Raw genomic sequence first — 72,089 nt, forward strand, 5'->3', positions numbered from 1 at the left:
GTAGTGATATCTGTTTGTAACTATTTCCTGTATAGTCTCAACATTGTAAAAAAATGAGGACCTATTGCTTCTGTAAAAATTGTATAACAAGGTATTTTGTTTCAAATAAATTTATTTTTACTTATGCATCTTTACCTACATTTGCCAAGTAAATATGCATATTTTTTAATTATGAATCTCAGGAACTCTGAGCTTCTTAATATTGTTTGAAAATTTCCTGGTGGTTTGAGGTTTGTACCAGTTCTTGCAGCCTTGACCAGGAAGCCAAAGAGTTGAGCTGCAGCAAAGACATTTGTCCTCCTGGGAGTTTCTCCCAGTGGCACTAATTTCTCTCTGTTGACTGCAGACAAAGTCTAGTTGACTAGTTTGGTCTGAATGCCAAATTTTATGTGGTGTTATGGCATTTGTAGAATGACCTATGTATTGTGTAGAAATCTTTGATTATTGTCAAATTTAATCCCCAAAGAGATTTTGCTCTTTATTATCCTATAACATCTGGAAACGAAACCAGACCTCCCCACCTATTGGTGTGAATTGTGGGAAGACATTAGCCCTAGATATTTTCCATATAAATTCAAATTTAGACAGAGGAATACCCCAAAATGTAATATCATGTCATCAAAGTTGATCTATTTTCAAGTAATATACTATCAATAACAGTGATTTACTTTAGGATGATGTCTTGAGATCCTTAATGTGGGCAGGGACACATGCTACTTATATACATATGTTGTCCATACATGTAAAAGGATTCTTCTTGCCAAAACCTATAGCAATAATTCAGCAAATTACTTATTTTTAACTGTTCATGCCAAAATGTTAAATGGTTCAAAAAGTTACAGAATTCATTTGGGAAAACTAAGAGAAGCTAAAATTACCCTTCTGTCATTGTACAGACATAAATCTAAAATTTCTAAAAAAAGGAAAGCAGTAATTCTTTGTTTACATATTCCCATGATGTCACTTTCAGCATAGGTGAGGTTAAAATCTCTCTTTTACATTGCATTCAAGATTATTCTATGGAAGCAGCTTTTAGTTAGGATTGCGACCAGGAACATTTTACTATAAAGTTGTATATTTTCTCTGTTCAATTTAGAAAAATTTGTTTTGTGTTAACATTTCCAGTTGTATTATAACTACCAAATATGTTTCTGTAGAGTCTGAATAAGATCGACCATACTCTTAAGATTGGCTTTATAGATGGTTATCTAATTCTGAAGAAACTGACTTTACTTCTTAGATAAAATTTCTACTAAATCAAATGTCATAAAGCTATTTCCATTTTTTCAAAGACAGTCATCTAATTATATACTTCTGTAAATTGCTTTTGCCAGATAATATGTATTATAGGTCCAGTCCTGCATCTATTTCGTGGGCCCAGTATGATAATCTGTTCTGTCCTGTGGAATTCAGTGCAGGTAGCACTGAACAATGCCAGTGGTCTCTGTGCTTTGTATAGGCACTGATGGGTGTGAAGCATTGGCATCAATCATTGTTGTAAATGATGATCGGGCTGCATTTTGCACTCACATTGTGCCTAATTTGTAGATGTATAAATGATTGTACAGCAGGGTGATAAACTGAATCTGTAAATGTTCTCTTCCATATTTTTCACAGAAAGCAGCTCTTGTGTGAGACTGATAAATTAGAAGTCTAGTTAGAAAAATAATACACTTTTGTCTTCTATCACACATCTCTCACTGTCAAATAAAATAACAGCTGTACAAGCACTGCTAGTTTGATTTGTGGTCAGGATTTTTCATCTCTTCACTGCATAAAGCAACAGTCATATACTTAAAGCCATGCATTCTTATTTTTGGAGAAGGTAAAGACATGAATACAGGGTGCATAGACTAATATTCCATACATAACTCTAATGCTTGATCTACAATTTCAGTGGTATTTTTGTGTCATTTTATCTGGCTGTAATTTTCTTAATTCAGTCAAGTACACAGGAAAAACCTAGAAATTTCCCCTATATTGCTCATAACTGAAGTGAGATCAAGAGTTGTGCAACAGGCCGCTAGCATCTGACATAATCTGAATAACTGTTAGAAACAGCAGGTTTCTATAATTCCGGGATGAATAAAAGAAGATTATAAACTCTTTGAAAGTAAGAGCACCCAATGAATGATTTCCAGTCTTGGCTGGTGTTGAATGCTGGAGAACTCATGATGTTCCTAGATATTTTTACAATGACTAATTGTTGCCACTGGTAAAACAGTTTCCTCGTTTCCAGTAGGGAAATACAGTTTCTCACCAATGTATCTTGCTGTACTTCCATCTGATAGAGGGAAGTGCCAGCTACTACCAGAAATTTTATCTCCAGACAGGTACCTGCAGTCTGTGGTCAAACCACCTCTTAACCTCATTGACAAGAAAAGTAAATTGACCCTGTTACTTCTCTTATGTAATCTGCATGAATAAATGTATAACCATTTTATTTTCCAATTTTCAAGTAAGTTTATGAAACATTGACAGAAGTAGCAGCTTCCTAAGTAATGACTCTTAATTCCTACTTTTAATTCCGTTTGTCATATATCCAAAGGGCTGTAGCAACAGCCTACTTTGATTACACATATTTAGCTGATGATCCCAAGAGATCCCATGTACGTTTTCAAAGTTCATTGATTTCCTGAATGCAGTTTTTCATCTTGTGTGTGACCTACATTTATTTCATTGCATTTGGTCATTTTGGAATATAACTATGTCTGCTATAATGGTGTGACTCACTTTATTCCATATAACTTATGCTCACTACTGGTTACTGTTCTACCCTTTTTTTGGCATCCACAATTTTCTTCAGCAAGAAGTTTGTACTTTTTTCATATTTCTCATAAAGATACCGGATAGCATTGAAAGACTAGCAAACCCATTTGAAATTACACTGAAAATACCCACGTTGAGTATTGACTGCCTGTCTTCAAATTGTCAGATCTCCCAGTTTTTAATTTCTTGATATGTTTAATACCATTGTTTTGGTCTTTTATGACTGCTGTTGGGTAGTCCTTAGCTAGTACAAATTGCTATGTATTTATTGGGGGTTTGTTAATTATGAAAGTTATTTTTTGGTGAAAATATCAGATGAGACTGTCCTTGTGACCTTTTCAGAGACATCCTGAAGCAGACATTCCTATTTTATCCCTCTCCTTTTAAAATTCATTGTTTTATCTGTTTTAATGTATTGCCTGTCCTAAAATGACCAAAGATGACATTGTGGTCAGTTGTTCAATTTTACTTTAATGTCATATACAAAATATCCATTCTACATTGCAACTTAATATATTTTATATAAAATCCAATGTACAGTATCTTAAATTTGTTTAAATAGTATTATAACTTTCAGGAAGAGTCAGTCCTGGAGGGTGCAGTCTCTTTTATTTACAGTTCCTTTTGATAACTCTGCTGTTCAGTAAAAAAGCCAGTTTAGATTCCAAATATCATTACGAGCTCAGATTTGGTTCCTATCACAGCAAGAATGAACTCCCAGATTTCATTTTTTTTTCCAACTTTGCATTCCCCACCTCTGGGTAAAATCCTGGGCTGGGGTGTCCAGTTTGAATGACATTTAATATAATCTGCTTTAGAGCTCATCTTCATCTGATAAAGCATCAAGGTAATCTGTATCAACGTACAAGAGAAATCCAGAAAACAAACTGTCTGCCCATGTTGGATCAGAAAAGAGACCATTTTGATCAGTGTAGAAGATCTCAAGCCATACTTCATCTTCTGGCTGAAGGTAGATCACGGTGGATCCAGAAGCTACATCGTGATTGCCTGTGTTTGCATCAAATGTCTTTATCCGGTACTTCCCATTGTGGACCAGCCCAATCGCAAGATGCTTGTTTGCTAAGGTGATATCATAAGAAAAATAATAAATCCCTGGGATGGCACAAATGAACTTCCCTGTGGAAGGGTTGTAATGCTCCCCCTCATTGAAGAGGACTTTATTGAATACAATTGGTAATCTTTCCTCCGGGTAGCTCGTGGTGATGCCAACAGAAAAGGCAGATTTCAGCACTATCGTTCCACACTTACAGACCCCTGGTGCACCTGGCTCTCCTCGGTCTCCTTTATCTCCCTTAGGTCCAGGTGGTCCAGCTGGACCTACTTCACCTTTGGCACCAGTCAATCCTCCAGGTCCTTTTTTACCAGATTGACCTTGGTCTCCTTTCTCTCCAGCTGGTCCTAATGGCCCAGTCTTTCCTCTTAAACCTTCAAAAACATTTAAAATTAGTTAATTGTTGCACATATCACCCCAGTAAATGACTGAGTGGGCTACTTGTGTGCCTGAACAATCACAAAAAACATGGTCAGATTTTCAAAATACTCCAAAAATACTTTCAAAATCTTGTAGTAAATTTGCAAAAGGAGTGCTAGTTTGGAAGAGATGACCAGGCCTCACAGGCCTGCAGGTCCTTTATTTCTGTATTCCTACTTTTCTTCTAATGTCTTGATTACACAGTCTATTGCTGCCTGAACTACAGGCACTGCTGATGCAAAGGACAGTGGTTGATTATGTAATGATACTTGTGCATTAAACGTTAAATATCTCTTAAAATTGGAGCATTTTTAATGTGTACCGAAGTATGTGCTAATCTTTCACTTTTGGCTAAAGGCAAAAATTAGACTATTTATTTGTCCCCAAACATGCTTCATTTTTCCCAAACTTTTTCTTAGCATCTGTGTGCACAAGGGTTGTGCATTTACTTTATGCTGATGTCAGTATGTGCATATTAAACATATAAAATAATTCTGCATATTTTCTTTTTCTCACTATATATATACATGCATCACACTGAAACCCACAGAGGCACACAGAAACATACACATACATACATTCATTTTATATATACATATATGTATATATGTAACAGTGGTGATGAAAGGTCTTGCTTTGTTGTACTACGGTGTAAGGTTACACAAATATTCAATACCTGCACTCCCTTTTTCACCTTTTTCTCCTTTTCTACCATCTCTACCATCTCTTCCTGGAAGACCAATGCGTCCATGTGGCCCTGGGGATCCGTTGGCTCCAGGGGGACCTGCAGGGCCTGGCAAGCCAGGGATGCTACAGATGTATCTGGTGTAGTAGTTTTCTCCCTTGACCTGGCTTTGAAGTGGTTGTTCACTTGTATAGATGGCAAAACTTGTAATGTACAGCAACACAAACATCCTCGTATCTGAAAAAAGTACATATGAATAAGAGTATGCATATTATGACACTCTAGCCACATGCAGATGATGAATATGCAAATAACAGTGACACTGGGATGCATTATGCACAGGTACAGGTGTAGAGCTTAACCTGGGGTTTCTGCATTACCAAAATCCATGTAGGAGGCAAGGAGGAAAGTCTGTCAGGTTGGAGAATTTTCTGGTCATTGTATGTGTTGTTGTATGTCTTTCAAGTAAATAGCCTGTAAAATGATGTAGTATGGTGAGTATCTGCTTCTTTGGGCTAAATGTTGACACATTAAAAAAGAATCTGGATTTTTCAATGCAAAGCCCTTTACTTGAGTAGTTTATTTTGTCTTTGGGCCCTACATAATTTTTACAGAGAAAAGCCCCCTTGCTGGAGAAAGTTACATGTGTTCTAGGAGGATGTGCCTGTAGGAACAGTCTGTTCTAGTGAGGATAAAACTTACAACCTCATTTAATTTTGAAATTTGCCCTGATGGTGGCAAATGAATCTCCAATACAAATAACTGCAGCAAAAACTTGCTGAACCTGCAGAAAGGATGGCAGTAAGAGAGCTACAGCTTGAGTACAAATAACTGTTTCGCCCTAATTGGTCAGGTGGAATCATCCAGCTGTCCTGTGAGGAAATGGATGGAGTTGTGAATGGGCTGCTAACAGGTTTGGGTTTTTTAAGTCTGACTTGGACTCATATGAAATGAAAAGTATGGCAATATCTTGCAAGAAAATTGTCTAAAACTTTATATGTAGTATTTGGTTTTCATAAACTATTGAGAGGAAGTTGGATATCTCTGTTCAACTATATATTGGGATACTAAAGAGAAGTCACTGTACAAGCAGTAACATGCTGAGGGGTTGCAGTACCTGATGAACAAAGATGTGTTAAATTAGTGTTGCATTAGCAGAGTCAGTCATGAGCCAGGTGAGAATCTGCAAGTCAAACTGTTTTTTCTAGTTCCTTTGCTGTCTTCTCAGAAAACTTGCATAGGTTTTTTCGTTGGAGTTGTCCATTCCTGCAGAGCTAGTTATGGCATTCAAAGAAATGAGTCCACTGGTTTCTGTGGGGAGAAAAAGAAAAATAGAATGGAGGATTGAGAAAAATATCTGTGTGAAATGCACTCTACCTCTTTTTACAGTGAATCATAGAATCTTTAAGGTTGGAAAATACCATTAAGATCAGATCATCAGGTCCAGCTATCCACTTAGCACCATCACCATGTTTGCCACTAAATCATGTCACATTCATGTTTCTTGAACACTTCCAGGGATAGTGACTCCACCATGTCCCTGGGCAGCCTGTTCCAATGCTTGACAACCTTTTCCATGAAGGAATTTTTCCTAATATCCAATCTAAATTTCTCCTGCTGCAGCTTGCAAATATCTTTCCTCTCATCCTCTCACTTTTTACATGGGAGAAAAGGCTGTGCTCCACCTCACTACCACTTCCTTTCAAGTAGTTGTAGTGAGTGATAAGGTCTCCCCTGAGCCTCCTTTTCTCCAGGCTAAACAACCCCAGCTCCCTCAGCTGCTCCTCATCAAACTTGTGCTTCAGACCCTTCACCAGCTTAATTTCCCTTCTGTGGACACACTCCAGCACCTCAACATCTTTCTTTTCGTGAGGGGCCCCAAACTGGACATAGGATTTGAGATGTGCCCTCACCAGTGATGAGCGCAGGGGGACAATCACTGTCCTAATCCTGCTGTCCACACCATTTCTTGTACAAGCCAGGATGTCATTGGCCTTCTTGACTACCTGGATACACTGCTGGCTCATGTTCAGCTGCTATCAACCAGCATCCCCAAGTGCTTTTCTGCTGAATAGTTTTTCAGCCACTCTGCCCTCAGCCTGTAGTGCTTCATGGGGTTGTTGTAACCCAAGTGCAGGACCCAGCATTTTGCCTTGTTGAATCTCATACTGTTGGCCTCTGCCCATCGATCCAGCCTGTCCAGATCCCTTTGCACAGTCTTCATAACATCCAGGAGGTCAACACTCCCTCCTAGCCAAGTGTCATCTGCAAAGTGACTGAGCGTGCACTTGATCCCCTTGTCCAGATCACCAATGAGAATATTAAACAGGGCCAACCCCAACACTGAGCACTGGGGAACACCAGTGGTTACCAGATTAATTCTCAAGCTCAGAGTTAAAGAATTTACATAGTGAATTAATCTGGAAACTGATGTTCTCCTTCTCTTCTCTGTGGTACTGATTGGTATTGACTGATTGTTTTAAACCCCAAACCATTATATTTATTTACAGTTCATGGTATTTCAACAGGTATATGCCATGGTCAGATCGATTCAGAAGGGAAAAGAGCAGCTTATACACACACATGTACACACACACAGTCTTTTTGAAGAATCTTTTCTGTTTTACAGAATAGAAATTAGAAATTGTCTTGGTATCAGTGGTAATGCAGAAAAAACATGAAAATATTTTAGTTGGAGAGAAATAAATGATGCTCCAAAGTTCTCTTCTGTGATATATATTCTGCTTTTCACATTAAGCATCTTGCACTAAATTGGCAGAAACCAAACTATTAATTTTGCTGTCATTTGATAAAGTCTTATAGTACAGTCAGGCACAACAGCCTCCACGAGTGGATTAGCATATGAATGCTTACCATTACAGCAGAGCAGCAAATGATAACTCTAAGGCAGTTGTTAGCTACAAGCACAAACTTCACAGTGACGTCTGCTCTGATGTACTACTGAGTGTACCCAAATAAAGCTCATGGATTTTCACAGGACTTAAATCAGAGACAACAAAGCTCTCTGCAGAGAAGAACAACTTTAAACACATAGCCAAGAGGGAACAGCTTGGGGGGAGTTCATGCTTAAGACTCATATGCATTTTATACAAAGCTCATGGATAAGAAGCAGACAACCTAAGGATCCAGCACTGGAAATAAATCCTGCCCTTTGCCAGATGAAAGTCTGAATCAGTAGGCCACGTGTCCCCACACTGTGTTACATATAAGTGAAGCAAAAACAGTCTCAACAATTGCTGGTTTTGCCTATGTCCAGGAGCATTTACAAATCAGAGTAAGAGCCTGCACACAGCTGCTCCTGTCACTGGCTGGCCAGTAACTTACTGATGTGTGAAGCTGTCTGGAGCACCCAGACCTTCTCTGCCATTCTTCTCATGTGCCTACAGGAAATTAATTAGACTGGGACATGTATTTCTGGAAAGGTCATGGGAAAAAGGCCATTTGGGGAAGGTGAGGGGAATGGGGCTGTTGAAATAGGCATGTGCCTTAGATGCTTGGGGTGTTGTGGCTGGAGAACCAGTTTAGGATGGAGAAGGCATAGTGGGGAATACATAAAGTTTTCAGCTACTGGTTGGGGATCTTAAGGGGTGATGGGGCTGTAAAGCAGAATAATGGGACTGCAGAAAGGAGAACAGAGCAGGGATTGGGAGAAAATTATGGTAATATTCAGGTGATGATGTTTACAAACCTGAATTTAGTCATGAGGGGAATACAGAAAGCTGCTTCCAATAGTGGTAGCCAACAAATGACATTCAAGTAACCAGGCACTAGGCCAAAGAATCAGAACTTCTCTTGCCCTTTGACTTAAAATTCGCCCATTTCTTTGGAATAGTAGTAACCATGTTAAAGGGAGGGGGAAGGTGCCTGCCTCTCTGTTATTGCAGCAGTCTCTTGGAAAGTGTGAATCTCTTCAGACCAAGAAAGTAGGTACAGTGTTGAATCCATGCCCCCTGTTTCCAGTGAGTGCTCTAAAAGAACCACTGTAATGCAGAAAGTGAATGAGAACATACATCCACGGTTTTTAAAATTTCAGGCTTAATTAGGAATCCAAAATCACAGATTTCAGTTCACAGGTGTTTATGAAGTTAGAGGGTGTAATAGACCTTCCAGATCACTTTCTCAGGAGTCTCCTAAGTTGCAGCAAAATATTTGTTCCTAAATAACTGAAATGGTAGGCAGAAAGTGAGTCATAAATTACAATTTGTTCCTGGCTTCTGGTTGTCCTTTTAAAAGATACAAACTTTTGTCCGTAAACTGGGGTGGGAAATAAAGTAATTCATACATGCCAAGCAATTTTTCTCCAGGGAAGGTCAACATTTGAACAGTTCAATGCATTTTTCCAAATGCGGAAAGCCAGAACAAGCAGTTCTTCACAACAATAAGAATAATTTTCATCATAAACATAACCAAAAATAATAATAAGAATGATATGAACACAGGGTTAGAATAATATTATTCCAAGTGAAGGAAATGGCATTTCAATAGGTTTCAAAGCCACTAAGTAGAGCAAGAGCACACATCAAGGCATTTGGTGGAAGATGTGGACATGCTCACCAGTTCTAATCATAGAATCATAGGATGGTCTGTGTTGGAAGGGACCTTAAAGACTAACTAGTTCAACTTTACCAGTTTGCTCAGAGTAGGCCATTAAGGTTTTTTTTTTAAATTTAGGAATTAAGGGATTGCAGCAAATTCCCAGTTTTGAGACTTTCTGGTATATGATCTAATCTTTCTTCCTTGTCCAACCATGCAGAATTCACTCTAAAATTTACTAATTGGCATTACTTTTAAACAATCCTAGAAGATTTCCCATGAATCTGTTATAAATAAAAGCTGGATCAAGAGCCAGTAGCTATTAGTCACAAGTTATCCTGCCTGTGTTCTTACTTTTGTCTTTCCCTGCTAGCTTTTAATTCCCTTCCAATACGAATGCAAAACTGTTTGAGCAGTAGAAGAAACTGTGTTTTAACTTCCTTGTGCAAGATGTAGATGAGAAGCTGTGATGCTTGTAGGCCTTTTCTGTCTGCAACACTGGCAATGGATTAGTGGTGAAGAATAAGACGGTCTATATGACCTCTGGCTTTCCAAAAGCAAAGGCCCATACTACCTCACATCGCTACCCTGAATCCTCACAGTGAGACAGTCTGTACCTTTCCTGGCTCTCCTGTCCAGAGCTGTGGTAGGAGAAACAAGGTGGAGAAGGAGTGATAAGTCAGGATGAAAAGCACAGAGAGACAGCTTCAACAATTCAGTTGAAATCTCACTGGCTATGCCTATCTTTTCCCTCTCAAAACATGATCCACAAATGTCACTTATGTCCAGATGCCTGAAGGGTCCAAACCTGCCATTTAATTTGTCCTTTCTACAAAGCCTCATAAACAGTGGCTTATAGTTTGGCACACCATGATCTTTAGTTTCTTTGTACTGTATAATTATGCCATTTAAAATATGAATCCTAATTATGGATTTCTTTTCCCACAGATTTTACATCAATCATCCACCCTCAGTTGGCCACAGCTTTATGCATCTCCCAGCTTGTTTTGCGTTGTGGCAGCTATTCTGAACTTCCAGAATTCTGCCTGTAAGACCGTACCCTTACTCTAAGGAATCAAGACCACAGCTGGCCACCACCATACTCCTTGGGTTAGCTACACAATCCGGCAATCTTTATATGGCTTTACATTGTCTTTGCTTTCTTTGTGTAAGAAGGGAAGAGTGACCTGAATGTTTCTGAGAAGTCTGAACTTTTCATTCTCAGTGCTAGAATTGGGTGGTGCCCAAAGGATTCAGTCAGCCAGGGGGAAGGAATACTAGCTAAATATTTCTGAGAAAACAATCTTTAAAGACCCCATTAGCAGTGCTGAAATTTAACTGTCTCTCTTGCCAAAATTTTATACTCAGTCATGTTTGAACAGTCTCCTTCAAACTATGTTGAATGCACTCAGATTGTTCAACCATGTCTTAAGCCCTCTTGAAAAAATTGAGTGCTTATAACAAAGATCAGAAGTTCAATGTGTTTGATTTTCAAAATATCAAAGGAGTGGGAACAATTTTGTTTCTCAGTGTTTGACTTGAAACATAGTGTCTGTGGTTCCAGGTATTCCCATTATTTGAAAGTAATTTTTCTGAAAATTCCCTAGAATCTGGTCAAGGTGTGTGTTGGTGAGGTAGCTTGACTCAGCTGGGGGAAATTCTAACAAGAATGCTGGCAGGCAAAAGAGATTCACTACCAGTTGTGCTAGAACACACAAATAAATAAAACATGACAGAATTTGTTTTGACAGAAAGCCGAGAAGCCAGGCCAGTTGCTAACAGCTGGCAAGTAATATGGAGACAATAAAGTGTTTGCTTGAAATGAAGTGAAAAATTGCCAGGATTTAATACTGGAAGACTCAGGATATGAAGCTGTCTTCAGGGATGACCTACAATTTGAAGGGTTAGTTATCAATCTGAATTGGAATAAAGCATATGGAAGCATGTAGGCATCTAAAGATGTGGATAGCTGCCTAGAGCAATGTGCCCATCTCCTGTGGAGTGCCTTTCACTTCAAGTGGGCTTCCTCTTCTTGGTTTCTCCCCAGCCCTTAGCAGTAAACTTTCCACCTCCTGTCTTAGATCATTCTGCTTTACCAACCTTGCAATGATAGAAGAAAATACAGAACAGACAGCAAAAACTATTTTGGATGGCATGAAAAAAAGGAAAAACAGAGGGTGCAAAAATAAAATTTCAGCCTGCAAGGTACATGGTAAGAAACAAGAACAAAAGTCATAGCTTATTGCCACAAGTCATAGGGAACAGACTTCCACTGCCTTGTGCCTTGTGCTCACTTGTGTTCGCACCTGGGCTTTTTGAGTAGAAGTCCATAATGAGCTCCCGTCGTGAGAGGAATAACTTTGTACAGGGGTGAATGATGGGGACCAGCCAGTGAAGTGAGGGCACCTTTGAGAACTTTGCTGGATATATAGCTGAATAGGTTGTAGTCCCTGAGCACAGCTTAATTCTCAACCCCTCAAGGTAGATGTCATTTATTAGATCACGGACACCTCGGAAAATGGATTGTGCCTCACCCAATTGCTCCCTTGATACAGCATATTGCACCATTTAAGAAGATAAACGTAAGGAGAAGAAAGCTTCCAGACCCTCAAAAGGACACTCCTCTCCCAACACATTGTTTTCTTCTGGAAGTTCATCAAATGATATCACTCTGGCACTGTTTCTTTCTGGGAACCCTGCAGAAAAGCAGGCATCCAGCCAGGCACTACATTCTACATCTGACTAGGCAAAGACCAAAGGAGCAATTTAAGTGCTTAGGTAGGACTAAGCTGGCTGGTTTTCCCTGAAGCTAGTTGGGGTCACCTCCCATAAACTCCTCCCACAAAGGAGCAGTGGAGGATGTGACCCAGGGCAAGGAGCAGCCATGTCCAGCTGAGCACCAAACCCTTGTCCCTGTTCAGCTGCAGGTGGAAGAGGACATCTGTCCATGGCTTGACATGAGGAAATTTTTTCAAACTTCAAATAGTCATAATTAAGCCAGCAATGTATTTAGTTGAACAATGTGTACCCTTGCAACACAGCAAGCCTTTAGCTTTTTCGAGAGGACAACTGGAAGTTTTGCCTGCCTGGGCAACACAGATGCTCAGGACAGCAACAGGAGACCCAGTCTGTGCATACCTGACATGGCTCAATGCCCGAGCAACCTGTAGACATGCCAATGCTGATAGCTTTCTTGCAGGACTACATCCACAGGGCACTGCAATATTCCCTGCCCAGAGTTACCTGCAAGGTCTCCGTCTTCTGAACGTTGACATAATGTTGGTGTATTCAAGAGCAATAAAGACAGAGCCTCAACATGAAACTGAAGTCATACTTAAGGCAGAGGTTGTGACTGTGAATCTGAATCTCACAGAGGTGTGAATCTTAGGTGTCTATGTGTCATTGGTGCAAATAATAAATGCATTTAAAAGCAGAAGTTTTACTGTGAATCAGTGGGGCTTGAACTTCCAAATACATTTTGAAATGGCATGACAGCGGTGAAGCCTCATGTTCTTTACAAAATGGCAGCCACATTAGCTTCTGTCCCCAGCCTCTGGGACTGCCAGGCTCTCATGTCAACCCTGGTGGTCTCCTCGCACTCCAGTGCTCTAATTTGTCAGTAAAAATGTGGTCTCAAAATCAGCATACTTTCCTGACTCTGGCTGTTCTGAGAAAAGTCCTGTTCTCGTGAAGTCTACCTCAAAGCCATTACTTCAACACTATTACTTCCATATTTATACTGGAATAAAAAAAGGAGAATTTGGCCCAGTTTAGCCACATGTGTGATTGTTATGGTTAATGTCAGTTTCAGGAGACTGGAGCCAGGAAGATATAAAAATAGAATGAAATTTATGTCATGTCTGCTTTTGGGTAATAGCAAGTCTTTCAAGTATGCTTCTTCCTGATTAAATCAAACATTTTATTTTCAGTGAGGTTGACCTCTTTGTGAGACTGAAGGGCATGCACATTAGAAAGACAACTCTAAACAGTTTGTAGCTGTAAAATAAAATGCCATTTAAATTTTTAATGGTTTGATATTTTCTTACTGAAACAGACTTCAGTTTTCTTAGAGGAGCAGAAGGGGCAATGCATCCTGTCTCCCATCAGACTTTAAAGGAGTGCTAGCTCCACCCAAATCCACCCTCTGGCATCCCATTGGTACCCACCAAGCACTCACACAGCACCTGCTTTTCTAGTTGCTTAGGCTGATGTTTACAACTTCATATCTTGTGGAGGTGTTTGTGCTGGGCAAGGTCTGGCTGTTCGCTGGGACTGGGAGTGATGGAACTTGCAGGGAACAGGGTAGCAGGGCAGGATCTCACCAGCCACAGACCATCTCACCACCTCAGCAGGGACTGTGGCAGCCTGGAGGCAGCCATAGGCTCTCCCTGCATCTGAGGCCAGACCAGGATATGAGCCTGTGGATTTGAGTCAGCTGTGCTGAAATGGGCCCCTGGACCATAGGCAGAGTAATGGGATGCACTAGGAGAGGCTGGCAGGGATTTCAGGGATGTATGTCAGTGCTCTCACAGCTCTGGCAGGCTGTACTTATTCAGAGAGAAAAAACATTGTGATCCCAGTCTGGCAGCAAGAGTCCACTCTACACATATGGAAATAACAATTTGCAGCACAAAGCATTCAAAAATCTGTTTAATTCCATATGGATCCTTATGCCTCTCCCCACTGAAGCATTCACTGAGCCACATAACCAACCTTTGGCCTTCAGGATTTTCTCTTGTTTTTATCAGTCTCCTGATGAGAACCATTTCTATGTTGGACTGTTTGGATTTGCTGAGTCTCAGTCCAAGTTGTTTAGAGTTTAGTATATAAATTACTACATATTGTGAAGATGTAAGTGTCAAGCTTGCTTATTTGAAAAACAATCTGGATTATTCTTACAACACACTGTAAAATCTAAAATCTATTTTAAGACCTTCTTTTTTGAAGTAACATAGACACTAATTTTTTCCTCTGTATTTCTGACTTGTACAATTCAAATGGGCAGATTTAAATCTCCAAGCAAAAAGCTTGGAAAAAAAAGAAAGTATTATTTCATTTATTTGTTTTCTGATTTGTACAAACCTTGAAAGTGAAAAACTCATGCTATTATATAGAAATCTGGAGAGTCTATCCACCTGTTTGGTTAACTACTGTATCCCACCGTATATTTTAATTGCAATATATCCTGACAAGTCTTTAAAAAGAGCTTAATAAGCATAAGATGTTGAGAGGAGACTCGAGGAGATTTGAGGGAAAGGAAGGGGAGGGAAGGGGAGGGGAGGAGAGGGGAGGGGAGGAGAGGGGAGGGGAGGAGAGGAGAGGGGAGGAGAGGAGAGGAGAGGAGAGGAGAGGAGAGGAGAGGAGAGGAGAGGAGAGGAGAGGAGAGGAGAGGAGAGGAGAGGAGAGGAGAGGAGAGGAGAGGAGAGGAGAGGAGAGGAGAGGAGAGGAGAGGAGAGGAGAGGAGAGGAGAGGAGAGGGAGAGGAGAGGGAGAGGAGAGGAGAGGGAGAGGAGAGGAGAGGGAGAGGAGAGGTTTATCTCCTTTTGTTTGACACAAATTTGTCTGATGCAAATTCATCTGACACAAATTCACTTAGAAGAATGACAGTTTTCCTCATGACATGATAGCTTCAATTTGATACACATAATCATTTGTCAGCCTGCTTCTGTACATACTGAAATCAAATGCAAATCTCTCTCTTATTAGTGGCATTTGATCAAATTCACAGACAGGAAGAAACAGAACAGAGTTTTCTTTCAGGAGGTCTAATTTCTGTTCCTTAATCAGAAATGTATATTCCATGGCAATCATTTATCTTACATATTTCTATTTCTTCATCTAGTAAAACAACAACATCAATAATATCAGGGTTAATATTGCAGATATAAGACCAGGTTATTTCAAAAGCACTTTTCAGATTTTGCTTTTCTTGACTAATTGTGAACTGACATTTCATATTTCAAATCAGTTCTCTCATGGGAGATTAAAATGAATGATGTCAGGATAATTCTTGCAGTTTTTTCATTACAGTGCAGACGAGGTCTAGCATCTGTTAAGTGGTCATTTCTGACTCTAACAAAAGGTGTTTTCTCGCTTAAGTTCTTACACTGGTTTCTTCTGAAATCCATCCTGCCTGGGAAAGTGTTTGTCTCCTTGGGTTTGTCCAGGGAACAGCATGAAAAGGCTGTAGCTGTCAGTCAATATGCCACTCTTCAGTAAGGAGGTCTGGCCCTTGGCTGGTAAGGAGCAGGCTTTGCCTTGATTTTGTTTTGCATGCATATGTGATGATTCAGGATGATCTCAGCACAGTCTCGGTGGGACATAGGTGGGTATCCCAGATGGTCTGAAGGTCACACACTGTCCAGCAACCAATTTAATCTCATTTTTACTTTAATTTCCCCAGATCTCTGTCAACAAATCCCACCTAACCTTGAATCATGAGGTGTCAGAGTCACCCTGGGACATCCCCAATCCAGCTGGTCTTCTCCACATGGGTTAAGATGCCACTGTGTAGCAAATAGCATAGCAGGAAGCATCTGACCCAAACACAGCAGTGTGCTGAGGTTGGTCTGCACAGCCAGTAAAGGTACATTTGGGTGGACTCCAAGCTGTGTTGTGTGCTGGGCCTGGGGTGTACCAGCTGCATTGGCCAGACCCAGCACTGCAGGAGTGAACAGGACACACAGGTAGCACAGTCATATCCACAGGTGACAGAGTCTTGGGGTGCACCACCAGTGCAAACACATCCTGAGGTAGTGGTACATGGTGTGTTATGCCTAAACAGGCATATTACTTAAAAAGAAAAGGGATTATAGAGAGCAGCCTTTGCAATTCCATAATCAGTGAATATAATTTTGCCTTATTGTACTGTCTGGAGTTTTTCTCAAGCTTCTTATTCAAGTATCTACAGATATATTTTACAAGGATGACAATAAACTCAATGTTATTTTGCAGTTGGAACTCCATGGCAGCAGTCTGCCATGAGCCTTTTTGAATTTTAAAGAGTAACCTCAATTTATATTTATTTCTTAAGAAATTCTGGCTGGTCAGAGACAATCAGTATGCCAGAATCACTTCTAATGATCTGTCCCCTAGAAATTTCCTTACATAATTGTGAATGCAAATAAAATATATATAAAGAAGAGGAGTCATGCAGGGCTTAGAGCATATCAGCTTCAAGCTTCCATCAGGGTAAAGGGTTTTGCAATTTCCACTTACATGGGAACCTATAGAGGTTCAGAATGTATTGACTTGCAAATAAAGTTGGAAATACATAAAACATGGAGAAGCTTTCTCTTGCCTTGGTTAAAATGACCTTTCCTTTCAGTGATAAAACTATTTAAGTTTTATGGCTTGGAATCAAGACATAAAACTGAAAAAAATTCTTATAATTTAAAGTCTTTCAGATCACTTCAGGCAGTTAGTTTTCCCTCAGCCAGGACATAATTTCATCACAGACAAATATGTATGTGTGCACGTGTGTGTGCATGCATACCCATATATATCTTTAGATTTACCAGCCAAAGGAGTCTTGCTTTCACTTAGCTTTTCTTCAAGGCTCTGGAGCATGGTGGATACATTTTATATCAAAGATATTATTAAAGATTTTTTTCTATTTCACTTTGACTGATGGAGTTAATTTTCTTTAATACAGACCTATACTCTTACGGCCTGAATTAACAATGTACTTAGATTTGTTTCTAGCTGATAAACAGTAAGCTAGCATGTAATAAGCTGGTTTTATCTTTGTTATAGGTATCTCATTGGGCATTGCAGAAAGTTCTGTTCTGATATGTGTGATTTTGTCTATTGCTTAAAATAGATAATGTGTTGAACAGGATAATTTTAATTGAAAACTCTCCTATGCTCAAAAGTCATATCTTTCCTGCTTAGAACTCTCCTTTTCTTACTGTGAGATGCTGTGATTTCTTATGAGGTTTCTGGTTCTCCTCTGTCTTTGGGAAAGTTTAAATGTATGCATGTGCAAATATATATATATTTGTGTGTGTATATATATATATATATGTTTGTATATATACACAATTGAAAGTTAAAAAAATAAGTTTCATAAATTTATCAGCTCATGGGAGAGAATATCGAAACGCTTCATTTGGAGACAATTTCATGGGCGTAGCTTCTCTTTTATAGTTTTTATCTATTCTGCTTATTTTGTTAATGCAGGAAATTATTTCTCTGCAGAAATTCATAAGCCACTGCTGTTCCTTTTCAATAAAGTTAATTGGTGTCCCAACTTGTTCTCTTGGGGCAATTATGGAATCATCCACAACAGTAATTTCATTATATCTTGTTTTGGGATTAATGTTACATATGAAGGACTCTGGTAAATATGATCAAAAGCCCTTCTAGCCCTGTACCCTTGCTCTTGGGCAGTGCCCTATAGCAGGCTCTTGCACTCTTCCCAAGGGTTTGGGAAGCTCAGTGATGCTTGCCAGGAGGTTTTCTTCCTGCTTCCAGTGCTCTGCAGCTTAGGCCTTCCAGACTGGAGGTATTTTCTGAGTCCTTCCTTTCTTTTCAGCCCTGCTGGACTTTTTATCCCTAAACTTGACAATAATTTAAACTCTGGCTTTTCACAACATTTCTCATAACTGATAAATTTGTTAAATTAATTTTACACAGAATGCATTTTTCTCCCTTAAACCTTTTTGTCTCCCTTAAATCTTTTCAACTGAGAATTTAATTTGATTCCTTCTATTTCTTGCTTTATAAGAGTCAGAGATTAATCTGCTCATTAATAGGTTATCTTTATCAGAAAGGCAGTAGCATTATGATGGCCACAGATTTTTCTTTTTTGATTATTATAAATTTACAATTAAAAATTCTAGTGGTTATATGGTCCACTAAATTGTAAGAGCCATCTGCTCTTCTCCTGTAGTGTATTAACATTAGTAAGCAAGACTCTGAATGACTCACAAAACCAGCTTTCATGTTATGTCCTCAGGTCAGTGTAAATCCATCATCTCTAACAAAAATGCAGTACAGGTGCAAAAAATGGAGCTGCCTGAGATTGTGTTATCTGGCCTCTGCCCATTGTAGTGATTGTTGTTCTGCTAGACTTAAAAGCCAAGGAAAGTAGGAAAAAGTAAATATGTTTTTCTAGGAGACATTGGTGGTTTTTAGAGGAACAAAAAAAGCCTTTTGAATTCATCAAAGCTTCGTAAACTCTGATGTGTTTGTTACAGACAGCTCAAAGGACAGTCTTTCAAATACTCTATAAAATACTGCTTTCATTGGCACAATTCTAAGAAAACAATCATGTTTTTTTAATACAGATGTGTCTCATTATTATTCAAAATCAAGTTTGTTTATTTGTTTATTTTAACCTCAGACTGTCAGACTGTGCAGGCTCTTGCTTTTCTCTCCATGAGTAGCCAGCTGTATGCAGTGGTGTGACTGATGAAGGTATGTCCTCACAGTCACAGTGCTGGCTGGCTTACAGGGGGATGACATTTGCCATTCCCTGTCAAAGTGGTTTTCCTCCTCCTCCTTCTGTTTCTTCTCCTCCTCCTCCTGTGCCTGCCAGCACAGAGCTCCCCTCTCCTTGCTGGGCTCCTGACACTGCTGAGCTCTCTTCCCGACAACAGGAGCCCAAAAGTCAAAATCTGTCCTGCTCCCAACAGGCATATGGGGAAAAGGCCCTTTCTTTCCTTTGTTCACTGTCTAGCAGGATGCAGATTCCTCTGGGTTTTTCACTTTAACTGACAGACAGTGAGGCTGGAAGTGAGGGGAAAGGAGAGACAGAGTGGCATGGGAAGCCCAGGCCACCTTGGTGCACCTCCAGATTGCCACAATATCCACATGGGACAGAGGGGGCACCTGCCTAAATAACCGTTTGGTGGCAGGGAGGTGGCAGTGTGAAGGCTTGTTTCCTCTGCATGCTGGCTGAGTTGAAAGGTGGCTGGGAGAAGCCCTTAAATGGAAATCTCAGACATGGAACTTGTTTTTCCTGCCAGAAGTCAGGCTGAAGTAGAGACTTTGTTCTTGTAAATGTCGAAGATGTGGTGAGCCCAGATGTCATAATCACTTCTCTCTGTTTGGGGTCTGCCTTGAGATCTCAGCAGGTTTGCAGCAAGCCAGCAGTTACAGAGAAGGGACCTGTTGAAAAGCCACAGGGCACTGTGAGGCCCCACTCACTGTCACTGCCTTCCCTTCAGCTGTGGGTTTTGAAGACTAGTCCTTTCCTCTGAGCCCTGGAAACTGAGATGATGTGCAGGTGTGCCACTTGCACAGAGGTAATTGCAGCCAAAATATTCTCCTCTCCAAGGACCCTTAGCTGTGGAGAGAAGGCAGGGATGACTCACCCTTGCCTATTAGCAAACATAGTGGTTTGGCAAGAACAAGGATCCCATTAACCACAGAGATTGTTCTGGTTTGGAGTTTCATCTCCAAACTGTGAGCTTTCTTTTGTCTGCAATTTTTTAAGCCCTTCTTGCTTCTACCTTGTTGACAGGTGCTGCAGTGAAGCCCAAGGACAGCCAGACTGTCTGCAGCTCTTTCCATGCCCAAAAGCATGAAGAGCCGGAGGCAGACAGGCAGCCGAGACCTGCTGTGTGTAGTGGGTGGCATAGACATGATGTTGCTGCTGTTCCCAGATGCTCAGCTTCCTTCTGTTATCTCAGAGGCAAAAGAGAATGTTGGAAGAGGTTGTGCAAGCCTCCCTGTGGTAAGCAAAAGGGGAGTTTGTGCACTTGCCTGGAAGAATATCTGTGTTCCATGAGTGGGCAGTGGTCAGGATCATCCAAGGAGCAGCAGGATATGGCTGAGGCTCCTCAGCCTTCTCACCTGCAATAGCAACTAAAACTACAGTGGAGAGAGGCCAAGTGGAGGCTTTGTGTGGCATCCCTCTTGCCCATTAACTTGTACCACTTCCCAGAACAGCAGAGAGCTCAGGAACCCTGAGATCTCCCTGTCTGAGTACATGCCTGTTTACCATCCTAGTCTAGTCTGGATACCAGGAAAAGGCCAAAGGCACACGAAGTCCAATCTGACCACTTGATGGGTTACCAATATTATTCTCTCTGTAAAAGCAACAGAAGTTTTTTGAAGGGCATCTGTTCCCCTCAGCTCATTGATGGCACTCTGCTCTGGCCTGTCTGATCTTTATCCTGTTGAATAAAGCAACTCCAGCATATCAAGGGGTTTCATTGCTCATGGTCTTCCCTCATTCTGATTTACTTTTGTTGCAGGCTAAAACTTGTAAGCCTTTGACTGCTATTTACAAATAGACAGCCTGAATAACATTAGGAAATATAAACAGTCCTCTCCCTGAAAATCCTATTTTAAACACAGATTTGTAAAGACCAATTTTATCTCTATCATCTGTAACTAGTTAAAATTCCAGTTGTTTTTCTTAAAAAAGATTTTAGCAATGGATAGTAAGCATGAGGTACATTAAAAGTAATGTAAACTGTAGACTTTTATTAAGAGTTTAGGAAAAAGTCAATTAGAGACCTGGATTATCTGCAGATTCCAAATGGTGCTGAAAAAGCAATGGTGCTCTCAGTTGTCAGGTTTTTTCTTTTAAGATGCATGATATGTTTTTCTAACATTTATGCACAAAACTTGCACTGGTTTATCTTAAAATAATTTGGTTAGATAAATGCCAGATCCTTAGTGGACATTTTAATTCATCTAGAATCAATCCATTTATTTTAATCTGGCCTGAGCTGGAATAAGGTGTTATATAAACTAAGGATATAGTCAGTCTCTTGCTGCTGAAATGTGTGTACCAATTTAAAATGTAACTTTCCCTCTGCAGTTCAGTGCTGTTGTTCTGCTGTGACTCCCTTTGTTTGTAGATGAGCCACTTCCATAGACTGTTTTAACTCACCCAACACTGCATTAGACTAAATGGGGAGCATCTGCATGCATTGCTATCCAGTACTGTTGTGTAGGTGAATGTGAATCAAAAGGGTAAGGGAAGGTTTCCCATGTGGTAAATGAACAGGGCGTGGTGCAGTGTAAACATTCATGAACTTGTTGGACCCACTGAAATCAGCTGTTGGAGCTGACTCTGGACTTTGCATGCCTGCAGGAACACGTTCCTCCCACTGCCCCTTCTGCAACTGTGGCCACATTGGGCAGGACATCTCAGGTAGCAGCTTTGTAAACCACCTTATCAGGATTCACCAGACATATTTGTCAAAAGTTTAAGATTCTAGCATGGCTGATACATCCTTCTTTCCTTCTGAACACTTTGCAACTGAGGCAGGTGAAAACAATTTTTATCCATCACCGTTGTTTACTGGGTGAATAGGAGCCAAAGTGCTAAAAGTATCCAGATGGGTTCTTGTGCTGCTCTGATTAAATCAGTTTTGAAACATCTCTTTAGGCTGTGGACAGATGTTCTATTCACAGAGAGCTGTGCCAGTTGAAGATTACAAGCCACACTGCTGGAGGTTATTGCCCTTGCAGCTCTGCTGGCACAGCCATCCAAATACAGTTCAGCTTAAAGAAGGTGCAGACATGCATCTTAGAGGTGATTGCTGGAGAGGTCATGACCTGCCTGCCCATGCTGGCCTCCTTGGCACACAGTCAGCTTTGCTAAGTGCTTCAGAGTGCATCTTCTGGCCTCTTTCAGTCAAAATTAACCAGGCTGGCCTGACCAGTGGGAATACGAGAGCTCTTGTTGCTCTGGTTGATTGTATCCGGCTGGGAGTGGGGAGGGAAACCCTAACTAGCCAGGGAACAGCAGGAGCACAGGGGACAAGCTTGGGTGGCACAGCTGGATCTGCACGACACCATCTGTTTGCAGCCCTCCTATCTGAGGTGTGAGCAGGAACCTGTCCTGCTGCTGAAATCATGATGGGTGGCCTCTGAGCAAGGAGTTTTGGAGAGTGGTGCAGACTCAATGTCTTTGGACTGCTCCTTTACCAAGGTCTTGGCATTGGCTTTAGCTAGGGCCACAGGGGTGCTGAAGGATTGTCAGAGGCAGTCCAATCCAAACACGGAAGCTTTTCTCATCAAGCTGTTTTATTTTTACCAAATGTGTTAACGTGTGTACAGACAAAGTATGACACAATGTTGACCGAGTCTGGTGAGCTGCTTAGCTGCACTTGGCCACTATTATCTTAGCAGATGGTATTGAGCTTTCTATGTAACACTGAGGTTAGCTGTGACAAGTGAACATGCTTTTTGTATCTTAAATCCTATCTGCTTTAGGAACTATCATTTTTATTCTCCTGACAATTTTCAGTTAAAATGTTTTCGTTTAAAAGCACCTTAAATCCCTTACAAAACAATTTCTGTGACCATGACCTCAGCTATTGAGCTGACCTATTTTTAAGCATACTAAATTTCTGGTTTCTTCCTCTTGTTCAGAAATTTCTTATTTTTTAAAAAGGCAGGTAGTGCTATTTCAACTAAAAAGTAGAAAAATATCACTACTGCTGATGGTGCTGTCTCGCTTTCCTTAACTCTCCAAGCTAGTTTTTAATTAAGCATATATGATGCAGTCCTTCCTTACTACCCTTGCGATGGGAGTATTTCTTTTGGTTGTGCTTTTAAAGATCATGACTAGATGCAGAAATCAGTCCCTATCTGTATTTTTTGAGAAGTGAATCAAAATATGACTGAAATTAACCCCAGGCCCAAGCCCCATTGCTGAGGTTCTCTCTGAGCATCATTTGTCCTCTGCACGTGTGGCAAGACCAGTGGAGCAGCCACCTCCCTTCTCCAAGGCAGCCAATTATCTCCTTCTCCTCAGAAAACAAATTGCTAATATTCTGTGTATGTAACCTTATATTATTTTTCAGTTGTTTCCTTAGTCCCCACAGTTTCATTCACATTCTCCAAGAAGTGAGGAAGTGTTCAATATTCCACAGAAACGTGGCATATATGTAAGCTGAGAGTGCACCTGAGACTATCCATTTACTTGACTGTTTTCAGACCACTTCTTACTGCAGTTTTCCAGAGTTTTAGCAGGACAGCTCACAGTCACCCAAGTGAAACACTGGCAACAGGAGCAGCAAAAGAAAAAGAGGCACAAGCAGCCCTGAGTGGGACAGGGGTTGTCAAAGCAGGAGCAGGATTACTGTGGCACTGACGCTGGGTGGCATGCTGGGTCACAGCTTGAAATCTGATTTTCTGCAACCACTAGATGGCAGAAAAAATGCTGTTGTAGCATCAGCTTGTTCCTGGAAAATGACTTAAGTGTCTAGCTCATGCTGCAGTTAAGGGGGATTCTTATGTCCCTTTTAACCAAAAGCACATTTTAATGTTTCTCTTAGATGCAAAAATGCATTGGTTGGAGTCATCCTGTTGAGTGAAAGTTATTCCTAGCAGTAAAATTCAGCCTGAAATAGCAAACATGGCTGGAGTCAGTGCCATTTGCAGATAGAGAATAACAGCAGAAGATGAGGGGAAGGGAATTTGCTCTGCTAATTGCATTACAGGACCAGTCACTAAGAAAATCTTCAGTTCTCCTCCTAGTGCTAATAGCAATTCTCTTTTTAGCTTTAGGCAAATCACATGATCTGCTTCATTTCTCTATTTCCATATGGAAGGCAATGATTTCTTGCCCTGCAGCAGTACCAGAGGAGTTAATTAATACTCATAAAGCAGAATCAGAGAGGAGAAAAACACTAATGACTCCTGAAAGCAACTTGCAAGAAAGAGCTGTCCTGGTCTGTCCATCCCACACCATCCAGATATTGCTGTTGACAATGTGATGGTTATAATATTATGAAGGAGTATGGAAAACTTTAAGACATACTGAAAAAATGGACTAACTTTGTTGTCGCTGTTCTGTTTTCAATATAATTCCTAATGGAAATTTCACATTGAGGTAAAACAGCCTAGCTGCCACTCTCCAAAACCCCTTCTGAGTCAAAAAACGGTTGAATACTGTTGGATGGTGACTTGCATGGCCTGACCCTCACATACAGTCCAGCTTTCCTCCAGCTAAGGGAAACTTTCAGTTCCAGTTGGAAGCTTTAGTGTAGTTTCTGGTTCAGTTGTTAATTTATAATTAAAATTCCTAGTTACTCAAGTGCTTTGCAGTTGCTGTGAAAGGTAACCAGCTCTATAAAAGGAGCTGGTTCTGGATTTCTCACTACAAGAGAGATATGGAGCTCCTGAAGCAGATCCAAAGGAAGGCAGCAACAATGATTTAAGACACTGGAATATCTCTCTTATGAGGACAGGCTGAGGAAACCTGGTCAGTCTTGTGAAGAGGCAACTGAGAGGGAACCTCATCAATGTCTGTAAGTATTTGAAGGGAGAGTGTCAAGAAGATGGAACCAGTCTCTTCTTGGTGATGCCAAGCAATAGGACAAGAGGCAACAGCCAGAAACTGATGCACAGGAAGTTTCACCTCAACATGAGGAAGAACTTCTTTACTTTGTGGGTGACTGCACAGTGGAACAGATTGCCCAGAGAGATTATGAAGTCTCCTAAAAGCTATCTAGACACAATTCTGAGTAATGTGACATAGAGGGGACCCTGGTTCAGCAGGGGAGTTGGACTAGACAACCTCTAGTAGTCCATTCCAACCTTACCCTGTCTGTGATTCTGTAACTTCTCTTGTACATCCTCAGGATCAAGACCTTCACTGATTTTTACCACTGAAATATGCAACTGATTAGAATGGATTCTTATATTCCAGACCATAAATGAAGACATTCCTGAACACTATTAGGAGCTAAGTAAAAGTGACAGGGAATCCATAGTAAATTACTAGTGATTGGGAGAATTTCAACACAGCAATCTGTATGACTGCTGTGGTCATGAGATCACACATTTCCTGTTACTCTTCTCTATATTGAGTGTTGTTGATATGGGTACCCAAAGGAGAGACAGAGGATTTTACAGGGTATACAGGGAACTACTTTTCATCATTTAGAAAGGGTTTGAAGGTTCAGATAAGGACATTGTTGAAAAAAAGAGAGTTTGGCATGAAGTCCCTGAGGAAACAATGAACAATGATATTCAAGCATGCTTTATGCACTGACTTCATTGCCAATGAAAAGAGACTAACTGTGTCTTCCCATAATCACAGAGGGTATTTATGGCATAAATGTAATTTTTGGTTTATCTGAAACTGAGTTTTATCAGCTGTCCTTTAGCAAACTGAGGAATCAGGCTGTGAATGAGAGAAACATGAAAACTGTCAGATCAAAACACATCAAACAAAACAAATGATTACTGATTGGCCTTGAAGAAAACAGAGAAAAACAATTTTCATAACCAAAATAAGACACTGAAGTGCTGTAACTACAGTGCCAAACTGATTTCCAACCACTCACAAGAGTATTGGCTTTGTTTTTCCAACGATAAATTTAGTTTTTCCGCTTGTCCCCACTGCACATTTCAGTGATGATGTTGGAGACTTTTCAAGTTCCATTAAAGACTTTAACAGTAAATAAAGTGATTTGGCAGCCTGTGGGAGAGCTAAGGCAGCAGATAGAAGATGTGTAGAAAAGAGTTTATATATTTTCTCTCTGAAGCCATGCTGCAGCCAGGTGACAGCAAGCACTGCACGGCTTCAGGAGCATCCAGGAATCCTTCCCATGGATCAGAAAATCAAGGAGGAATTTCATTGGCTTTTTTCCTTGCTCTGCTGCGGTCCCCCTGTGCCTGGGCCTCCCTTGACTGTGACCCATTACCCTCTGTAGGGGGGTTGTGTGGCAGCACCTTTCCCCTGCAGTGATGCACCTTCTGTGCATGTGCAGGGTAAGCAGAGCCAGCAGATGCTGTAAAACCTGCCAGTCCAAGATAGGACAGCCCTGCAGTGTTCATACACCTGGTGAATGCTGAGAAGGCCCTTGGGTCTTCTGTAGGAGTCTGCTGCAATAGAGGAGATGGAGCAAGAAGAAGACAAGGAGCAAGAACAGGCTGGTGCTGCCCCAAGGGTTATTGCATGATCCCTCCAGGAATGGACTTTGACTAGGGTGATGCAGGTGTGCTGCTGTTTAGTTATCCCCACTGATGAATACCCTGCTGTGGAAGGAAGTGTCTTGGGTTCCAGCTTTGAATGCTAGCATTATGATCATAATCCTTTGGGACCCTTGACTTGCCCTCGCTCGCAGCCAGGCCTTGCCCACATTCACTAGGTGAGTACAGTGCTCTCTTCCTGGCCAGAGACTGTGTGAGGGAGTTAGTCATCCTGGCAACCTGCAGAAAGTGTTTTATTATCTGGAAAGCAACTCTTTATATGTGTGCAGAACTGGCCCCACCGTTTAAGTCCTAAGGTCCATTTGCCACGGCTGAGTGAGCTTGGACAGTGACAGTGAAGTCCTCGGGACTGTCACAGCAGTCGATACTAACCAGGGCTGACCCTGCTGAGCATCTGCGATCTGACGGGATTGGATGGCAGGGAGGCATTGAACTGCAAGGGGACAGTCCCTACTGAGACTTGAACTCAGGTCCTTGGGATTCAGAGTCCAGAGTGCTCTCCATTACACCACAGGATTGCCCCACTCTTTATATAGGAAATATATTAACATGCCAAGAAACATTAGACTTTTAGCCTTTAGCTTCATTTTGTTCCAAATAATTAGCTTTCTGAAACTGCTTCTTTTCTAGATACTGAAATCTTGGTATATTGTTGCTCCTTTAAATGGATCTAGATAAATATCAAACCATAAAAAAACAACAGCAAATTATAGATACTTTTAGTTTAAAAAAAAATTATCAAGCTGAGATTGAAAGTTGGAGAAATTAAATGAAAGGGAAGAATACCATAATAAAGAAATACAAGCTTTTGACAAACAGTTATTAGACTTAAGAGATTCCCTTATTCTTACTGCTCAGGAAATGTACTTACTTTTCCCACATAGAACATTCACAATACCTTATTTAGTAATATTTCAAGAAGCATCTGGCATTGAGTGCAATTGTTGCAATGCTCTGGCAGCATGCTACACTGTAGAGCAAACACATTAGCATATTACAGGGATGAAAATAAATGGTAGAAGACTCAGGAAATTTTCTGTGCAAGGTGCAGCTCCTGCAGCTCCTGTTACCTCCTGCTCCATGGAGGATTCATGCTGAAATGCCATTCTTCTGCCTTCTACTCCTCTGACTGAAAGCACAGGCATTTTTTTTCCTCTTAATCTTTTGCGGGTTTGTGGGGGGGGGGGTTTGTGTGGTTTTTTTTTTTTTTGTTGTTGTTGTTGTTATTGTTGTTTGGTTTTTTTGTTTCGTGAAAGAGTCATCAACTTCAAGTACATTGTACATGTTGCAATGCATCACTATGTTCAAGCAATGATGTGATTCAAGTGCGGGCACATATATGGTTTTTAGCATTATGCAAACTATAAGCACAGAAGCTGACTCAGATTGGAGGTGTAGTAATTTTTGAATCATCTTTAATGGCATGAGTAGACTTGGAGAGAGCATAATAAGCAATCTAGGACACTTTTCTATTTGAGTTTGCTAGAAAAATTCCTATGCGAATGGTTTTTAAGTGAAACAGTTTTCATTAACAGGTGTCAAATACCACCCTGAATGTTATTAATGAGATCAATGCAGTGATCAAATAATCGTTATCAGCATTTCTTATAATAGGCTAAAATAACCTTTTCATAAAGGAAATAAATAAAACAAATTTTGGTTCATGACATAATTGCTGGGTGTTATGAATTCTTTTTATTTAAAAACACTACACAAACTATTTCCAAACATAGTAGTACATTCTGGAAATAAAAAGACAAAACTGAGAAAGCCTAAGCTGACAGCAAAATACTATAACAAATAAAATAAGAAGTGTGAAATACTTCACAAAGTTCACTAAAGACTTTGCAATTGCTGTCTATTTTTATGGCCAAGGTGCTCAGTGTCAATAGCAGAAGACCAAAAAAGAGAGGATAGAAGTAATGAAAAAAAGGAAATGCATTTTTAAATAATGCTCAGTAAATGCCATTATTATTGGACTCTTAATAAGCATTCAGATAATTTTTAATACCCTGCATATATTGTCCATGTCTATTGGGATGTGATGTAAAATCAGTGGACTAAATTACGTTCTCATTGGCACTGGTGTAAATCCAGAGTAAGTCATCGGACTACGTCATGATCATTTCAAGGAATAATCAAATAGAAATTGGTCCAATGTTCCCTGACTCTCTTGCACTCCTTTGAATAGGAGCTACTCATAAACAGATAAATGAGAACATCAAGCTCACTGCATGCCCTCCACTTGTTAATAGGAGGGAAAATAACATCACAATGTTCTTCCCCACGTGCCTTCTTAGTAGACCACCTCTTAGTATGAGAATTGCAAAGTACTGCCAGCCTCGATGATCCTGTGTTCTAAGAAAAATGAAAGTGATGGGTTTGTGGAGCAGAGGCAGTGTAACTGAAACCTGAAGCCATCTACCACCCAAAGGAGTGCCAGGGGACAAGGGAAGTGACGTATAAGTATCTGATCATGGTCAGCTCAAAAGTAAGGAGAGTGATAAAGATGTAAAATGAGAGAAAACTGCCACTGGAGGACTCTGAGTGCTGGGCACTGGCATAAACAAAGATTTCAGTGGCAGAAGCAGGAATTATTGTTCAAAATTACAAACCGCAAGTCCTATCCTGGCCAAAGCCCCAAAGTGGCTGTCTGCCTCCAGGTGCTGAGGTCCGACTTGCACCTTGCTGCATTTAGTGTGACATTGCATACAAAGTGAACAGGCTGGGGTTGCCTAAACTTCCCTTCTCCAGACACACGGGAATCTAATGTACAAGCTGTTCATCTATCTTATTTCCCAGCAGATACTCAGGCTCTCTGAGCCAGACTCACCATTACCTTGCCCATGTAAGTGAGCATGAAGTGGTGCCTTGAAAGACTATGGTGCATAAGACACACAGGAGGGAAAGCATTTTGCCTTCAGTCTTCATAAAATAGTGCTACACCACAGTCCAGAGGTGGATCAGGCCCTACAGAAATAGCATGACTGAGCAGTTGCAGGCAGATATGGACCTTTTTACTGTGGATTTTATTACCATGGATCTGTGTGTCACAGTCCAGCGGTGGCAAAGTGAAGACACCTTTAAAGCCCAGACCTGGTAGAAGGGCTTTGCATTCCCAAATAATTGAAAAACAGAGCATAAGCCACACAGGCAACATGCCTGGCACGAGGTTTATTTTTACTGTATGACTTCAAGCACTGGAATGTGCTGAACCAGTTCCAGAAGGGTTAACGCTTTCATGCCCCACAGCCTGGCCAGGCAGGACACCCACAGTGTATCCTCACTTTCTTCATACCTCAGTTACCAAAACAGCCATGCCTTTCCTGCCTTTCTTAGCTTACTGTTCCTTTGGGGCCTTCTTGAATTATTGCTCCCACACCTGTTACTTCTCCTTCCCCTTCCTTGTGCAGTTCTGTCCCGAGAAACTTTCCCTTCTCCACAGGAGCTGAGTCCCACTGCTGCCCAGCTCACAGCACTGACTGGGCTCCCCAGCCTGCCGTCAGTAGGCCCATGTGAACTCAGATGAATAATTTCTTCTTCCACACACTGAGAAATCAACACGCTTGTGTTCATCACTTGGTTTTTCACCTGGGGAAGTGTCACCTTGCATTACCTTCAGAGGCAGAGACACTTTTTGTTTCTCAGAGCAGAGCTAAGCAGCTAACAGACATGTGAGAAACCACTGGTACTGACAAAAGGCAGCACTGCTGGCAGATTCTTGCTTATGTGCCCCTTGAGAATTCAGAGAAAGTAGGAAATGTTAGTACAAACAAAATTTATTTGCTGTTATCTATCTGCTTTTAGCAGATCTGAATTATGTGCTCTTTAACCAAGACTCTAAAATCCCACTACTGAGCAAGCACAGCCACCTCTTTTCATTTTAAAACTTTTGCAAGATTGTAGGACAGACCATGTTGTGTTTCATCCTTGTTTTTTTAATGTTTCTTTCTGATGGAAAAATTAAGAGGCTACTACTGGAAAACTCTATAATAGAGACAGGACTTTTCCAAGGTCTGCTGTCACAGCTTTCATTTTTTTCCAGTCGATGCCACTTTGACAAGTGAGCAGATTAAGACAAGTCCTGATGCCCCACAGACTTCCACATTGCATCTCTGTCCTGTATGTGGTTCTTTTATCCAAAATGTTTCAGTTTTATTTCTAAAATCAATTTTGCATCTCCAGTCTAGGCAGGGACTTTGAACAACTTCTATTTGAAGAGACAAGTCAGTTGAACAAGAAAAGAAGTGTTTGTTCAGGAACCAAGACAAAGACCAAAACAGTTTGCTCAAGGGCACAGAGGAGTTTTCCAGCAATGAAAGGCTTTAACACAGGTACTCACTCTGCAGCTTTACCATAAAACACTTTCTTTGTTCAGAGTAGCAATAAAACATCACAGCTGTGAACTCATCATAACCTCAGTTTAAATTTTAAAAGGATGTCTTTTAAATGAAAAAAGCCCCACATAATCATCTTCTTTAACCTCTCACTATCCATGGGCTCCATCTCTCTCTCATAAGTGACCAAGAATTAGTATTTCTGTAGTTCTAATAAGAACCCATTGCTTAGCAGCATAACCCTATCTCAGTCACCACCACAGATCTATACCAAGCAGAACAAATTTATTCATTAGATTTACCCTATGTTTATTAACAGCCCAGCTCAGAAAAAGAGTCAGTGACAAAAACCATCTGGAATAAACATAATGGAAAACAAACAATGTAATATATTCCGTCACTCCAGCCTAATTGCAGTGTTTGGTGCAAATACAAGTGACAATTTACAAGCCAAACTCTTATTAAAAGGAAAAATGAGCTGTGTGGGGAAGCACAAATCAAAGTAACTAATCAACACAGACAACACATTCAAAGATTTAAGAGCCAAGGTACAGCAGTCTTTTATGCCTCCTTGTTTTCAATTTGGGAGACCTGCTGTGATGTTGCAGTACATTATACATTATATACCTACTTATGCAACACTGAGGAGAAGCATGTCTCTGACTGTTGCCTTATTTTCACCAGCTACAGCCTGTGACTTTCAGGTTTAAAAAGTTCTTGTACTATCATTTAAGCTGGGAGCAAGGTGAACTGTCCAAGGCAACAGCTTTCTTTTAAGGCAAATCTCCTCGTTTAGCATATAATAAAAGCTTGAAATTATGGACAAAGTTAGAAGAGGTTGGATTTAGCTAAAAGCAATGCCAATCTGATATAAAACAAGGTCTTACTGAGTGAATTGGTTCAGCAAGAGAAAAAGGAAAGAGATCTCTCCTTCCCATGCAAGAATCTGAACAACACATGACTGCTGTCCATGATCTATTTCAGCTTGGAAGCTGGAACTGACTCATTAGATGCATCTGGTGTCCCCAGGGAAGCAAGAGAAAACACTGGCAGCAATGAAGAAAAGAGGGTAGAAGCCATCTAAGCACAAATCAACCAAACATCCTATCTCCACTAGAGCATCATCTTCAAGAACAGCATTGGGCATCTGCATGGAACCTGAGCCCTCAAGGACATAGCACAGTGGTACAGTGCTACAACATATAACACACTGTTGATTAAGGGAAAATAATCCATAATATAGAAAACACTACCTCAGACCAAGAGGAAAAAAATTAAGACTTCATTACAACATAGGGCAACAAGCTAGCATTGCAGTGAAATCAATATAAGCAAATCTGCATACAGAAGCATGGTTGTAACTGCCATAAACATAGAAAAATATGATTTATAAAATCCTACACTAAGAAATTGGGTTAGTGAGGAGATGCTGAAGAAGCTTTTTTTAGTCTATGATAAAAAGAGAGAATGAAAAAGGACTACACCAAAAGGGATGAAGATACCATAAGACCCACATGTTGCTTTACCTGCCATAAGGAGGGAGACGACCAGTCACTACCACCCCATGTGCAGAGGTGCCTCTCTGGACTTTCATGTGCCTTCCTTGCCTGGAAGGAGCCCAGATCCTTTCACACTTTGGAAATGGCCCTGTAGTTCAAAGACTTTCTCTCATGAGATTGTCTTGGAAGCAACCTTCATCAATGAGAAGGCATTTCATATTTCTTCCTGAACCTTTATTTTTCTGGAACAGGGTCTAGTGCTTTGTTTCAGGGTCCAATAGGCTCTGAAAAATAGCTTTCTCTCAACCATAATGTAGTCTTAACAGGAAGGCTGAGAAGATGAAAGCTTTTGTTATAGCTCATGTCTATAAAAATATAGAAAACTTAGTTTCTGCACCTGCTGTTTTGAGAGAGAAATAAGAGTAACATTCCCTTCTCCTTGAAGAGGTGATGTCATAGATGTGACCACAGTGGTATTTATCCATTTAAGAGGCAAGGTGCAAAGTTAGAGAAATACACCCCTGAGAATTTTGAAATTTCAGTGCTCCATAAAGGTAAAAAATATTGCCAGCTAACTGTAGAGCCATCTCTCCAGAGCACCATCTGTATTATCTTGAAAATCAAGATGACATAGCTGTTGCTGACCTAATTTCAAATGTAATATTCACAGCGTAGATGCACTGTTGTGATGGTCTTTGGCAACACCTTCATCCAGGCATCTCTGCATGCTATTCACCTGAAACTATAATTTTCTTCAACTAGGAAGATAAATACATATTTCCCTCATGTGCTGAGTTCATGTCTATTCTTAAAAAAACAGTTTACTTGAGTCACCTGTCAAACCCCACAGCTATTGTGTTCATTTATGTCCTTCTTCTTCTAACCACTTTGATTTAAGCAGGGATCCCCAAAAGCTGTAGTTGTTTTCTCTTTAATTTCCACTTTAGCTATAGAAATTTAAATAATGTTCAAAAGTGGATATAGATAAAGGAAGGATGACTCCCCATTTACAGATTAAAAAATTATAGGTGTCTGTGGTGTCTGTCAATAATTATAGTGACAAAATATCTTAATTATCTGTTCACATGGATTCTTGTCCTCCTGTTATATGACCATTGTTGGTCAGTTTGACTAGGGAATCTGAACATTTTCCTACCTGAAGAAGGAGTGGCCATAAATACAAAGCATTTTCTTTAAGGAGCAAAGCATAGCAGCCATGGTATGGACAACCCAACATAGTCACATAGTATCCAAATCTTCAGCTTTGTACCTGAGGTTTATTCTGCCCATCTGGGATACTCAGACATTTGTTTTGGTAATTCTCAAGGATGCCTAGCCCAGATTTTTTCCTCCAAGGGAGGAGATTTGGGGGACATGGTAATGACTGTACAGATAGATGGGAGACTGTCCATGCACTGAGGCAGTAATCAGGGCATATTGAGAGTGCTCTTGCTATTGCAACCACGTCATGCTGAATCCGGTTCCCCATTGTCACAGAAAAACCCCCAAACAGTCCTAATGCTTTCTTTTGACTCCTGGAACTGTCACTTTTTGCCACGTGCACCATCAAAGACTTTCTGTGCTGTCAAGGATCTGAACTACTGATAACTTGCAAAGTCAATTTGTGGGGAACACTGAAACTTTTCTCAGTGTTTTCAAGGACTTCACGGGGACAAGGTAGCTGAGATACTGAGCTATCTCAGTGAACTATCTATCAACAGTCCCTCAAGGCAGAAACTACTTGCTAGAGAATCAGCTGATAAACTGAAGGGAGATGGCATTCAAAGGAAGAATTGTTTTAGTTGTCACATAGTCTGCCTCAATATTATTTTAGAAAAAGCTGGATGCAGATCTTACATTAATGTAATTGCAGATTTCAGGAAACATCTCAAAAGCCAGAGAGGATATCTTAGAAATATAACAGAAATAATTCCCTCTGGAATATGAACCCTAGAAGATTTTCCTCCCTTCCCTTTCCCCTTCCCCAAACCCAGCTGCATTTGAGATATCAAGTGTATTAGTTACTTCACTGAACTTCAGAGGTTGGAAGTCACTCAAAGTTGGATTAACTAACATCAATTGATAACTAAGGATGATGATATCAGTTCTAGCAGGTTCACAGCAAAAAGTCCATGTTCCCATTGCAACCCTCCATTGCAGCAGGTCACTTAGAGCAGCTGACAGACTTGCTTTACATCTGCAAACTGGCATGGCAATGCCCTGCTCCCTTGCTGCCAAGAGATTTTTCATTACGGGCACCACAGAACTGGTAACTGGTCTCAGCTCTCCATACAGGTCACATGTGGATGTTTTGCTGTTTATGGTCACATGGTCAGTTTTGCTGATTGTTTTGTCAACATACGCTGAGAACTTTCTGGCAGGTTTGGAGGTTTTGTTTCTGCCTCTGACCCTATGGGAAGATTATAGTCACACAGAACTGTGGCAAGGATTAAAAGCTGTTTTCTTTCCCTCTTTACAAAGAACCTGTTTATTTATGCATGGCTATGAAGGGACACATACGTCCAGGATTCAGAAAAACTACCTTCAGTTTTCTATACCTTCACAGACTTATAGTATGATCTCAATTCTGAAGTCATTGGGTCTTGCCTCAGTCCTCACGTCTGTCAGGCCAAGGGGAGGTATCCAGGGAAATAAATACATCTGTGCTCAAGTGTTGCACCAGACCAGTAAAGGATAGCAGGGCTTCACAGAGAGAAAGAGCTCTTGAGACAGACACAAGAGAAGTCTGTCATGCATCAGAATGTAATCATATTGCAAGGATTTATTTAGGAGAGCCACTCTCTGAGTTATGCTGCTGTCAGGTAGCAGAGTACTGCCTGTGGATTTTGAAGTATTTGAACATTTGCAGTCTTTAAATAATTAGAATTGTCAGAAAGAAAGACAGTTCATCAATCAGAAGTTTTCACAACTCCTTCTCACTTGTATGTAGATTTCTAAACCTGAAAACCTGGTATTGTCAAATAATATACTGAAATAGAACCCTTCAAGAATTTCCTTTTTTTTTCTTTCTTTTCAACTCTACAGTATTGCATACAGAAAAGATCTTAAAACTTTCAAAGTGGAACTGGAGGAAATGCCCTCTTTTGTCAGACTACTGGATTTGTCAGTCTACTTTTGTTTTGGGTAATGAACAGTCCCAGAAGATATCTGGGTGAGGAAACCACCAGGAAATACATAACATTAGGCAGTAATTAAATGCAAGGCACTAACTAAAGCCTTCAGGCTTTGCTTACATGTGGGCTACTTTGGTTGTGCCTGCAGAGATAGGGATTAGCCACTGAAATCCAAACAGGTGGACAGTTTGATCCATCAGCTCTGCTGGGACATGCTGTCTCCATCAGGCCCCGTCTTCATTCCAAGCCTTCTCTATTCCAGGCTGAACTCCAGCCATGGTGCTTGTGGAATAAAGAGAGGCTGATTTGCAGTGCAAAAAGAGGAAAACGTGTATTCTAGGACAGCTTGGCATTAGGGATTACCTTATCCTGAAGAAGTGAGAAAGAAGAAGGTTTCAAGGATTGGAGAAAGGGGGGAAAACAGAGGGAAAGAGCATATCCTGCATCACCACTGAGCTCTTCTAGCACCCCTCCAGCACTATGAACACTTCATCAGCCCCATTCTTTCTCAAAGGTTGAGGCAAAAGCTCCAAATCTTGGTTGAAATGAGGCTTTCTTTTCTTTCAAGTCAGGCTGATGCCTTGTGCAAGGACTAAGTCCATGCAATAACATCTCTTATATCATTATAATTAACAAAGCTTTTGACAACTTGTGCAATAATTCATACTTAAGACAACTAAGTCAAGTTTAAACAGTTCACACATGTCACAGGCTGTCTCAGGCGATTTCTTTAAAAAGCAAACTCTTCAAGTCTGAAAGTCAGACAGAGAGATAAAATAACTACAATTTTAGACTAGTAAATTAATATCCAATTGCAAAACATTTGGATGAAATCTGTTTATATCACTTCTTTTCCTTGAAAAAAATGAGTTATCTTCTTATTTGAGATCTATTATTTCCATTTGTGTTCCAAAATTTATGCCTGATTTAAGATCTTATGTTCTTAGATTTTCTACTCATCAGATTTCATAGCTGTACCTCCTGAAAATGAAAGTTTAGAATAAAGAAGATAAAACGATTTTGCTCAGTTGTTTCCATAGGCACTGCATTATTTCCTCTGAGAAATTGTGCAAGGGGAAGATTTCAGCCAGCTCACATTATACATCAGGGTGAGAATGCAATTCACAAGTGGGGCAGGTCCTCTGTTTTTGTTTCTTGTTCTCTTAGAGCTCACACCAGACTAGTGCAATTTGCAATTGGTTTGTAACTTGAAAACACAAGTTGAGTAATGGCATGAAAATATCTCATAACAAATAATACTGAAAAACATGTGGTTTATTGGTTTGCAGGCTAGGAAGTGACATCAAGCATCCAGACATGGATACTTTTCATTTAGTGTATCAGTTCTGCGTAGCAAGAGTGCATTCCTCTCCGTAAAATGTATGCAACAAAGTATTTAAAGATGTTCAGATTCAAAGCCATAACCATCTGCTTATCACAGACATCTGTTGCTTCAAAGCAAAGGACTATATGAAAGGTTCAGAAAACTTTAGAACTCAAAGGAAGCATTTGCCAAGGGACTAATGGAACACATGAGATACATAAATTCAAAAACTAAAACAAACTGCTGTTTTCTCCCTGGAGTTCAATTGCACCAGCTAAGTATGAGAGAGTTGTGTTGCAAAGAAAAAAGCTCTTACCCTTCCCTGTACTGAAAATTAACCTTTCTGGCATTCTGCAAACACACTTGAAAAGCAACATCTTTTTCCTCCATCATCGGAGGAGTCTGAATTTCACACCAGCCCCATTCATCTCTGACTCACTCCTGTCAGTGCACCTTCAAGATATGATTCTTTATCACTCTGCAAACTTCCTTCTGCAGATCCTTTCCCCATTCTCTCACAGGGAGGTGACACCCCAGTGTCATTGGAAGCAGCACACCAAAGCTCTGCAGCCCTGTATGTCTATTAATTTTGGCACCCAGGTCTGACTGCCTGACTGAAGTCAAGGAAGGCCTTCCATGAATTGTGGGCATCTCCAGTAATGGACAGTGCCCCTTTTCCCACACAGATCTTGCATTGCCATGGAAATGCAAGAGGAAGGTTGGGAGAGGTGGAAAGCTGTTTAGAGCAGCATCCATGTTCCTCTGAGCCCCTGAGGCAAGAGGTGATTGTGGTGGTGTTTCTGCAAGAAGTAAAGCTGCTATTGCCCTGTGGATCAGTGACAGATTTCCACTGTGAGGGTTGGAGGGCAGGGTTTTCACCTTTCAGACATGTGGATTTGGAGGGAAGGGCCTGCCAAAAGTTACTGGGAACTGCGAAAAAGTGTGAGGTAAACTGAAGGTGCAAAGTCATAGTGATCAAGTGCTTTTGGAAAGGCTACAGGGACTGCAAGGGGACTAGAAGCTCTCTGAACAAGAAGATACCGAGAATTCTGAGTGCATGAAATTTTTGTGTTAGGGTAATACCACCTGTACCTGGCCAGTGGAGCTAATCAAACTTCCATTTATTTATCACCATATCTACATACTGGTAGCCATCAAAATGGCAACGAGATTCTCGCAGGCATTTCAACATCTATCTGCCAGGCCTATTGATGCCAATAATTACATGAACTAGATAGAGAACAAGGAAATATTTAATGACCTTTAATTACATTGTGACGCTCAGAGAAAGCAGTAAGTTCCAAATAACCAGACACAAAGTGATTATTTTAAATATGAGCATAAGCATAAACATATATTTTATAAAGCAATAAAAACATTTCTTCTGTCATTTAATTTTCCTCTTAGTCACATAATCTGTGATCCCTTAGACCTCACTATAAAGCACATGGAATCCCAGAGACTACAGGTTCAACATGGGGCTACATGCAACTTTTGGGTTCACTGACGTCACTTTATAAACTGCCTTTCTGCTCTTTGTTTTCCTTTGCACATTCTTTGAATTTCCCTGCCAGATTCCCATTTTTCTTGAAATTAAAGAAATCAAAGCAATCAGACAGTTCTCTGTGTCGATCACAAGCAAAGAACAGAAACAGCCAGCGATCAGAAAGGCAAACAGAGCTGCCTGAGGCGTGTACAGATTCTGCTCTTTACTCAGAAAAAAAACAAGGTAAGATATTTTTTGTGCTGGCATGCATGCATTATTCAAGGGGACAGCAGGATAATGACATTACTAGTATTAGGAAATTCATCTGAAGTTTAGAATATCTCAGAGTATTTATGAGGCAAGAGTACATACAAAGTTTGCTTCAGCTAAGTAAAGCCCTTTACTTACATGGCTTGAAAGAGCTTCCAGCAGCTGGAGCCTCTGACTTGCACTTCGTACAGATACTGTGCCTTGCTGAAAACCTCCTAGCTTTGACACTGGAGACAGCACATAAGTCACTGGTGCTTTAAGTTGATAAATCCTTTAAAAATGCTCTTAGATGTTTTTTTATCAGTGGTACGCACTGACAGTAGACTGCAAAGCAGAAAGCCTGTCTGGTGTTATGAGGAAAGTGTTCCCTCTCTGCTGAGTCCAAAAAAAAAAAAAAAAAGAAGCCCTTGACCTCAACAACTAGAATAAATCTACTGTATCTGCTGGCTCTTTTCTGAATGCATACTTGAGCAGTAACATAAGAGCGAGCGATGGGAGCGCAGGAACCGTGGCATGTGTGCTGTGTACCAGGAGGGTATGTGAGCAGTGCTTCCAGTGCAGGCACAGTGAAAAGAAAACACAATACACGTTTTTGGATTTTAATTTTCTCCCATATTTTAAAAATAAAACAAAGATGACAGGCTTCTCTATTTCAGTTTATGGCTCCCAAGTGGCAGTGCTCTCAAGCTCTGTCCCCCCTGCTGACATTCCTTGTCTTCCAGATAAAGTTACTGCTCACTTTCTATTTCAAACCTCGAATTTTTTAAAATCTCTCTGTATCTCAGCCAGGAAATGCAACCTAGACAGAATTTTAGTATTTGTACATCAAAAATGCAATGAATTGCCTGCGAGCAAAACGAGTGATTTTCAGATTTTTTTCATCCTTCAAAAGATCTGTTTGCTTACTTTTTTTTTCATTTCTCTCTCTCTCTTTCCTTCTGTTTACTTAAACTTATTAAACTTCATAAAAACAAGCACAGCTTTCGGAACAAGTCCTCAGTAGAAAAAATAATGAGATGAATAAGAAAATCAAAATAATGATGTAGCTTAAAATAAGTGTGTCAAGTTTCAGGAAAAAAAGAAATTCCTTGCTCCATCATAAAATTAAAGTTTCAAGAATAAAGACAGTAGTTTAGATATAGTCATGTAATTCTCAGATGATGAGGGTTTTATGGAGAGGATGAAAAACCCCCCATATTAAAGGAATGGCAAAGATAAGAAAGAAAATCAAAGTACTCATTCATTCCATTGTATTCAGTTGCAAAAGAGGGAAAAAGGGAAACAAGCTTATCAAACTTTAAAATATTGTAAATGCAATTTTTCCTGGCTTTATGAAACATAAAGATAAAACAAACAAAAAAGCCCTCAAACCTCTTAATAAACATTTCTATCATAAGGATATAATAGTTTTTAATGAAGAATGATCAAATTATCTCTTTTGTCGTGTGTTTTTCCCTTTGTGTGACAATGGACTTGAAAAAAAATCCCTTACACATTTTATAAGTGTTATCAAGGTTTTTCTTGAACCTCAGAATTGGGTTCAGCTTTTATTGTTGCTTTTTTTTTTTCAACTTTATTAAGACACTAAAACACATGTACAACTTCAAAGTCATTTATTAGTAATTAAATTGTCTCTCTCAGTTGTAGCTGACTAGTAACAGTGATATATCTTGTTGAACGAAAGAAGCCTGTTTCAATTTAGTTTCCATTTATATCCATTTCTTTTGTCAAATACCAAACCCCCGAGTCTACAATAAATTAATTTGGGCTCTTTACAGCTTTTTCTGCTATTTTCACCTTCCCTTTCTTCACTAACAATTTCAAAATAGGAGGCACTATCAAACCATTTATCTTGAATTTCAAATTATTTGCATTTTTTTGTTTGGGATTTTTTTGTTTGTTTCTTTTTTAAAAATAATTAAAATACATGTTTTAAAGCTATTGCTTTAAAAGGAGTGTGAGAGCAAGTGTTGTTCTTAAGATACCACAACACCTTTTCTCTGCAGTGAACTGAAGTTGCACACCTGGGATACACTTCCACAGGTGGATGCAGATCTGCCCTGCTCAGCCACACAGAGGTGAGCCTGATGGCACCTGCCCTGCTGGACATCTTCCCTTTCTGCTAAACCATCAGCAAGGATGTGTTTTTTCCCTCTCTCACAGTTCATTTTTCCTATTTTTAGAAAATAGCTGGGATTTTTTAACTTTTGCTCTTGTTTTAGGATGCAGAGAGCTCGTGACCTGAGCTGCTGCATGCCCAGGGTGCAGTGAGCTGTCCCGGGAGCGGGGCATGTCAGATCCCATCCAGCTTTCTCTATGTAACTACAAAAGGCTAAACTTCAAAAACTGCCTGGGAGCTGTGACCTGCTGCTTTGTGTTTTGAGGCAAGCAGAATATGTACACCTAACTTCTGAGGACCAAACCATGTTGTTTTCAGTTCTGACATCTAATACACAGCACTAATTTGAGCGCCAACTGATTACTCTGAGGCATGACTCGGTTTCTGCCCCAGGGGTCTGGCTTCTGACTGACAAAGCAACAAGCCATTGGGCAGTGACCTGCAGGCCCCCAGGCATGGACAATGTCATTTCTCCCCAGCCCATGTCAGCCACACCCCAACTGTGTAAGCCCTGCAAGCCTCTGAGTGCTTCATTTTACTGTGGCCATGTGCAGTTTTGTCTCATGACTTGAGGTATCTGGTCACTGCTTTACTGAATACTGTATTTGCATTCACAACTGTTTATATAGGAGTTAAGAAAACAGTTCCCAAACTAAGGGTCGCAATTACAACTGCAATTATGAATATGCACGTGGAAGCTTGGCTAGGACCCCAGAAAGAAAAGTATGAGATGTAGAATGAAGTCTGTCTATGTCATGATCAACCACATAAAAAGTGTTAAAAAACTTTTTCTTATTATTTTTTTTATTCCCTCCCCAACCTCCCCCGAGGAAGTGTAGACCATGATATAAAAATTAATATCTCATGTTTCATATTCATTTTTCAAATATCACCCAAGAATTTGGTTGGGCTGTGCTGGCTGCAGACTGGGAGTGCTGCTTTGCTGGCATAGCACTGTCTCTGAGACTCTGAGAAAGTAGGTCCCTGGGTGTGATGTGACACAGTCCATTAAACTACCTTGGTCAGAGTTTTTTGAAATCAGAGAATTTTATGCATAGCTTTAAAAAAATTGGGCATCACAGGGATACTCATGGCAGTCACTGTTATTTCCAATGTCAGCTCACAAAGCTTTTGCAAAGGCTGTGCTTTACTCATGAAACATGCCACATACACAAAGCCAATAGGAACCACAATGCTTAGTTTCACTATTTCATGTAAAGACTGGGCAAGAGGGACTGAAACACTGATGCAGTGGTGATGTAAGATGACATGGAAGGTAAATGTGAGCTAGAGAGCATATTTCCCAACATGGTACTCTTTCATTACCTTTAGATGGTTCATATGGAGATAAGTTGTGCCACTGACTGGATGCACAGTTCTAACTAAAGTCACCTATACTGTTTCTAGGATCAGCCTAGGGTAACAAGTAGCAAAGCGCTTTTGGCAGAGGCATCAAGCTGCCCTGAATCAGTTCAGTCCATCATGGCTTGGTCTGTCCCTGATGGAGGCAGGCTGTGTTCTGCAGAGCTGTTCTGGGGGTGTGCACCATGGTCTCCAGTGCTCCAACAGGATGTATTTGCAGAGGTGCAGTGTTAGAACAAATCACAGAGGTAACTGATGAATTAATTTCATCCAACATCTGCTCAAAGCAGTTCTAATAATTTGGCAGCTGTCTCTGCAATGATGATTCTATTATTCAGAGGTTTCCAATCCATACCTGACCTCTGTTACCATCCCCAATAACAAGGACATGACTCAGTAATTATGATCCAGAGGGGTTTTGCATTCTTTATTGCAGGTAATTGCAAACTCCTGGTTATTACAACAGCTGGTCACCCAATCATTTGATTATATTTATTTGGCACAGAAGCCAAAAAATAGTACTTCATTTTACAGGTGTGGACCTAGGGCACAAGGATGACATTTGCCAGGGATCACAGTCTGTGCAGGGTAAGACACTGAGTGGTCGTCTCTCAGGGCTGGCATAGTACAGGCTGTCAGCTCTCTGTGCATTCCTGCTATTAGTTAGCTGTTACTTTTTAATAGCCACCTTGCTATTACAGATCACTTTTTGAAGCAAGGGGCAAGGTAACATGGCACTTGTGAGAAGCCAGCTATGTAATGGGTTCCAGTGCTGAGGCTGAAAGTGGGGAAAATGAAAAAGTGCTAATGCTGCTGCTGTACATGTGGTAGGCAGCTGTACTAGGAATCATCAAATGAATGATTCTTCTTAAAAAAGCAGCCTTTCTGACAGTCTGGAATGGGATACAAATTAGCAAAAGCTGGTCCCCATGATCTCTACTGCTGTCAGTGAAAATTCATATTGCCATGATCAAAAACTCTATGAAGGCGGGTATTGCTGTAACTTGTTTAAATTGAAGGCCTGTAAAAATATACTTAAGACACCAGCAATCAATTTTGATTTCGAAATTCAGTTCATACATAAGGAGGGCCTGGGAACAATTGAAAGACAAGATAGCTTTGTCTTGAAAGAAAAGAATGTTTAAACAAGTGGCTCATACACATGACCCTCACACTTCAACCTCACGTCTAGCTTTTGGTGAGTAATTCTGTTTTATACATGGTCTCACCATGGTTACATAAATGGCAAGTAGCTAGAAAATGATGTGTTACTTCTGAGAAAAATGAAAAGAATATAGCATGGGCCACAGATGATGCTTCACTGGTTCTGCTTCCTGGAGTGATCCAGTTAAGCTCCTTTGCAACCCTTATGTGGATGTCCCATATTGCCAGTCCCAGCTCTGGACACAGTCCTACATACCTGCTCAGGCTTACCAAGCCAGCCAAATTTGTATGGCAGCAGTTTCTCACTTGAGGGGAGATGCTAATGGCACTTGCTCATGTAGTCTCATCTAGTGCAAGGACTAGTGAATAATGAGCAAGACCTCAGGAGCTGCAAATTCCTGTTGATGTTTCAAACTACACATTAAAAAAAGGAAGAATTCTGACTTTTTAGTTTATAATTTATTTTAGTCTAACATTAAAATGTAAAAGCCAAATCTCCTTTTTAAACCTGTAGTGTCTAATATCTTGTCTACATGACTTCTCAGTGTTGAGATCTGAATGGCCAGCCCTTAAGCTGATACAGATGGTGCACCAATGGCAAAGGCAGCATAATTAATTTACAGGAGCAGAAGTTCTGGCTCAGAACTATGGGGAAGCATATATATTCCCTTTCTAGTCATGTGGGTGCCACTGGAAGATGACTCAGGATCCGACAGCTACCATGGTTTTATATCCACATCAAAGTTTATCCTTAGGCCTTCTACCATACCCCAGAGGGCAGAACATTTGGTTTTGAATGCTTCACTGAGCTACATAATTTAGGAACATCAACAACACATAATATTAAAACCCATCAAAAGCAAGTCTCACTCTCAGATACAGATGTCATGAGCCTGCACTTGAGGAGCTGTGTGATCTTCCATTTGAGGGTCAGAAAGGGTTTTTTATTAAATTGCCTTGCCTTTTAGATGTCAGACAACATAGACAAAGCCTGGAGATGCTTTAAGGCAAGGACGTTCGCTCTCTTCTGTTGTGGGATGTATCTTCAGCCAAAAGCAAGACTCATTTCAAGTTCTGCTACTACAACAGAGGTAGCAAGGCAAAATAAACTCCCTGGGAATTACAGAGGAGGCTTTCTATCAGTAGCTTGTGTCACTTCACCATCACAAATCTGCTGCTTATGTACCTGGAACATGATCGTAAAACATTATGTTTAATCTTTTGACAATTTAAGAAAATGGTCCTTTATGCACAGATCAATTCTCCCAAAAGTTAAATCTGTAGCCTCTTCTTCTCTACAACCTTGAAAAAAACAATCAGAAATAAAAATTAGGCCCCCAGAATATCATATTCGAGATATATCTGGGAATTTGGAAACGCTTTCTTCCTTCAAATTTATCCCTCTTTTCATCAGGTCTGAAGGGAGGTTGAGGTTATTTCAGGCCAAGCTATGTAAAATATCAAAGTAAAATGTTCTTTTCTGGCAATGAGCAGCAATCAGACTCCTTCCTGTAAGTACAAAGCTTTCAGACACGAGGGTATCTCTGACCATCCCTTATGGGTACAGACTGAGGGAAGGCACCTCTTTGACTAGGTAGAGGAGAAGCCACTTACAGTGTATATCATCATTTGATCTGCAGCCTAGTTCTCAAGAAGTAAAGGGCTGCATCACTGGTACAAACAAATGGAATGGCATTTCTTCATTTGGGAAAAGGCTTCAACATTGACAAGCAGATTGCAGGTTTGCAAAATAAACTATTGCTGGTGGTCCCATTGCATGTAGTTTAAAACTGTTAGAGCGATTAGACTTATCCAGATTGAGTTACAAAAGGGGTGTTTTCTTCATTTTAAGCCAAAAATCAGAATTGCTTCAGGTCTGTTCAAGCTCAGTGTTCCAGTTGTCTTGAGTTTTCTTCTCAAACACACTGTTTTTCCAGCTTGCTTTATGCATATCAGGTATGGAAGGATGGGAGTGTAGTAACTGGAGCCTCTAGAGCACTTAGGATCCTGATTCCTGCACCTACTGCTGCTGTTGACACTAATCCTGCTTTCCTTCTGGTTTTCTTCTATTCTTCTCACTCATCCCTTTAGCCTACCTGACAATTGGGCTTGAAGAGAAGTTCCTTGAAATCCTGGTACATTGTTTAATCCTACCATTCAATAGAAATAAGGGAGGAGAACTATTTCCTGTCTGCTCCAACTGTGGGAGATACTGCTTACAGCAGAAGAAACTGCTCAGGAGTCATTGCAACAGCATCTCACAATCTTATCACTATTCCAGTGTAAAGCTTAATCTCCCATGACCCCAGCAGAGAGCAGCACACAAGACTATTTTTCATTTTCTTTCAACCCACTCAGCTGCTGCAACTAAACCTGAAACGCCAAATGTCCAAAAGCAGTGTGCTATGCCATGGCTGCAGTATGGGCATGTACATCCCTGGGGTTGCAAGGGCTTACTCTTGTGTGTGAGACCCGGGCTGCAAATGGCCTGTGCCATTGGGTCCCTTTCTGCAGCAGGGGCACTGGCACAGGTGGAATAAGGAGCACTGCAGCATCTACTAGGCAAGGACACCTAATTAAACCCTTACTTTTAAAAGTGTAGCTGAAGAAATTGGTGCAGCTGTTTTTTTCCTATGTAATCAGGCTGAGTTTAGCCCAGCAATTTGCAGATTGAGCTCAGTATTCTTCCCAGTTTACACCCTGGGCAATAAACCTGTAACCACTAGGGTTCAGGCAATGCTGTGCTAACGAACTGTGCTTCCATGTGCACCTTATTCCCAGTTGCTCAGCAACCCACCACCCCTGGGACCAGCCCCACTGAGCCTTGGTGTTCCCAGACTGGCACCCCAGGGTGGGGGTCAATGGGCTGCTGAGCCCATTCCCTCATGAGGTATTTTGTGCTTTGTGGATACCCAAGTGTTTAGACCATCCTGCTGCTGGTTGAGGTTGCCTTTTCCCATCACCTTTCACAGACACATAAGGCTTATGCTGTTAAGATCTTTTTAAGGCTACTGCATTGGTTTTACTTCATTGCTGCTGTGCATGGCAGACATGCTGCAGCTGGGTGCCAGCTGCCTGGAGAGGAGCCTTTTTCATGAACAGCAACACAAGCTATGAGCAGTGGGAACTGAGTTCTGAAGCGGGTGTCAGCAGAAGCAGGGCATGCATATTGGTTGTAGGACCAGAGTTTGTGTATTTTTTGTATACTGGATGGCTCACTCTCTGTGTATGTGCTGAAATACAGATGATCTGAGGCTGGCCATGACCTCCAGCATTGACACAATACAGGCAAAGCCAATAATTTCCTCAGTCTGGTCTGAAATGTGCTTGGACTCAGGCCCCTTCCATCTATGCCCTCAGCCATGTTGTGGGATGAAGGGGATACAGTTTCCATGCAAGCCCATGGCACAGTCCCCACTGACAGGGCTTCCAGCATGGGAATCTCTGGCACCAGGCTGCCTTCCAGCCATCACTCCCAGGCAGCCAGGAGGGAAATAACATCCCCAAAAGCAAGAAGGGGTACACTGAGGTTTCCTCCAAGGCCTGCCTCTGGCACCCATGCCACAGAGGGCTGCAACATCTGTTACATGTAAATGTTCTGAAGGGCTAAATGGATAAATATTGGAGTTGTTGATGAAAGGAAGCAGTGCCAGCCACTTTTGGCCAGAAGAACAGGAATACATCCCATTGTCTCAGATTGAAAAGGCTTTGGATGTTTAGGACATGCAAAAATTAGAGGGAAGGAAGCATCAGTAACGATACCTGACACATATTTGCTTCATTCATAGACAAATTAACCTTAATCATCCAATTTATAAATCATCTTTAAGTGAAAGGGCCCCTTCTCATCCCCCACTGCTGCATATTTGGGGGATTAAGTTGTTTGGTTTTAGTGATAAATTAGAAACATCTGCTTCCACTGACAGCCTGGAATGGAGGCATGTACAGGAACGTGGCCGGCTGGGCTGGTCTGCTGGGGGAGGATTCAGTACCAGGGCATGGCCCTGCCCACCTCTGGCCATGGGATCCAACAGGATCAGACTGTCCCTCCTCTGCACTGAACTCAGTGGGGCAGGGGAGGTGCATGCCTGCTCCTGGGCTTGCTCAGGATGGTTCCTGGGGAGGTAGGAGCAGCAGTGAGCATCTCCAGCAGTTTGCTCTCTGCAAAGCCTTGCTTTTAAGAGTGTCTTGGCCATTCTTTTGAGCAAGCAAAACTGTTTCTGCTATGGGATCATCAAGTCTTAATGTCAAGGAATCCAAACCTTGTGCCAGAGTCATTGCAGAGGTTGCTCAAGCATGAGCAATGATGGCAATGAGTTGCCTGGCCAACCCTTCTGATGAAGAAAATGGTCCTAATTGAGGGAACTGATGTTTTACAATCCTTGCATATCCCTGCAGAGATGATACAACATTGTGATTGCCAGATTGGAAAAGACCAAGACACATATCACATGAAAATACCTCACTTGGGCATTCAACATGTGCAGAAGATATGAAAACAACCCTCCTGCCTACAAGCTGTTGTCTGCAGGAGGGGAAAGCTGGGGTTGAATCCTGCCAGATACAGCCATCCAAATATAACCTGGGCATCCCTGGAGCCGCACCCATGGCAGACCCAGTCTGAGCATCTCCTTATGGCACCCACACAAAGGATTGTTTTTACCTTGGTGTATCGTGGCTTTCACTGCAGAGGTTTAATACACGCCCTGTTGGGCTGCAGAAACAGATGCATTATGCACAATGTATTTTTTTCCCCAGCTTTTGGTAATCAAAATTCTCAGACAGAAGCCCTGCTCTCAAGGACAGAGCATGACTGCAGAAAGGGAGAAAACAAGATGATGGGTGGTTTCTAACAGCTCTTGTTCCCAATACGCCTTTTTTTTTCTTGTATATTTTCTCCAGGTTAGTTTAAGGATTATCGACATTTAATCCAGATTTTACTCTCATCTATCAGACCAATCAGAGCAAGAAACTTTAGATTAGGCTCTCAGACCAGCTGTACAGAACAAGTCCTACAAGCTGGGAACCTCCTGGTAGTGCAGGAGGCACTGCTCAGGTATGACACAGGGCAAAGTGTGTGTATTTTTGACTGAGAAACTCCAGGCACAGAAATTTTGAATCAGGACTGAGGTGTGTGGCCTGTCAGCATGCAAGGAGTCATCCTAAGTAGTACTGCAGCAGAAACTCAATTCTCCTTAAAAAACTGCAGGCAGTCTGCAATGCAGCCTCTGAAATCCCATTCCAATGTAAAGCAGCACCATCCATCTGTAAAGCTTAAAATACAGAGAAATGTAGTCCCTCCACTAGAGAAACAAATAAATACTCTTTGCACAGAAGGTCCATGAAGGCCATGCAGCACAGCCCCTCTGAGACCCTAAGGGCCTCTCTGGGCAGAGGGCAGCTGCTTTCTCTGGGGGTGCAGGAGAGAAGGGAGAGGTAGTAGGACAACCTGTTGCACAGCTAGCCAGGGCCACTGATCCTGCTTATTGTGCCTAAACTGTTTCCATCAGCCTGACTGTGGATGTTACTTGATCTTTGCATTCCCATGAGGGACACTTGGATACATAATGATGTTGATGATGATGAATTTGAATCAGTAAAGAGCATGTTTTTTCTTTATTTTCTTTTTCCTTTACCCAAGATAGGGAGAGAAGTGAAAACTCCCTTCTTCCAGGAGGGGAGCAGGAGCTATGATCCAATAACCAAGCCTTGATGCAAGCTGTTTTTTGGAATATAGACCAGCCTGTTTCTCCTCCCAAAATCACTGCCTCTCCCTGGAATAATTTTTCACTGCCCCACCTCAAAGCTGGTGCTCAGAGCTCATCTGCAGACATGTATCGGCACTTTCTAGCAGGAATGTCTGCACTGAGTAACATAAACAGTAACTCAGGAGAGGCTAAGGCAGCCTCTGTTTTTCCACTGGGAAATCAGCTCTCAGGAAGCTGAAGAGTGCCTTCCCACGTCATCTGAGCAGGTTACAGGATGGTACATCAACCACTATGATTTTGAGGGGGAATGGCTGCCACAAAACCCCCCTCAGAAGCCCCCTGTGAGGAAGTGGTAAAGGGCAGCTCGTGGATAGACACGGAGAGAGGAGGAGGGAAGAAACACACACCAGGAAAATGGAAGGACTGTGAAAAGATGTGTGGGGATTGGGAGGGTGGCTTATGCAGGGCTATGATCAAAAGCTGTCCTCAGGTTTAGGAGCCTAAGAAAGGACAGTATCTGGAAGATAACTTTTAGAGCACATCTGTGCAGAGCTGGAGCTTATAAAGACTCAGATTAGCCAATTGCTCTGTAAAGTAAATATCAACATGGTGTTTAGAATAAGGGATGGATGCAGAGAGTAGTCTAGGTGATTTTTTGCACTTCCACTGTTTAGTGACAGTAAAAAAGAATTTGGAAGAGCAGAGTGGGATATGTTAGGGAGGTGGGTTCAACCCCCAGGTGCATTGAAAGGCAGCAGACTGGCGCTGTGCAGGAACATCAGTGCAGGGCTAGCAAGGCTGGCGTAACATCAAGTTTTTATAGACTGCTGAAAAGGGAAAAGACTAGCAGTCATAACTGCTAGTGAGAATAGCAGATGCATGTTCCAGCACAGTGAGAGTCCTCCTCCAAGAAAAGGGAAAGTTTTCCTGGAGAAATCCAGAAAAAATTCAGACTTCTCTCTTTTTTCAAAAGGGTAGAAAAAACAAGGGGGGGTCCCTCTCTCAGCAGCTCACAGATCAATGAGCTGTGATGACAGGACTCTCATGCTGGCCTGCCTCCAGCCACAAGGCCCATTGGAGCAATGGAAAGAGATGGGGTGAGCAGGCTGAAGACACCTTTTCAGCTCTGCCCTTTGACCCCTCCTTGGTTTTGTAGCAATGTCACTTCTTGGTTTTATTGCACATTTTTAAAACTACATTTCATGTCCCACCTTAGCTATTAATACCTCTCCCCTCTAACTTTTTCCTGAAAGAAAAATACCTTATTGAAGAATGTAGCAAAAATTGAGAGAAATAAAACAGAGTCCATGAATCACAATTCATGTGAAAAACTCATTCACTTACCAAGCAGTTCCCTTCCTTCTCTGGCTTTAATCTTGAACTCTCGTCAGACGTTCCTGTTTGTTGCAGGATGTCTGATTCTGGGTTTGGGGTCTTTCCAAAGGGGAAGGGGAGAGTGCGAGCTGAAAATGGGATGTGTGGCCTGATGGTGTCCAAACACAGTTAATTATTTCCATTAAATCTTGTTTGAGATTTGGCCTCCACTCCTGTAGTCTGCACCCCCTTTGGGTCTGAGAGATGTGATACTTGCACAGATGAGGAAGACAAATCCAGTAGACAGACTGAAGATGAGCCAATACATTTACGCCAGCACAACATATGGACTATCACATCTCTCAGCCTAGGAAAGATTGCTCCTCACAGATTTCTGCTAGGTTTGCCCAAACTAACTGAGACATCCCAGTCAGTGACACTTTCCCCCTTTTTCCCTCTGGATTATTTTATAACCACATCCCTAACACTGCCAGGAGAGTTTTCCCATTATGCATAGCCTATTCTTCACCTTTAAAAGTGTTCCTCACTATCTTCTGTGATAAGAATTAATTTTACTCTGAGTAATTCTGTCCTTCCCAACACGTATACCTCACAGAAATATGTAGGCTGTTTGATTATATGGCCCTGCCCCCCCTCTAAGCTTTGGTGAAACTGTAAAGTATCTTTGAAGGCTTGAATCAGATGCTTTCTGTTCTGTCTTCATTGCTTTGAGATTTCTCATCTACTTCCAGCATCAGGAGAGGGTAGACAACCAGGAACAGATTCACACTGCTTTTCCAAATTGAAAAGTAACTCCTAATTTATGAAGAACATGAACAATTTATTTCAGCATTGGGAAATCAGGGTAATCTTGATTCCTTCTTCAGCCCAACGGAGAAACTATTCTACCAATCTGTGCCTCTGACTTTAGAGAGACTGGGAGCAGAAATGACTACCCTTTAATGATAGTTGCAGCCCAATGTCTGTAACTAAAATGTAAATCTGCCCACTAATTATATCACTTGCAGCCTTTGTTTTTCAGATAGAACCATGAAGATGAGCCAGCAAAAGGTCTAGATTTCTCTGTCAAGGCAATCATGATTGTTTTGCTGTCAAATAACAGAGAAGTCACTTCAGCAGTAAAAATTAAGTTTGATCTGTCCTGTGTCTGTGCCAAACAACTTTTGGGAATCAGAAACACTGGTTTTTTAATGACCTTTATCTGTATAAAAAGTCGCAGTTTTAGGATTTTCACTCCTGTGTGAGTTTAAGTTTGTCTTGTCAACATAAGTTGCCATTTTATCCTTTGCAATGTGTCCCTTCGGTAACATGGATGTTATTTGATCATGCAATGACAGCATATGCAATGTTGACATAACATCTGTTTAAGGACTCGGGAAATTAGGCTTACTAATGCATGGGACAGACCTGTGAATGGAAATGTCACGTAGAATTAATGATGTAAGTCAACTCTGTGAATGGGACAGAAGAGCTTCTCCTGTAGGCACTCAAACCCAGCCCTCAGAAATGTGGATATTTATCTACCTTCTCACCTTGTCACTGTGACTGAACTGTGAATAAATTCAACAGTGAAGTGTGAAGATGATGGAGGGAATGAAATAACAAAACACTACATTCTTTGTTTGCGTCATTCCCTTTCATTGCTCCTGAGCCAGAAGAAGCCCCCATGTCTGAGATATTCAACTTCAGAAACCTGACTGTCTTTTGTCATTAAGCAATATGGAGCAGGACCAGCTTTTACCATCTCTACTCCCACCAATCCTTCAGATTAGTGGGGTATCGTAGAGGAAGGACAAGAAATAGGCAACCACTGAGAGAGGAGAATACATTTCCCAATCCCTACTCCACACAGTCATCACCCAGGTGACACCTGAAGGAGCGTCCCTAGCTCTACCTTTCCAGAGTTCAGTGCAGATGGTGATGGTGGGCTTCCCACTCAACACAAACTTAACCTGAGGGCAGCTTCAAAGTGACCCAGGATTTTAGGATTTTCTCTGTGACTGCAAACAGGCATAGCAGAGACTCCACTTCCAGTTTTGATTTTCTGCACTCTTTCCCCTGCCTGCCCTGCCCCATGTTTCTTAACTCTTAAATGCATTTCCTATAGCATGACCCATGGGGACAGAGCATCAGGGGGATTCACAGCCCTACATTCTTACCAGGGTAAGTCTGCTCCAGTAGCGTAGCTGAAGTTGTCCCAGATCATGGAAAAGAGGGAGCAGGCATTACAGAAAGAAGTGATTTTCTGCCTCTTGAATGCAGCATGCTATAGAAGACAATAGTTGTGTGATTTCTGCAGCAGGTTGCTGTTATTGAATTTCCATAGCTTGTACTGCTCCAAGGGCTGTGGGTAATGCTGCGCTCACACCCATATTTTCCTAAAACATCAGCCTGAAAATCTTCATCATTTCCTTGAAATTGAGTGGATTAGAGAAACTAGGCACCACTGCGAGTATCAGGTTTTGGGCAGCTGGCACACAGGCAATCCTTGCCTCAGCCTTGCCTAGGTAATGGTAACCAGACTCCCACAGGAAAAAAGACAGCAAGAAACCACTAATCCATTTACACTCTCACCTACCCAGACCAAAGTTGTAATTAATCACTTTCACTGGGCATTTCATTTGTATTTAACAGCACACGTTCTCTCCCCAGCCTACACATAGGCACGAAGTACACTGCTGATAGCAGGGGAAGCACACAAAGTTAAATGACATTAAAAAAAACCCAACCAAACAGAAGAAATACACCAGCAAAATAACAAATGGATAATTTGTGAAGGTTTAATAAGTTAAATGCAGGAGCTTAACTTTGCAATAGAATAGTCTTGAAGTAAAATTGTTTATTTGGTATTTATAAACTCTATTTTTTTTTACCAAAACAAGTTTCTATGAAACCATAGCAACAACAGTTCAAGTGAAGATTTGGAATGATGATGGAATCATTCACAAGCAAAAGAACCAAATAATCTCTGGTTTGGGTTAGTGAAATGTAAGATTAGCACTAAATAGAGAGAAATATTTCAAAATATTTTAAGTAATTTAATCACCCTAAACCCTGTGAAAGGTAGACATCTAAAACTGTTTTTCCCCCCCAAAAAATTACATCTTTGATTTTCAAAACAATCTGTTCTTCTTACTTTCTGATGGGAATGTTATGTACATAAATGTCCAGATTTATTAGTCTTCCCTCACAATACAAGGTACATGAACAGATTTTTACTGAGACTCTATTTCTAACAAAATAACATGTATTCCAGCAAAAATATGCACTTTTCTGAAAGATCTCCCTATTTTTGTTCCCTTTTACAAATGAATTTTAGAGAAGTCAGTTCAGGAAAGTAGAATCAGTTAAAACTTACCTTCACCCATGAGTAGATGACAGTGGATTTTTCAGAAAAAGCAACATGCTCCGTTTGGATAGGGTAAGAGTTGTAAATTCAAGCCAAGAGGTAATTTTTGGTGATTCAAAATCCTTTAAAACAAATTTAAATGCTGTGCTGGCAAATAAGGTACTTTGTGAAAAGATATCTGAAGCTTGATGCTCTTGCATAGAGTTTTGTAACTGTCTGTCTCAGCTAAATAAGCTCTTGCTTCTTTCCTCGGCCATTTGCCAACTTTTGTAATTTAAAGCAACTGTGAGCTTGCTGTAAAACTCTTTCTGGAAGGAGCTCAGTGTATACCATGGAGCAAGGAGCAAGCATGAGCTCCAGACTGACGTGGTATGACAGAGTCCTAACAGGACATGGGGCATATCCTCCCCGAGGTAGCGTTATATCATCTTTGGAAAGCTTGAGAGGCTACACTGTCTCCTTCTTGGTAAAAGCACAGGGAAAAGGAAAAAATCATGCTGATTCTGGCACGTAGTCCCCTCAGCGTGGGATTTGGGAGGAGCAGCATCTGCCTCAAAGTGCAGGAAGAAGCAACAGCCTCAAATACATAAAGTGCTCAGAGCTCCCAAAGGAACTTGGATCCCAAATTGGCCAAAAGACACCAGTCCATTGTCTGAGGCTTAGGGAGCAGGTCCTGGGGTTTTCTTCAGGGTTTCCTCTGCTAGTGTAATGTGGGGTGCTAGTGTAATGGGTTGGTTGGGACACCCAAGCTGAGGGTCATTGCTGAGCACAAGCACAAAGATATTGATTTTGGAGACTTTCAGACTTGGCATTTTGGAGAGTTTCAAAACACACTCATGGCAACAATCCTACCTTCTGAGACACTCTCAGGTTTTAAGTAAGAGAGCCATAGTTTTCAAACGCATCCACTTGCTGGGCATGGCTCTGTTCTGCTTTGCTCAAAGATAGAGAAGCATGCAAAATGTTGTTCATACAGAAGAGTTACCTAATTCCTCCTTTTTGCAAGGAACTTATTTCAAGCAGTTACAGTTGACACTTGTGGTGTAAATTCATGAACCTATGGAAAAGGTCCCCTTTTGCAAATATGAGTTTTCTCTGAAGAGTAGCTAAAAGCAAGCAAACAAAAAGCCAAATGATAAAATACTGTGATTTGAGAAGTTTCAATCTCTGAGCTTCCTCATGGGTACCATAACAAACTTTTCTTTAAGAAATGAGAGTCTTGAACAACCTACCTCAGACTGTACCCCAAATCATCCACCACTTTGTCCAATTGACCTACTGATGCTAAGATTTATTGTGGTTGTTACAAAGTGACTTTGGTTTTGTCAGCCATATTTTCATGTAAAACTCATGAAAGTGAAGATGGAATCATTAGACTGAACATTTCAAAGGTGTTTTGATGCCCCTAAAAGAGGAAATGAATCTTCTGTGAAAAAACAAGTTCAATATCAGGATGCCACTTGTGACATGGCTAAGAAAGATCTGGTTTGTTTGAATGTTCTAATTTCCATGACACTGAAATATTAAGTATTTCAAATTTTAAATTGAGAATTAAAAACCAGAGCCCTGTGCATTTAAAATATCCATAAGGTACTGACAAAACTGGGAGAAAACATTTAAGGAGAACCAAACACTTTTTTTTTTCTTCTAATGGAGTGCCAAACAGTAATAACCAGGATAGAGAAAATTCTGTTACAAAATCATGCAGAACTGTGAAAACTTCAGTATATGATTTTACAGGACTCAATTTTCCCCCAAAGTAGTTATATCAGTGTTTTTATTTCACTCTGTGGATCTGCTGGTAAGCTTAGTTGCTGGTGGGCAACAGTGAAAGTAGAAATACCATCCTACCATGTCACTATAAAGCTACCTAAGTGATTTCTGTATCTGAATTTTCACTTAGTGATCAGGAATTAGGCATATCTTTTAAGGTACTGGTGCCTCTGAAAACTTGTCCCTGCATGCTTGTGGGAATTAAACAGAAGTTTTAAAGATTACCCAGAGAGTGTTGCCCTCATTCTCTCAGTTCATCTATTTCTGCATCTGTTTAGGGAAGCATGAGGTGGTGCTTTATCTTCCTGATGAGTCTTTTTTGGGGAAGCAAAGAATGTTGCCCACCACATAGGAAAAAACCCTATGATTTCTAGCAGTCTGTGGAGAAGACCGGCAGGAATTAGGAATCTGGGCTCTGCCACTGATTCATACCTACCTCTGGGCTAGGAATCTTCCTCACTGCCATTTATTTACCTGTCTTATAGAAATGTGACTAAGACTAAATAGCCATAGGTGAAGTAGTAAATAAGATCAATCACACTAATTTTATAGCAGTAATAATGAAAATCAAATATTTATTCTTAGCTTGTTACCATTTTATGCCCTCAGAGGCTGCCTGAGTAGTTTTCTGTGGTCCACAACACAAAGTTAAAGAACCAGCTGTCAGTTTTGCTCTTAGGTTGTAGGGAATGAGGATGGAGGGGGAAGACGCAGATAAATGTTTGTCAGAGGGACAGGGATATGAGCTCCAACACCGTAAAAGTCTTGCAAGGATAAAGTTGAACCTATTTCATTTGCTTACCAGGTTTTTCAGATTGGAGGTAGGAGGCAAGGGTGAAAGTGAAGGAAAAATTACAAAGTGCTCTGCAACCCTTGAAGGGTTAAGTGTTCAACAGAAAAGAAGAATCTTTTGGAAGAAAGATTTTATGTTTATAGGGTGGTTCACTGGTGGCCATGATAGGCTCATTTTTAATCCCTCTAAACTGTCAGGCAGCTATTTCATACCTTAGCACTTCACCAGAACATTGATTTTCTTGCTTTTGGCTTTGTCTAGACATAGCTGAGGTAGGATTGAGCTGCAGCACTGTACCAGGAACTGCTACTTGGTATTCATGTCCTCCCAGGTACAGTGGAACAACTAACATAGGAGTTAAGAAAAAAGGAATAATTCATCTTGGAAAAGTTTCAAAGGGGAAGAAAACACCTCTTGGCTCACCTGTGAGTGCAAGTCTTCACACTGTCCTGTGCATGTGAACTTTAGTTGCATAACAGATTGTTACACCTTGAAGACAAAACCCATGAATGTTTGTAAGAGGTGCATAAGGGTACATGTGCTCTAAGGAACACAGTTGTCACACCCTTGGCAAATTATGATCTTTATCCTCTCAGGTGGCAAGCAGTTGAGACTTTTTCCTGGTGACATCTTTAAGTCCCTTCTCTGATCAAAATGTTTTAAGACTCAGCAGGTTTTAATAAGTATCAAATGTTTCCAACACAAGTATCTGAACCAGGAATCAACAAAATCCTTCATCTGCAGTGAACCACTAAGAAGTTGTTTTGTTGGCAGGAAGTAATTATGATTTTGTGGCACTAAAAAGAGAAGTATCCTTTGATGCTGGTATTTGGGATTTTCCTGTGTTATGGTTGAATGCATTTAAGTCCATATAGTGCACAGTTCAATTACCAATATGGGGATGTAAATGTTCAGGATTCATTTTGCCTCAATATTGAGAGAATGAGCAGGTTTATAAGACACAGTGAACTCCAGGAGGTCACAAAGGTGCTAAAAGCCAGAAGTCTAATTCTCCTTTCATACAAGAGTCTGGCTTCATCCACATAAGCACAAATATGTTGATGTCCAGTGGCCCTAAATGAGAAATAAAATCAGTTGTTACACAGAAATAAGATGTCAAAACACATGGAATATTTTGCTTAGTTTGATGGGAGTTTGGGGAGGGGGGGGTGGTGGTGGTGTATGTTTTTTGGTTTGGTTTGTTTTGTTTATCGTTTGGTTTGGTTTGGTTTTTTTTTGATCACCAACTCCTGGCATTTACAGCTCAACATAAGAGAAAGGAATGGGAGGTCTGCTTTTAAGGGGTCCTGCTTTCATGATGAGTCATGATCCATTTTAAGGGATGCTGCTCTTTGATTGATAAGAAGCTCAATATGGCCTGGCAATGTGTGCTTGCATCCCAGAAAGACCATTGGACCAGCAGGTCTAGGGAGGTCATTGTGCCCCTCTCTCTGCTCTGCTCTTGAGAGACTCCACCTGGAGCTCTGCATCTGGCTTTGGGGCCTACAACACAGGAAAAAGGTGGAGCTGCTGGAGTGAGTTCAGAGGAGGGCTACGAAGCTGTTTAGAGGCCTGGAGCACCTCTTCTAACAAGGCAGGCTGAGAGAGTTGGGATTATTCAGTCTGGAGAAGAGAAGGGTCTGAGGAGACCTTGTAGATCCTTCCTGTACCTAAAGGAGCTACAAGAGAGCTGGAAAGGCACTTTTTACAAGGGCATGTAGTGATAGGACAAAGTGGAATGGCCTTAAAATGACAGTTAGTAAGTTTACATTAGATACTAAGAAGAAATTCTTTACAGGGAGGGTGTTGAGGCAGTGGAATAGTTTGTCTCATCCCTGGAAGTGTTCAAGACCAGGTTGGATGGGCCTTTGAGCAACCTGAGTGGGTGTCATCCCTGCCCATAGTAGAGGAATTTGATCTAGATGATATTTAAGGTCCCTTTCAACCCAGACCATTCTATGAAACTATGATGCCCAGTTGGTGCACCCATCTGGAGATGTCCAACAAGTGAATAGCTGCAGGATGGGGACACATCAATTAAAACCAGCTCATGTCCAGATGACTGTGCAGTTGCTGGGGCTGCACACCTCAAGGAGGCACCTAGGTACTAACTGATTAACTCTGCATGCATTTTTTGTTCATATGAGATGCAAAGGGCAAATCCAACAGAGTCTGTGACTTTTCAAATAATTATCATTTATTCCAAGCCTAAATTTGCTGGAAAACACAGTCCAAATCTCATTCACCCAATGAGATTACCTACCTTAAGACACCTCTGTTCTGCATATCCATTCAGTCATTAGTCACCAATGTAAAGCTAGCATGCTGGGTTTAAATCTTATCTGCTTGGAACAGCTTGGAACAACTCTGGTATACTTATTGTTTTGAAATCAAATGTTATTTGTGGCAAGCAGTACTGCATATTACACTTCTTACCCTCCAGTGAGTCAGATCACCTCAGTGTTTGGGCTTGGAGTCTTAATGGGGCAAAGCATTGCAGCTCCATTGCCTCCACAACGCATTTGCAATTAAAATTTTAGTTGGAGTTTCACTGCACATGCCTACACTTCCACATAATGAGGGTTTTTCTGGCACTGATCGCCCCTCCCCACCCCCTTTGCCTTCAATGGCACACTTTTCCAGCAGGAGTCTTAAATACCAGAGTCCAGACTTGCAAAGATGTTTTGACAACTCAGCCCATTACTGGAACCCAGTTAGATTCACAGGGCTCCTGAAATGAATGGAGGTTGTTGTAAGATGACAATGCTTTGTATAGATCTTTTAGCTCATTTTCTCTTTGTTAGTCTGTTTTCCCAAAGCAGAGAGAGTGACCATTGTATCAAATGCAGACCAAAGGATCTCTTCTCTAAAAGCTTCTCAGAAAGTGTCAGGATATTATCACTGAGTAGAGGACCTTCCTCAACATTAAAAAATCCTCTACCTTTACATTACCTTGAGTGGGAGTTAGGATCTCACATGAGCTAAGGTGAAGCCCCTTCACAGGAATAGAGACATTTCACTAAATACCTAAGTTTTTATTTCTTCCAAATCCACACAAACTGTTACTGACGGAAATAAAATCCACATCTGTCAGTTCGTGTCCCTTTCAGAGGAGTGTTATTGTCTTCATCTCATGTGGTTGTAGAGATGTACCCTCCAGAGCCACCACAGCTTCCTCTGCATGAGATCTCCACTTATCATACTCTTTTATTTTGGTAAAGAGGAAATAAACTGTCAGTGTATCTTCTACTCATATTAGCAAGATGGAATGAAAACATGCTTGGTATTCAAGATAGTTTAGCAATAATGGCTTACATTTATTTTTCTTCTGCAAAGTGAAGTAAAGCTGTAACTAAAGATAAGCCTGAAAGTAACTGAGACCCATCAAAAATTAGCACACATACTGATTTGGGAGGATTGGGCAACTAAATACTTCTTCCAGGCATTCTGAACAGTTTTCCCTTCCTAAGTGCACTGCGTTTGTACAAGAGAGAAAGCAAGCTCTGCTGGCCCTGGGGTGCAGCACTAGGAGTTCCCATCAGTGCTCTGCTGACACCAATGAAGTTCCCACAGCCCTGCTGCTACTGACATGCTGCAGGCAGGAATCCACCAGCACCACCCACCAAAACATTAAATCCTAGGCTTTAATTCAGTTATTACAGTGTAGACCTATTGTCATTGGAGACCACGAGGAGAGATCATGGCAGCAGCAGTATCCAAGCCATCCTGTGCTACGTCAGCTTTGCTGTGTCCCTTGCCCAAGACTAAAGGGTGCATTACAAAGGTCATTCTTCTAAAAGCCCCTCATTTAAAGCCCTTACAAAAAAGAAAGCTGTAATCACAGACAAAAGTTAAAATTTCACTGCTTGCACACATCCTTCTTAACTTACTTTAAATGTTGATGCAAATCTATTCAGCATTGCAAATGCAAACTACTTATTTTTGTTTTCTTCTATTTCAACAGGATAGGCCAAGGAAATACTTTTATCCTGTTTCCTACTTCACAGGGCTATGCATGGTGCTCTTTGAGTCATAAAGAAAATATTATCAGCTTGAACTACTTTCTAGTTTCCTTATTTTGTTTGTTCAAAGAGAAAGTTACCCGATTCACTGTGCTTGGGTTATCTGGAAGCAGTCTGCAATGTGCTAGCTGAGTGCTTTGACCTTTTGCATATTCTGGAGTTGATTGGTTTGGCCATCTATCTTCTTCACTTGTTGAAACCCTCACTTAGCAAAGAAAGGCCAACAGCCAAGTCTCTGTGAAAAATGTGGTGCAAAAGGAATCAATTAAGAGCAAGGCATATTTCATTGTGTTTCCCATAGACATTGAACATTATGTAGAATTTGAAAAGTTGCCTGAGGTGCCTGGACTTCACAATTGCTGACAAATTATGACTATATTACAGTATTTTGATAAATCTTTTGGGGAAAAATAATAATCTTATGTGATCCCATCACCTCTGTACAAAGCAGTTAATATTACTGCATCTAACAGGGATCTTACTTCTACTGTTGGTCTCTCAGTTTCTTTCTGATTACCTTGCCAGCTCCTTTAATTTAACACAGCTAAAACCAAACTTCATATTTTCCTTGTCTAATCTCCTGTAACTATCACTTTTCACCGGGAATATGAAAAGGGGAAAAAAAAGATAAGAGAAGACCAAACTGATACAGAGTTAGGAGTTTAATCACAGCCTTCAGGCACGGTACTCCAGCTTATGCCCACTCCGTGCCATGTACACATTCAGACTTGCCACAGCTCCAAACTCCTAAACAAAAGTGGGGGCATGCTAGGCATAGGTACCAAAGCAGCCCTAGACTTCCAGATATGCCCTTTCCAAACAAAACACTAAGCATAGGGCTAAAGAGCAACTAAAGTTCCCATTTGCTCAGTGACCATTGGATCTACAACTTCTCCACTCCAGCATGACACAGAGGGGCAGAGGATGTCCTTTGGGCAGAGTAGCCTGATGGTCAGGGCACCCTCCTGAGCAGCAAGAGGTCTAGACTTGAACTCCCTCAGGCTCAGGGTAGGTCTTAACCTGCATGAAAAACTCTCCTGAACAAATGCTATTTATACAAGGCTATCAGGTCCATGGATGTGAAGGGCTGCATCTATACTAATCATCTTTTACACAGAGAAAGCCCTTCAAATATAAAAGATGTGCAGAGAATATCACAAACCTCTCAAAAATGGGGTTTATAAAAGTGTTTCAAGCTTTATTGGCCTTGAACATAGGTGAAAAAACTCAATATAAAAGAGATTCAAAGACCAAAAAAGAAAATTCTTAAGCATACATGCATAACAATTTGTGTTGAAATTTTGGCAGTCCTGTCCAGACAGAATTATGGCATTTAGATGAGTCTCAGCATGGTTACCCAGTCTCAAAACTTATGATTAAGTTCTACAGGTTAGTCACTAAAGTAGAAAAGAATTGGATAAGAAAAGGCCAGAAGGGGAATTGTACTGAATTCATGCAGTGCTTAACCAGGAAGACAAATGCATTAAAAAATACACATTTACTTTACCTGCTGAGAGTGGCTTGAATGAATGGTGAAACTAAAGATGTCCCTTACTTGAAGAGGGGCAACTTATCTGCATGATTCAGGAAATGTCCTACTTTCCAACCCACCAGTGTGGCCCTTGGTCTGTGTTTCTCTCAGGCAGAGAGGGCAGCTGCCAAGTGCAGCTTGGAGATCATGCCATGAGACAGCCAGCCAGTCTTTAGTGCTATCTTCAGAACTCAGCAAGTATCAGTCTTGTGCACAAGGCACCATATGGTTCTCCCTGCCTGCACATACAGCTGGCTTGGGTTTGAAGAAAGCATTATCTGACACCCCACTGCAAATGATTCAAGGGTTACTCCAGGATAAAATGGCAATTGCTCATGAACACCAGACAGTACATATGGACATGCATGTACATTCATTTCTGCTGTTCCTTCTCTGGATGGCTGATAGACTTTCTTTCAGGATGCTAAACTGCTATCAGAGAGTGGAATTTCTTTTTTTAAGTGCCCTTTAATTTAATGTAAAAAGGATTCTTTTAATTTTCAATTGACACCGTCCCCCAAAGCTAAGACAAAACTAATGCAGGGAGGCTGAAGCTCTATTAATTACAGATGGCCTCACTGTACAGCACTGGAGCAGGATGCAGCCTGTTCTACCAGCCAATACCTAACTAAAAGGATTCAGCATAAAAAATTATTTATGCTCAGAGTTTTTGGAAAGTTTGGAAAGATCTATGCCATTCAATTTCTGTTAATAAAACTTTATTGTCTCTGGATGCCTTTCCAAGTGGGTAGACTGCTGGCTCTATGCATTTCCTGACCTGTACAAGTTCTCTGACACTAATGGTAACAAAATATATCTGCTAACTTTCTGAAATAAAATTTCTGATTAAAAACAAACAAATCACTGCTGTTACAATTAGCTTGGCTACTTAAACCTCATTAGGCAGCATAACACCAGTGACTAGAATGAGCAATTTATCTCAAAAAGTTGGAACATTTATATTTGTTAGCAGAAAAATCTGTCTTCAGGCATTCAGAGATGTACCAGAAAGACCAGAAGTTTAATTTAGCAACTTCAGCAGGCACAGCTGAAGCTTTAAATGCTTATTCTAAATCTCCAAGGTGTGTTGCTATGGTGGAGACCTACTGCTACCTTCGTGCAACTGAGTATTGTTCCTAACAGGAGACTTGGGATCAGGTCATGGTGGACTATGAATATACAGTTTTACAGGCACTGAGGAATGAGCTATGACAGGGCGCAATCCAAAATACAGACTGATCCTATCTAGCCGTTCCTTGCTGCCAAAATGGGGTGTCTAACCCGTAGCACCCTTCGCTGCTAAGCTCTCTGCTCTCACTGCAGGTCCTCCCACTTGATGGATACCTCTGTGGGCAGATTCAGCACATTAATCTGGCACAAACTCACCCAGCAAGAAGTTACATTTTTCTTCTGTCAAATTAACAAAGTGAAAGAGTCACTAAAGGACCCAGAGTGCAGCAAAAGCAGTTCAAAGAGCCATGACCTGGAGCAGTGATGGAGGGAGTCCCTATGTAGGCCACTGGCCTAGGAGGTGCCCACCTGCATCAGGAAGCAGGTTAGACCTGGGTGACTCAATATGTTGTCACTTGCTGGTGTCACCACCCTCTTCTCTGGAGGCAGCCTAGCCCAAAGCAAGTGGCAGTGGCCTACGCTATGGGCTGTAAAAGATGCTGCAGTTCATGGCACAGTCCAGTTTTCAGAAATGTGGCTGGAAACAGTGATACTCCACCCACTTGCTGAGACAAGGAGCACACAAACTTTCCTGGATAGTGGGATTTGATTTAGGTTTGCAGGATGTTTTTCACTGAATTAAAGACACAGAGACCACAATATATGAGTCTTCATTCTGGGTTTTTATTGGAGTGCCTCGAGCAGAAGATACTTTAATGTTACATGCTCCTCCCATGGTGCTGTGGCTCTCAGCATCCCTTTCTATGGGAGAGATGGAGGCTGTCCAGCCTGGCTGCAGGGGCATTGCACTCTCAGAGCAAAACCTGGTGCCTGGGTAAAGCAAAGCACAGCGCAGATGGAGAAAACAGCAGTGGGGAGCCGTCCAAAACTGGCTGGTGGGATGTGACTTCAGCCAGGCCATGGGAACAACAATCCACATGCGTGGCCAAATGGTTTTAGAGCAAAAAAGAGTAGGAGGGGGAGGAGAGGAGTGTTAACATTCTCCTTGCTGTTGCCAGGGACAAGTGCCTCTCTAGCTTCACTGCCCAGGGCTGGGAGACAGCCAGAGGCTGGGACCTCCCTTCTCTGTCCTTACCCCGTCCTCTAGCCTTCACTGCTTGGAAATGAAGGTACAAATGTAATGTGAAGAGCAGCAAGGAATTTGGAAAATCATGGAACACAGCAGAAGTTGGAGTGGTAACAAGCCCAGAAAGTTGCAAAGCCCTTCGTGGCCATGCCCTGTTCCCAACTAAGGCAGGGGGTGGTTTAAACTAACTCATTGCAGCAAAGAGGAGAGCATGCAGCCTTAGTTGAAAAAACTTCTCTGTGTTTGGATATGGAAGTCTAAAAGGAAAATTCCAGTCTTACGTACCCTCGTTTTTTTAGTCTTGTGTGTGTGCTTCCTAACCCATTGCTAATTCAGTCCATCTATAGTGAATAAACAGATCAGTATTCTGGAAAGTGTTTTTAATTACAGTGTTGTTTCTTTTTAATGATGAAAAATGAGGATGTCCTTTCTCTGTCCAATGTGACCTGTTTTCTATAGGGTTTCTATTTTAAAAGTTTCCAAATATCCTTCTTTTCTTGTTCCAAAATGTCCCTGTTCTCCACCCCTTATATTTCCTGTACAGCATTTTAATTCCACAGTAACTAATTGCGTTGTGAATATATTATCCTCACAGATATGGAGAGACCTCTAATTTCCATCGTGCTGTTTTCCAAAGTTTCTTGAAGTTTCCCAAGTGACTCCAGCCAAATAACTCCGAAGTAATAGTGCTGCAAGGCAAAAGAATTACATCATTAGGAATTGCTAAGAAATCATGGACTTGATTTCTTTTTGCACTAATGTATCTTTGTGCCTCTTTGCAGCATTTAAACTGGCTCATTAAGGGTTGCTCTGCTAGCGCACAAGTACCTAAGTGGACTCACACATAAAAGGCTCATCTCTGAGAGACACAATTACTTTGGTTCCTAAATGGCCCCAAATACAGAGACCACAGCCATGGCTTTAATGATCATTCTTCGACATCTCTGCTGCTAAAAGCCTATCCATAGAGTTAGAATGGAGTACCTGGAAACTGGAACCATTTTCATAGCGTATTTTTATATTTTTTAAGCATCCCTGGACAGGATGTTCCTTTGCCCACAGCTGGCTGCTGGTGAAGTTAGCAAGGAGAATCCCACCAGCATCAGGGGCCTGTGAGCTGGGAGGAAGAATCGTATCCCACTGTGCACAGGTGTATTCTGCCCCCTGGACTTGCTCAGCCATCCAGAGCCAGCACCAGAGCATGTGGCACCTGGCAGCACTTTCCCAAAGCCAAGATCCATCACAGTGAGGAACAGGCTAGTCCCATCCTCAGGTACCCTCCTGATGTGAAGTGTTGAGTGCAAGGAGTAATGGTAACTTCTAGAGGGGCTGAAATATCAAATGGGTTTGAACAACACTTGCAAAGAAAGAGGTAAACTTTTTCTCATAACTTCTTAGTTAAAATTAGTATTTTTTCCCCTCCAACATGTCATAAGGCCATGATTACAGCCAAGTGTACCAAGAACTTTATACATAGTCACATGAAGAGAGTGTGGCTTAACCTTTCCACTTGTACACCAGCACACATAGAAGGAGATGACTCTCTTCCCACCTCCCTCTATTTCCCACATAAGCAAAACTATTCTTTGTGTGTGTATGGTTTTATCCACAAGAAAGGAATGTGTTATGTTCAAACATTCCCATTTGAAACCTCTCAGTATTGGGTTAAAAAGTCTAGATAATGGTTTTGCAGCTCATGGATTGTTTTGATTTCTTTGCCAATTGGGAGAACCATTGGGCAAAGCTGATTTGAAATACTGAATTTCCTTTTCTCTTATTTTTTAAAAGCAAAACCAGAATTTAAAATGGAGGAGGATGGAAGAGCTGCTTTGAGTTGGAAAGATATATTATTTTCTTGAATGTTGATATTAAAAGATAATAGAACAAAAAAAGATTTGACTGTCATGAAGTGTAGGAGACATCTCCTTCCTCTGCTTCAGAATATGAGACTCCATCCCTCCATCCACGAAAATATCCTGATGTTCAGCTGTGAGAATATCCTTGGGTGGATCCTCTGAGTCTTGCTGACATAAGTACAGCTTTACAGATTAGGTGAAGGGAAGATTATTTTATCATTGAGAGGATGAGGACACTCCCCAATGATGGGGGAGGCTCCAGATCCCAGTGATTCTCCCTGTGATTCAAAGAAAATCTCAGCATGAGTTCATGGATTCACATCTGCTGCTTCAAATTGATTTTATTTCAAGAATAAGTGATTTGATCCCCTGCCCCCTGCTCAAAGAAAAGGAATAGAAAACAGAATACTCCACTTAGCTGTATTCCAGATAATCTGCCTCTTAATTTATTGGCTACTTTTAAACTTGTAGAAAACAAAACAAAACAGGGTGACATAAAAGCAACATTTGCTATTGCTACAGTTGGATTCCATGGTGAGAAATGATTGAATCAGTGCTTCCAAATCACTCACTGAGGAGAGTGGGAGAGTGTCGGCTGCTGAGCAGTGGAGGGAAGTCCCTCTTCAGCAGATGTGTTGCATCAAGGAAGGGAAGATGTGCGTTGTTGTGCTCAGGGCAGGGGAGTGTGAGGATGTGAAGATGTGGGGGCTGCAGGGATATGAGGAGGTGATAGCCTCCTTCCTGACATGGGAAACCCTCACAGCTCCGCAGCTCCACAGCCACAGCTGCCAAATGTGCCCGAGGTTGAGTGTGGTTCCCTTTGCAGCTTCAGTCCCCACAACAGGAATCCAACCCAGTTTTCCTACGAACTAATTAAATCCAATCCCATTAGAAAAAAACCCCAAAACAATAAAACCTCAAACAACAAACAAACAAACAAACAAAACCAGCAGGAATCTGGTAGTGCTTGTAGCAGCTTTTTTGCTGCCCCGACCGAGCAGGGTTCGGGAGCACGCATGTGCTCCGTCCTTAGGGAAGCTCCGGCGTTTGTGTGAGCTCCCTTTACTGCCCAGACGAAGAGAAGTCTTTACAAGGGTTGAAATGTAAAGTCCTCCCGCACTCCTATGCAGGAGGAGCAAGGTAAATCAGAGGGAACACTTTTTCCTTAAGGCAAGTTAAAAGCCCTTCCGTCCCCGGAGGCTGGAGGAGCCTAGCACCAGAAAGGCCAAAGGCTCTCTCGTTTTCTGCCTCTTATTGCCCTCTGGTGGCACTTGTGAAAACGCCATCATGATTGTTTTGGTCGCTGGCACTGCCGTGCTTTTGTACCCCCTTGCTTCTGTTCTTTATGCTCTTCTTTTACAATTTGCTTCCGATGTGTTTCACTGCGTCGCCAGCTTGAGCAGCCTCAGACTGGTGATGCTAAAGCATACTTGCTTGGTTACCAAGCTCTTCTAAAACTCCTGCTTCTCCAGTAGGGATTTTGGTACTGATGTTTCACCCACCTAACTTGCTCACGGTGGACAATCCTCAGAATATACTAAATTGTGTCAGCTCAGGATATGCCCTTCTTGGTTTAACACATCCTTTAGGTCACTCTTGGAGCAGCATGTCCTGGTGGACATGCTTCAGTGTTCCACTCACCCTGTCTACAAGCTGAATTTGGTTTATATTCCAATGACATAGTTTTGTCCAAGCAAGATTTGGTGTTTTCTTGTTGCTGTTGGTTTGTGTTGCTGTTTTCGCTAGTGTATCAGTGAAAATGGATGGAACTGATCTGCCCTGTAACAAGCTTAGCATTACAATTTCTTGGTATAACTTTCATGTGTTTGAAAGAACCAAGACTAGGAGTCAGCTTCACTAAAAAAAAAATATGCAAGTATCTTTTATTAGGGGCGTAACTTAAAGATTAGAGATCCTTCACGTAAAATAAAAGAATGAAGCCTCTTCAACTACACTGAATTTGGAAAACATTCACTTTTTTCTTTAGTAAACTTTTCTAAATTTTGGAAATACCCCCCGAAAACCAGACTACCCACACACGTGGAATGAGGTTGCTGCAGGAAGGATGGATGCAGGGTGACAGGGTGAGGCTGCAGACCCATCGTGTGGGATGGCAATGGTTGGCTCTGAAAGAGGAGACGTAGAGCCCCCCCCAGTCTCATAGCCCACCTCCATGCCACACTGAGTATGAGCTCTTGCCTCCTGTTACAAAAGATATTTTGTCTATCAAATATTCATCTCACCAGCTGCCCCCCAAGGCCATGAGTTGGCCAGTTGAAATCTGAGTGTGGTGTTGCCTTCAATCTGTCCACCCATGACATTGCTCCTGCTGCTGGAGAGGGTACAAAGCTCTCAGCAAGTCATTTTGATGAGACCTTGTTTCTCCAGTAGAGGAAATACTTCAGTGCTAACTGCACTAAAGTTCATGAAAAGCAGTGACCCAAATAAACCAGCTGGCATGGGGTCCCTTCTTTCTGCAACCAGGAGGCAGCTGGCAGCCAAACTACTTTGATTCACCATCTTCTGCTTTTATGGCTGAGTAACAGGTCTGGTCTGTAAATAACACAAGATGGAAGAGCATAAAAAGATTTACACCTGGATTTCCAGTCTGAACCATTCAACCCAGCTGCTCCAAAAGTAAGAGAGGCTCTTTCACAGAGGTTTAAAAAGAACTGTTGCATTCTTTAATGAGAGTTCTAAGCTAACAACCAACAAGCTAACAAACAAACCAACCCAACAGAAAAGCAGAGCTCAGATCCAAGCCCTGCGTTATACCAGCACAGAAGTGAGACAAGAGCAAAGCCAAACTGACATTTCAGGGTCTCCTGCTGCTGGCAATATCTTCTGCACTTACAGGCCTTTGGGACTGCCTCAGGTCAGAGTGAGAAAAGCACATTACTCTGCCCTTCTGATGGGAAGCCTTCAGCCCCTGGGGCTGTGTGGAACATAGAGAAAGGACCGGGGAGCTCACAAATGCCTGCAAGGATCAAGTGGCATCTGCTGGGCTGGGAGAAGGAAGCAAGTAAAAGCTGCAGAGGAAGGAAAACAGACATTTTAAAAAGGATTTATTGTGCATGGAAAGCAGCAGAGCTAAACCCAGGCACTGAATCCTCTGATGCAGTAAGAGATGGAAAAGTACATCCATCCATAGTCCTTAACACGGAAAATTACTCTGAGAAATTAATTCTTATAGAAGTGGATATGACAACAGAATGAGCTTTGAGAATTGATCTTAGTGAGAATGCTGTGGCTGAAGGTTGGTGTTAAACATGCCCTTGGATGCTCAGGCACATGCTCCAGTGCCTTGCATGTAGGTAAAAGGACAGGGCCTTTGTCTTTTGGGCATCTGCTTGGGGCTCTGATGGCAGTTTTATGTGATGAACCACAGCTAGGTTTGAAGTTTGGAACTGGAAAATTTTATACACTGTTGTCTAGAAGATGCCTTTTTTTAGAAGAACAAGGTAAGAAGAAAGACAAGGTCTTCCCTTTGTTTTCAAAGTACTTGCCCTCAAAGGAGTACATTCTTCTCTCATTTTGTTAGCATCTCCATTTATTTTTTTGAGATCTGAGAAGCTAATCCCCCCTGGTGTTTTCAATAGCAACTGTCTGGCTCACCTCTGTCCTGTTGATGAAGCCTAAGATGTGATTTGGCTTGATGTTTAACTCCAAGAATGGTCTTAGTGTTACAGAGTTTTCTATTTATTTTTGAATATACAGTTATTTGAATTCAGTACCCCTGCAAGCACCTGAAAATCTCTTGAGTGGGATCAAATATACATTTTACTTCAGTAATATCAAGCTTCAACTCTGTTGCAGTTTCTTCTTATAAAAAATTTAATTAGTATTATAATTTAGAAAATTCAATAAACAACTTATTGCTGAAAGTGGGATTTCAGGTTGCTATTACAGCTCTTCGCTGAAAAAACCCTGCAACAATGTGACCTTGAGATACATAATTAAAAGACCTCTGAATGCAGAACAAGACTGTTATCTTCTTTTTGGGATGAAAGCAGTAAGACAGAAGAAGCAACGTGATTATCAGTTTAGTGCCCATTTGAAATGCCATTTTTAAACAATAAAATGCTGGTGCTGTGAAGCTGGGAAGCCCTTTCCTCACACTATAAATAAGGTCAATTAAGAGCTGCTGAGGTTATTTCCATGTAGACCTAGCCCATGGGCTGTCACAGGGAGAGGAGACACAAAGGCTCGGGGAGGGAAGAAGGGATTGGGCTGCAGAAGAAAGAGGCAAGAAGCAGATGCAGGACAGACTTGTTTTCACTGGTGTGCAGGATTAAAGCAGCCATATGCAGGCTGGGGAACTGAGTACTGATATGCCCATCACAGCACCCAAATACTTAATGGACATTTTTCTATTTTTCCTCAGGACATCTCCTGTGGGAACACAGTGTTCTTATCCTTATCTTACAAAAATAAGCAACAGAGAAAAGTAGTTTCACCTGAATAGTCCAACTGCTCCCCATCACTCCCTCAAGGACACCCTGGTGCAGATCTGCGGGAGGATAGTTGGTGTGGTGTCCTGCACCCCCTGGGAAGAGGACAGAGAGGTGAAGGGGGCTGAGCACATGACCTGATGGGCACAGCAGTCATCTAACACCCTGGAGCATCCAGGCAACATTTTGGGATTTAGTAGGATTACAGTTCTTCTTAGGTTTGAGCCATCCTGTGCTGCTTGGAGATCTTAAGGACCACCAAGTGGGTGATATGAATATCACAGCACTCAGCCTGATCTGTGATTATGACCAGATTTATATCAGTTTCTTCTTTTCTTTGTTTTGGCCTGTTGGTGGGGTTTTCTGAAGTTCCACAACAGTGCAACTATTGTATGATATTTGTCTGAAACAATGGTGAGAAAAGTAGCATTTTTGAACATATAACTATTTTAGCATTTAGCTTAAAATAATGATGGAATTAATTAGCACATGTAGAAGTCATTTAGTTAAAAGGTATTAAAAATACACACCAAACACATCCTCTGTACATCCCTGAAGTATTTTTTAATCATAGTGAAAGCAGTCTTCCAATACCTTTAGTTTTTGCAGCTGACAGGTTATTTTATGTTCAAAATAAGTAAATCAAAAGTAGAACAGCTTTGCACAGAGGTAACAGCTCAGATTTTACAGCAACAGCCCGAGGTGAGTGGCATGATTGCAGACACCCTGCATCTGCAGAGCTAAACACAGCTCAGAGTCTCAGAAAATTTAAGGATGTCGTTTTTATTGTGAACCATTCTTTTGTTTAACCTTTGAAGTGAATGTTACTCCAGCAAAAAGGTAGGTATTTGTCAAAAAGGAGGTGCCCAATTTCCAGCAGTAGATGTGCAGCCCTGTGCTGTGAATTTTATTTTTGCATTGCGAGTTTATAGTAACTGCTTTGGTTGGACATGACCAGAATACATGATCAAACTGTTTGCAGACCCAATACGAATGTGGTTTGCGTCATTCTTTTGTCTCTCTCACTCATCTGGTCATTTGGAAAGCTTTCATTGGCACATTTAGAAGTAGTTTAAGGTTTTTTTCTTGTCTAGGATCTCCCCAAACCAGATCTGATTATTGCTACTTACATTTGATTTAAACTATGATTATAACAAGAGCACTTCCAAACATGCAAAATTCATGAATTCAGCTATTCCCAGCCCCAAATAATAAAATGTTAAATACAATATATATGAGAGTCTTCATTTCCTTCTATCTTTTGAATCTTTCATATGAAATCAGCCCATATTTTCAAGCTTTTCTGTATAGCCAGGAGTGCTAAAGGCTTTCTATCCTCCAGACCACTTTGTTCTCAGTTTTTCAAGCACAAATGCACATGGTAAAGAATAAGCCAGTCAAAAAGTTGCTAAAAATCTTTGTGAACCATTTGCCATTTCCAAGTAGTGTAGGAAAATAACCCTGTAAAAACTGTTACTAAATAACAGCAGATTAGAAGCTATGTAAAAATATTCACATCCCGAAGCCAAACACGCTAAACTCACTGTTTGGGCAGATAAATTTTTGGCATCTTTACTGAAAAGCAGCTTTACTACACCAAAAAAAAGAAAGAGAAAAAAAGGAAACTAATTTCCCTATTGGATTCTTTCCTGCTTGTTGGAAAATTATATGACGATGTGCCTTGCAGGTGTTACAGCTAAAGCTTCAGTAAACTAAACAAACTGTTGGGTTAAAGCAAATTAATTCTGCAAAAACAGGAACTGCAGTGGTTTCTGCTTCTGTCTCACAAATCCAAAATGGGAGCACAAAAATACTGTCTCAGAAACCCAAAATGGGAGCATAACGTATTCTCACATGAAAGATTGGAAATACTGCATGCCACAGAAAGGTGTGAGTGGAGTATTGGGCT

At 41.2% G+C, this 72,089-nt stretch overlaps 1 protein-coding gene across 4 annotated transcripts; it reads right to left on the minus strand.

Annotated features, from left to right (window-relative positions):
* Window positions 1-3,220: 3,220 nt before the first annotated feature.
* Window positions 3,221-53,686, minus strand: C1QTNF7 (C1q and TNF related 7). 4 transcript variants are annotated; one of them, XM_071556777.1, is made up of 5 exons: window positions 53,507-53,686; window positions 6,064-6,257; window positions 5,327-5,420; window positions 4,938-5,183; window positions 3,221-4,215 (listed from the first exon to the last, which is right to left on the minus strand). In XM_071556777.1, exons 3-5 carry the CDS (start codon window positions 5,334-5,336, stop codon window positions 3,584-3,586), a joined length of 888 nt encoding a protein of 295 aa, XP_071412878.1. In that variant the 5' UTR covers window positions 5,337-5,420; window positions 6,064-6,257; window positions 53,507-53,686; the 3' UTR covers window positions 3,221-3,583. The 4 variants fall into 4 exon arrangements, with proteins under 4 accessions (XP_071412878.1, XP_071412879.1, XP_071412880.1 ...); XM_071556778.1 differs by lacking the exon at window positions 53,507-53,686 and adding an exon at window positions 38,599-38,797; XM_071556779.1 differs by lacking the exon at window positions 53,507-53,686 and adding an exon at window positions 32,274-32,286.
* Between the last annotated feature and the right edge of the window lie 18,403 nt (window positions 53,687-72,089).

The sequence above is a fragment of the Pithys albifrons genome, chromosome 5 (genome assembly GCF_047495875.1).
Source record: "Pithys albifrons albifrons isolate INPA30051 chromosome 5, PitAlb_v1, whole genome shotgun sequence".
NCBI lineage: Eukaryota > Metazoa > Chordata > Aves > Passeriformes > Thamnophilidae > Pithys > Pithys albifrons.

Coding starts and splice junctions, on each gene's coding strand:
- C1QTNF7 (XM_071556777.1), bottom strand. Junction 4,216..4,937: donor AGGTGAAAAAGGGAGTGCAG/GTATTGAATATT, acceptor ATGTTTTTGAAG/GTTTAAGAGGAAAGACTGGG.